Here is a 72,089-nt window from a genome sequence, read left to right as displayed (position 1 = left end):
TGTACATTTAACACGAGTGCAAAATTCACTCTATCGAGAGTGTAACGAGATTCAATCTCAATTATCGGCATATCCTCAATTTTGATATTGATTTCCCTTATTTACCCCTCTTAGCAGTAAGCTGCCAAGCACTGGGAAACACCTTTGCTATTGACTGTATGCTGCTTTCCACTTCAACGGCCTCACTAAATATAGTTAGAGCAAAGAAAATGAGGGGAATAGCTACCCCTAGCGTAGAGACCGTACTCCTCCATCCGCTTGTCATCAACATCGACATACTTTAATGCTTGATCCCTCTTTGCTCCAACCCCTTTCTATCAAAATTAATTGATGCGCCTTCGTTGTCGTATATTAAATATACAACATTTCCATAACATATACAGAGGAGCCCTTGTGGAATATCATCTCTATATCTGTCGAATTAAGGTTATGCAGACGACACTGATCACTTCCTGGCGTAAAATCAAAGGAGAAACAGCGGGTATCTTTTTTGCAGTACCCAGCACACCTCAGGAGTGATTTGGCTTTCTTGGTTGATAGGGGATAGGAGTCTCCAATTAATGCCCCCTTATACAACATCTGAAAATGGGATGATCTGGCCTTGGGAGACTCTGTACTGATACTCATGTTCGTTGTGGCCTCAGTCGTGAGTTCTATTGCATAAATAAAATACGAAACGAAAGGTATAAGCAATGGACAACATTTTATTAAAATTTGTACGAGAATATCTGTAAATTGAAGCTCGCACAGGACCTGTCATTTGCAATCCTCAATACAAACATCACACTGTTAAAACAGGTATGTTAATTTACAGTACATTTTATTGTCAATTGGCATTCAAGAAGTTACTGTTTTTGCACATTATATTTTATTGTTACTTTTTTTCTCTGTATAAACAGTAGATTCTACTTCATTTGGTATTGTAACGGGCGTGGAGGGGGTGCCCGTTCAGAGAATGATATACCCTCCGTGTGATACCCACGGCTTGAGGACGGATGTGTCTGCCGGAACTTAACCAGAATGGATCGTCAGAGGGCGCAGCCAGTGGAACAGAAAATGGCGTGGATTTGGAAGGGGAAGGAGGGGGGGGGGGACTCGGAACCAGTCTGAACTAACTATATATTTCCCAGTTTCGGAAGACGGCTCGGCAGAAAACACATGAAAACCGCATCTTGCTGCATCGATGTTACTCAGTGTAGGCCTAGCCTTCACTCATAGCCAAATCGGAGTCAAAGGACTCGGGAGTAAAAGGCCCCTTACTAGTATAAAGAGTAAGTTGACTACAATGTACAATTGGACTCTCCTCCCACAGTCGTTGGCGGCGGCTTTGCGAAGTTTCTTTTTATTTTGTTGATGGCGTGTAAGACTCGTTGCTACTGGAGTCTGGTCATTAAACTCCTCAACGACGAGATCGATACGGAGGCAACGGCGCATGTCTCCAGCCTACGTAGCTATGCTGGCCGCCATTTTGCAATAATTTACGTGAATTAACGTTTTGCATTAATGTACGTGAATTAAGTTGTCAGTGTATGTGGTGTTAGGCATTACCATCATGCCCATGTTGCAGTGAAATCTCGTTAAGTCAAGCCAAAACAAGTTCGTGGGTTATTTTGAGTAGGCGTTTGCGGTAGGACTACCCATGCTACCCGGCGTTTGACTTCGAAATTCCACTGTATTCTGTAGGGCCTAGGCCCGAACCATTTTATTTGTAAAATGTAACTTGTCTGTCAACAAAGTGTTGTGTCTGTACAGGCCCAGGCCTACGTTTTAAATTGGAAATTTTGTCATAACATAAAGGGAAGGGTTTACGTCTGATTTGATCGTAGATTTCAATCAAATTTCAATCAAGTTTAAAAATAGCCAATGCACTATTTCATTATAAGTGCTGTCGTTATGCATATACCGTCACCGTTTTCACGAAGAGCCACATATGTCAAAAATTACCATTTTTTCGATTTTGATTTTTTCAATATTTTGCTTTAAAACAATGTACTTAATCATTTTGACATGTTTTTGTAAGCAAAACATCATTAATTTCCAAGTTACATTAATGTTGCAAGGGGCCAAAATCCCGATTAATGAAATTTGCGTTTTCACGAAGAGCCACATAAATTTTGGCCCTTTGAACGCGTACAAAACCCATTATGCCGGTCCATATGTGTTTATTCCTCAAATTTGTCCAAAAAAAAAAAAATAAGAAAAGAAACCTTCAAGGTTTTATAATTGAACTGTTTTAATTCAACAATTAATTCAAGCAATTAAACTGTGAGCAATTCAACAATTTAAAAAAAACCTTTAGTTTCCCTAGATTAAATTTTTGAGTTGAGTTTTGTCAGAGGGCGCTGTTACAAATAAAACAAAATTGAGTATGTGCCCGATCCACTGATCTCTATAGAAAGACTGGATAGCGGATATATGCATATAACAGTCACACAGTAGACTCTGCATATTGACCAATTCATCCCAGGGCCCAATTTCATAGAGCTGCTTAAGCAGAAAATTTGCTTAAGCACGAAAAAACATTGCTTAGTAAAATTAGGTTACCGGCCAAAACTCCATGTGATGTACATTGCTTGTGACTGGTATTTAGCTGTTGTTTACTTAGCATAACAGTCGCATGGAGTTTTGGCCGGGAACCTGATTTTATTAAGCAAGACGTTTTTGTGCTTAAGCAAATTTTCTGCTTAAGCAGCTCTATGAAATTGGGCCCTGGTCTCAAGAAGATGCAATACGAACGTTCTACGCGTATATACAACGCGCGCTGTATCAAGAGTTGACGCGCTTTTTGGTCACGTACACGTATTATGATGTTCAAAAAAGGACACATTTTGGCAGTGGTTACTATTATTTCCAAAAACGCCGAAAAAGGAACTCCGGCTTAAAAAAGAAAGTACACCACGACGTTAGAAAAATGTAAACCGTGGTCAGTGGAGGCGGTCAAAATAAAAATTCAAGCGAACCGCGATGTTACAAAAGTTATCATGATGCCTATAAAGACGGCAACTTTTCCTTTGTAGATCACCACCGGTCTCACCCGTATCACCAATATGGCGTCAAATTCATTAATTTTGCGGATTTTTATCCGCTATCCAGTCTATATTTAGAGATCAGTGGCCCGATCGAACTCTGGAAAATACGCGCGCGCGCAATGTCTCGACGCGCGTCTTGTTCACGCTGATGCAAGTTTTATACACTAGCCTATATTAGTGAATCACACGTGACCGCATTTCAGCCAACCAGGATAAAGAACAAGCAAGAAGTGTGTTATAAAGCCTGAAAGTACTGTGGCGAAAAGGGTACTTGCAGACTAGTCTAATCTATGATTTATGTATGCGCGAAACGATCATTTATATTAATGTTGCGCGTAGACGAATCCGCAATGAATTATAATGGTGTGACTTGAGCATCAATAATGCATGAACGCGCGTAAGCCAATCACCAAACCAGCGTGCATTGCGCAAAATCAGGGCGCTTATAAAGTGTGCTTCAACCTCGTTCCCATTGGCACGAGATCTTGCTGCGCCATGTTGCATCCCATCATGCCTTGCGCGATCTCAACGCCTGGAGTGGTGTAATTTAAATGTGTCAAAATATGGCACATTATAATTATGCTGCAGTTTATCCGTTTACGCGCCGACGCCACACGTATGTTTCAGCCCCATAGACCGTGCGTGCATTTAGTTCGTCTTCTCACGCAAGCGCAATGGTTTCCTCCGCGTCGTCGGCTTGCAAACAGCGGTAGCAGACGACGCACTGAACGATTGTCTGGTTTTCATGTCTTAAAATGTATCCTTCTCAAACGTACTTAAAAGATTATTCAAACCAAAAATTATCAGTAGACCAAGTGAACAAAGATATAAATTGTCTCTAAAGTGTGGTAACGGCGCTAAAAACCTTTTCAAATATATTAAAAAAAACAATAATTATGGACAAAAAACGTACAAAATGAAAAGGAAAAACATCGTTCGCTTTTGCGTTTGGTTTACACATTTGGACAATTTCCCGGGTGTACCTTAGATCAGCCGTTTACAGGTGATTTGATGTAAGAAGGAAACCTGTAACTTATAAAAATCGTCATTTTTCGAGTAAACCCATTTTAAAAGCTTCGTGCACAAATAAACTGGTCCCAGTGCCCTCAATGATCGTACTTAACTGCATTTCAGGGTCGGGAACCAGTCAGTTGTAAATCGTTTCAGTTAAATGTATACATTTCCAACGCGTCGTAAGATTACAAACGGAGCGCCGCGGCGCGGGGCGCGTGGCTAGCCATGTTTACGGGCCAGATTCCAGGGTCTGTGTTCAGGTACGTGCACAATAATGTTACATTCAACGAAAAAAACGTATAACGTGAGACCTTACTTTTCTCATTGAAACGGTTTCCGACTTAAATGATATTTATACATCGCACTTTCCGTGGCATCCTTTACCATTTTTAAGTGAAGACAAGTTTACAATTACTTGGCAAAACTGAAAAATTATCCCCTAAACTGTCGCCTGTTTTGAATTTGTTTCGTACTTTCGTACTACACGACACGGAAAAACAAAAAAAATGCATCAGATACTCTCTGTTTTTTTGCGCTAAGGTTTGCAAAAGTGACTTTGATTGCCCTAAATTCCTGTCCACGTGGACATTTTTTTTTTATCAAAGTACTTCGAGCGTGATGTTGACCGATACTTCAGTGGGTCAAACTGCGACTGCAGGCATCCATGTTTGCTGATTATCAGTATTTCATATTTTGAGTGCGCATGCGCGCAAACTAAATGAGCGGCTGAAACATACGTGGCCATCTTTAAAATGTTGAAAGTTGTGTTTTTGAAGAATCGATGCTTTCAAATAAGGTCTGGACGTTGCGTTATTTAGCGAAGATTTGTATTAAATAAAGGTAAGTACCCCTTTCGTCCCTTTACAACCGCAGATATGGGGATTTTTTGGCGAAAAACGAGGCTGCCATAATCCATATCGTACAGGCATCGCGCAGTTTTGAACATTAGTACGTGACGTGACGTGCAAAGCACGTGAGCGCGTTATGGGCGCGCCCGGCGTGCAATCTTCGAAATGCCCGCGCAGTACGCTCTGAAAAGCCAGTCAGCATCGTTTACGTTTACATCACGGCCAGGGGTTAGAGAAGGCACGTGCACGCGCCCATGGAGTCGAGGCTGAGTGTGCTTGGCATTGCCTAGCCAATTCGTTTCAAGATGGCGACCGTGATGCAGAACTGATACACCGTTGTGTTATTCCAGTGAAATATAGTGCTAAATCCTGCGGGTTATTTCGGATTTAGGGACAACCGGGCGTCCGATCGACATACACGGTGCAACCGGGGAGTAAGTTGAGTCTGTAACAGGTTTTGTTATTTACTCAAATTACTGTCCATTATCTAAGATAATTGGTGACGTGCTAAAACAAAAAGGGCTAGGAGTTGTGCAACTTTGGTTGAAATGCTAGTGAGAATGTGGTTCGGTGGTAGATTGCTTGTCGTGTGTTGGACACCGTTCGGTGGGGTTTACGACTGAGGCGATCATTGCCATAATCATTGAACTATAGCTTGCCTAACGAGTTTACTCTTTGCCGTGCTCTGAGCACTTGTGAGGGTTACCTTCTGTGTGTGAGGGTTATTGCACATAGGGCTTATTTTGTATTAATCAAATGAGAGTTACCTTTCGTGTGTATAAGGGTTATTACACGTAAGGCTAATATTGTATTATTTGGGTTAATGGTTACCTTTCTTGTGTGAGAGTTATTGGAACTGTTCTATTTCATACAAGGAATCAAGTGCGAAGCGAAATTCATGTCGTCAACAATGGTGGAAGCGCTTCAAATGTATTGTTGACGTCACAAATTTAGCTTCACTTTCGCTTTCGCGTGAAGTATGAACCGGGCTTTATAATTGTATAAGTTTACAACACGTGGTGCAGTTGATCACGTTAAGCTAATCTTTATGAAGCTAAGTTATCATTAAGTGGTGCAGTTGACACCGTGAGGGTAACGTTAGGCTAAGTTTCTTAAAAGGGTGCAGTTGACCCTTGTTGTAACCAATGAGTTGTTGGCTATATGTGAGATATATTTGTCCATAATTCATCACCTCTTATATTATATATTATTGTAAATTATTGATGATTGAGATTCTTGAATAAATCATACCAATAAGCGTCTTTAGAATCACTAGTCTCTGTGAGGGTTCACTGAGGGTTACCTGAGTTCACTTTGAGACCTATTGTCGCTGCTGGCATTGCTCTAATTCCATTAAAGTGTTATTCAATCACAAAACGGTGGTAAATTTCTGCCAAACGAACAACCCCTAGGCTTAATCCCCGTTCGTATAACCCTAACAGGGCAGGTTATTTAGACCATCTCTCAGCCGGGGGGAGGGGCGGATTTCCCCAAGATCTCAGCCATTGAGTGGCGAAAATTTTGAAACTCGGTACATACATAGAGCAAACTCATCATAAACATACCAAAGAAATGTCATGACTATGATCAAAGGGTTTTGGAATTATGGCTAATTAATTATTTATATACGCATGGTATTGTGCTCTGTACACGACGTATAATGGGACAATTAAGTTTTCACCGCGCGTAGCGCGGGAAAATTTTTCGCAGCGCAGCAACCCGTGGTCTGATTTTTATGTTTTTGGTTTAAAAAGATGTACATGGCTCGAGGCTGAAAAGTCAAAACAGCTCGGGTCGCGAAAAAAACTGGTTTTAAAGGCTATTGCGGAAAAAGTTGAGGGGGCGGATTACGGCCCTTTTAGGGTTAACTATATCCACAATGCGTCTGGGAGCTGCTCATCCTTGCGCGAGGTTAATAAATATTTCAGTGGGTTAAGGCCAGGCCGATATGGTCAGACTGTTGTGTCATCTAATTATTCCCGCCACAAAGGGTGTATAGCTAATTTCGCACAGTACAGCTTTAGGGCTCGCAGTTGGAGCTGCCGTGTTCCCATTTCTTAGGGTGTTAAGTTTCGTATATGCCCCGTCGTCATGCTTTACTCTATGGGTGTATGTACTAACATAAAACTGTGACTATTGTTTTAATTTTTTAATCAAAACTGTCTTTAGACAATAACGGTTTCAAACCCAAGAAAACGGGAATTTACGATTGGTGTGTCAGAAACAAACTTACAATAAACGCCAGCAAAACCAAATCCATGCTTATTGGAACTAAAATAAAAGTCTGCAGTACTGACCTTAATGTAGGGAGGTCGGCGTAACGTGGTCGATCTTCATTATTTTGTATCTATTTGCGTGGCAAAGTGTGTTTCAAATTGGCGCAGTTTTACCTTTTTCTGAAACTGGAAAAGTTCCTCTGACGAGATGATCACGAAGAGAAAAGATGGATCTTTGCAATGATATATTTGCTTTGGATGATCGCCGTATTCGAAATCGTGAAATCTGGTGTTGAAAACGATGTTTATTTCCGGGAAGTTGTGATCGCAGTCGCTCTGTCTGGGAGCGGCCGTCTTGTTTTTAGCACGTGACATTCAATCGCGTTTTGTGGCGAGATTTGCCGGAATTTTGTCGGACAAAAATAGCAATGACATCATCGTAAAGCCAAAGAAATTCTCTTTTGACTCATACCAAGAATATGCACGTTAGTTTGTTTTTTGCCTTCCGAGTTTAGAGATTTTTTTGGACAAAATTTCATGAAAGACTAAAAAAGGGGTAGTTTCTGAAAGGGTGGAATTTCAGGAGTTTGTGTGACTATTTTGTTGTTTTTATGTTTCCCGTGACGCTTCTTAACGCTGGGGGGTTTTGTTGTCGGGGTGCCTTCGGCAAGGTGATTAAAATATGGCGCGCGGCGGTGTCACAATGGCTGCCTATTTCTTCCTCAATGCTTTATGCATGCATGAAGCAATAATATTATAATGCCGTGATTACTGGGGAAAATTTTGGTGGATTGCTTTATTGGGAAAATTTACATTATAAAAATATGCAATTCTGCTCAAAAAAATTAATATGGTAATATTTCAACTGTTTCCGAATAATTTCCAAACTTGAACTAAATTTGCATTAAACATGTTAAATTAGCTTATTTTTGTTTTTTCTATTTTGCCGTAGGCTTCTAGTTCCCAGCCTGAATATATCTAGTCATGAGTGGTCAGACTCAGAATAAAATGAAGAACAAGATTCGATGTGGCTAGCCTACATAGATGAGAATAAAGGATGGTACAATGTAAGATTAATTAAGCCAGGACCTATTTTATATGGGGAACAACTTAATTATAGGAACCAAATTAATTTACAAAATAGGTTGTTGAATGGATATTGATAGAATCTTCAAATCTACTTGCAACTATTTTTTCTAAGTTACTATATTTATGTTATCAGGGTTTGTCTCATACTGGTATTTAATTTTTCAGCTACCCAAGAGTGATTCTTAAGAAACCATAGTGTATTCTTCACCTGAAGGGTCAAAAGCTCACTCAAGTGACTCTGACGACACTGCCGTGCTACATGCACATGTAGAACCCCCCTGTCCTAGAGGAAAAACGCGTCACAAGTGACGTCGACAGTATCCTGCCAGAACCCCCTGTCCTTCCAGAGAACTACGGTGTCACAATTGACTCCATCAAAACAGTCCTTCCAGAGGAAGAACACGTCACGATTGACCCTGACGACAGCTCCCTGCTAGAACCCCCTGTCCTTCCAGAGAACTACGGTGTCACAATATTGACTCCGATTAAACAGTCCTTCCAGAGGAAGAACACGTCACGATTGACTGTGACGACAGCTCCCTGCTAGAACCCCCTGTCCTTCCAGAGAACTACGGTGTCACAATTGACTCCGACGAAACAGTCCTTCCAGAGGAAGAGCACGTCACAATTGACCCTGACGACAGCTCCCTGCTAGAACCCCCTGTCCTTCGAGAGAACTACGGTGTCACAATTGACTCCGACGAAACAGTCCTGCCCAGAGACTCGGATTCTCCTGTCCAGTACCTTATCACTAAAGAGACCCCACTATATTTGTCCCAGGCATCGGGTTCACAATGTCAGGTTGGGTATGTACTTTACCCATTACTAACTTTATTGTCTGTGAGCTGCTATAAGTCTGACAATTTTTTAAGCATATTGTGAAATAATTTCGTTACAGCCTCATGTCCAGTTTGTGAAGATATGTCCAGAAACAGAAAATCTGCTGATCACCCATGTTAACTTCACAGACGTGACACAGGTAACATTAACTTTATGCACAGCTGTGTCAAACTATGCTCATGTGTATGTATTCATCTGATTATTTTTAACTATTTTTTCCATGGAAAGGTTTGATTGTAACTTTGCTATAGTTGCAACAATACTTGGTGGCGTGCTTGTGCGTTTCCAATATTTGGAATAAATTGACAGTTCATGCAAGAATTATGCTAAGATGATACAATGTATGTCACAGCTTCATGATGGAAATGCCACTGTAACCCTATTTTGACAATGTGCATAACATTTTTCTTGTAATACAAGGGTAGCCCAACTTCAACCAGTGACGACGAAGACCTCACTGTGGAACAGCTAAGAGCAGAAAACAGACAACTCAAAAGAAAGGTACTAGCCTTACAAGCTGAACTGCATAGAATTACATGTAAAAAAAGTAAGCAAGAAAAATGAAAAACAAAGAAGTCATAGATAACCTCGGCATCAGGTTCCACATGAAACAAAGCCATCAAAAGCTGCCTACATATACAGAGCGACTCAGATGAGGCAAAAGAACCAGTGAAGGCCAAAAAAAAAAAGTCTCCGGTTTCTGGTATGCGCGCGCGTCGCCGTAGCCATGCGCGTCGGCAAAATGAAAAAGGTTTTTTTTCAATAAAAGATGATGTCTAAAAACCGCCAAACTCACTGGTTTGACTGGAATCCTGCTGCTGCACAATTTTAACGTGTTTTTAGATGGGGTTATGATCGAGAATAAGCTTTATGTGGCCTCTCTGGACTCCCATATATTTGCACTAGGTTTAGTCGGGCACCATTTGCAGTCATCAGCCGACATTTGAAGCAAAAAAAAAAGTAAAAAAAAAAAAAAAGCCGCGTCGCCGCACCACTTTTTTGGGCAAGCTCCATACCAGAAACCGGAGACTTTTTTTTTGGCCTAAAGAACCAAAATAGTATTCTTGAGCATACAGTGAAAGTAAAGAATGCTGATTTGAAAAGGAAGAGATCTCAAATTCGGTATTTGACGCAGAAGGAAATCGCTTCAGGAGAGAAACAAGCGAAAAGACTTAAAGGAAATGAATCACGGATTAAGAAGACCAAGGCAAAGTGTGAGAGCTTGCAAACAGAACTGAAAGAAGTGAAGACACAAATGATATTTTAGAAGAAAACGAATGGCTACGAGAGATGGTAAATGATTATGTACAATCAGAAAATAGTGGTGGCAGCTCCACAGTTAAAATGAAGGAGTGTGTGTGCGAGCTGTTAAGCCAAAATGTGTCAATCAGACAAGTGCCATCTGTAATTAAAACTGTACTAAAGTTAGCTGAAAAAGATGTCACCGATCTGCCAACAAAATCTACTGTCACTGAATGGAACATTATGAGATTGTCACTCGCTAAAAAGCAAATTGCAGAGGAAATACCAGGGACTTCACACCTTGGCCTCCTTAGTGACGAAAACTCAAAGCACGGCAGACAATATGAGGGTTACCACGTGGCTGATGAAAGTGGCAGAATGTTTGTCCTTGGCCTGAGAGACTTGGCCTCTAAAAGCAGCCAAGATATGCTGTCCACATTTCAGCAAATATTGCGGGACGTAGAAGACATGTCAACACAGGCACAGAATAATGTTGCAAAGAAAATATTGGCAAAAATATCAAGCACGATGTCGGACAGAGCAGCAACGCAGATTAAATTCAATGAACTACTCGAACACTATCAAAAAGAGATACTGCCACAAACTGTAGAGAACTACGAACAGCTTTCAGAACCAGAAAGGATGACACTGGGCAAATTATGCAACTTTTTTGTGGTCTTCATGCAGTGGTACACCTTGCTGAGGTTTCATCATCATCATTCCTTGAGACAGACAAAGCAACTTTCCCTGATGGTGCAACGATCATGGACAAGACATTCACAAAGAAATGCGAACCTGGAGCTACAAGGTTGGTTCGTACAGCTTGCAAAGCAGTCGCGGAAGGCGGTGACGATAAAAGTGGTTGTTATGGATCATTCTTGGAATTTGTCAGGCCAGCTCTCCAGAAAGAAGGACTGAAGAGCCTCCCAATTGAGCCATTCCGTGGAAATCGCTTCAATGTACTGTTTCAAAACGCTGCAAGCGTTTTTTATCTGAGTGACCACATCAAAAAGTACTTGGAAGATGGTGCTGCAAATAGGCTTCTGCAAGCTGTGTCATTTGACATTAACATTCCTGAGTACCTCGCTGGATGTAAAGCCCTAGGTCTAGTCTCCTTCCTTGTGACCAAACCACTGTGGGCAGCAATAGAGGATACATCAATTCATCTGCTTGACATTGGAAGACAATACCAAGATGTCATTGATTACTTGCTCATGGCAAGTCATCATCAGTGTTGATGATTTCATCAGTGGAAATGTAAAACTGCCCTTCTGCCATGACAGCAATTTGGATCACAACGTCATCTTCAAAAACCTTGTCAAACCATGGGAAAATGACGGGAAAGTAGAGGTTATTCTACAGATAATGCTTCCAGCAATGGCCAGACTGCTTCAACGCATATTCAGCGATCACCTTGAGGATGGAAAGTGGCATGACGTACCCCCAGATGTTCGGGAACGTGTAAAGGGATTGCCAAAGCACAATACATTTTCTGAAAGTATCTTTGGCCACCTGGATCATCTTCTCAAAGAAAAAACCAAGCATAACAACAGTAGCGAGCGAAGCCTACATTGTGTTTGCTCCCAAAAAAACAATGGGATGGTTGGCTTCAAAATCAGCTGCAGAAAAGGCGCAGTTATTCCATGCTGCAAGTAAGTCTTTAAGACAAATCAGGAAGAAATTCGAGGAACGCCAGCTTGAAATACAGGCAGCAAGGCGGGCAAATCTGCTTCGTAAGCTGGCTGAAGCAGAGGAGATCAAGAGGAGACGTGTACAGAGGCTTGAGCAGTACACACTGGATATCATGTACTGGGGACTCTGGCAGAGTGAGCGTGAAGTTGATAAATATGTAACTCTTCAAGGTAAAGCAGAAAAGCTGAAGTCTCTGAAGGCTCAGTTTAACTTTCGTCAACACGTTCTACAGCAAAAACCTGTCAACAAGGATCAAAATCTCTTTGCCTTTTCAAAGAATAAAGTTGCATTGGGCCCTCAGGAGCTGCAAGTCAATCTGAAGAAGCTCATTTCCGAGTCATTCCGTTTACAAGCCAAGCAGGCTGAGTCAGATGATGGCCAAGGAGGTAGCCAGCTCCTCCTGGTGGGAAAGTGGGTCAGCCATCCTTGTTCAACGGATGGTGGTGAAGAGATGTGGTGGGCTGGGAAAGTCATATCTCAGGTTGGAGGAATACTTTCATCATTGTTGCCCAATGTGGCTGTCATCATGGACTGCAGAAATACAATGAAAATTTGATGTTGATTCATCATCATCATTATCATCAGCATCACGTTTTCTTTATATCTTTACAAAGTGTTTGAACTAACTGTTGTCAGTACATACATTTGTTGTTCTGATTAACATGGCAACTAACATCACTTGTTATGACAGATAAATAAGGGCCACTGTGAGTATAACCCTTTTTTGTTCCTAAATACAATCTTTATTTATAAAAAGTGTTTCTATTTCTTTTTTTTATGTGTTGATATTGCCTGAAATACCTTGTTTTGAACATAGATTTTCATTGCACATCATTATTATCACCTCATGAATTATGACCAGTGCTCTTCCTTGCACTTGCATGACAATTTTTTTGGTATTATTTTTGAAAATACATCTCTACATAAGGCCCAAAAAGGGGACAAACTGACGTTAGTTCCCACTGGAACCTAAATATTGGAGTAATGTTGTCTGTCATCAAATACCTCCATACTTTGAAGATATCCTTTTGCTTAAAGTTAAAACCCCTTTTTTGGGCCTTATAATACTTTCAACCCATAGTTGGATGAATGTTAATGCAAGGTTTCCATGAAATTCTATTTTAGGTCCCTGGATTCCCTTCCTGGTTTAACATGAAATATGACAGCACCGACGAAATCTACACGTACCAGCTTCTAAAGGACTACTATAAAGGGGACCTCAGAATACTAATTTAAGGTAATATGATCTCATCTTAATGAACTTGAAAATGTTTTCGAAACCTTTCTTAAAAATTTTGAGGTGATTGGGATTTTTTATTTTACACCCGCACCGTGCCGGCGGAATAATAAGGGTTGGACATGCTCCTTTAATGGTCCATAACTTCACTATACTTTCAGCTGTAAACTTATAATTGGTACCATTAGTTTTCATTTTGGAAGCTCTTTCCAATGATACCAAGTTTGTACTAGTTGGACAAAAAAAAACTAAAAAGTGCCGACCACCCTACTTAATGTCAGTATTGCTGGTAGTCCAGTTGTAATGGTGAACTCTTGTAAATGTTTAGGTGTTATTATTGATGACACTTTAAGTTGGGGCCCACACGTTCAATACGTGAAGAAAACTGTTTCCTCTAAACTAGGTATGCTAAATATAATCCGTGACTATGTTCTCCAAAGCAGTCTGCACTCTCTTTTTGTCAGCTTAGTTTATGTCATCTTTAGATTATTGTAGTACTGAATGGGGAGGAAGGTACACATCACACCACAAAATTTATCAGGACTGTTCTGCAGAAGAGTGATGCTTGTGGTGTTCTTCAAATTGAGAAAAAGAGTTCTATGAAGAGGTCACATTTTTGCAGAGCTAATAGCAAGTGTCAGTACCTGTCTCTAGACTTAAATCAACACATAATGTACAGAATGTACATAAACGAACACCGAAATGGAGTATCTCTGTCGCTCAACAAGGTATTCCATTCGTTAATCATCCAAAAAAGGATGCATGCTGTCTGTGTCAAGAATATTCTTCGGTCTGCAAAATGACAAAGAGGGAAAAACTTCAGCAAGCCTACAGTACATCACGGAGAAAAAAGCAGTTCGTGAACTGAAGGAGGCTATAAAAAAAGGCTTTGACGAGTAAGAAATATTCAGCTTATGTATTCATACCGCTCCGAGATTTTCTCCAAACGTAGACTGGCTTATAATTTTTCAGTGTTCAATATAGACCCAGAAGCAGGGAAGGGGTCTGTTTCCTGTCACATGAAGGAGAAACAGGACGTGGGTCATTTGAAATAACTTCACATTTGCACCACTACCTTCAACTTCAAGATGAAAGGGGTGTCGAAGTAGTTGACTTGCTTTCTGATCGTTGCATAGGCCGGGACAACAATTCTGTAATTCAAGCTACGATCATGGATTTTGGTCGCCAATCAAGGTATGTCCATACTGTCACCGTTCACTTCTTTGAGCCCAATCACGGGCAATCAGAGGGCGACTCCGTGCATAGCTACATAGAAAAAGCCATGCTTCATACCGGTGACTTATTATTGCCTTTCCAATTTGTTTCTGTATGGCTAGATCTCAATAAGCTCTGTTCAGGAACCTTTCCAGTTATTACACATCCCGAGTACTAATCTTTCTATCGCCAGAAACCCTATTAAATTATAGATCTGAAGTCTTTTTGTCTGCATTAAAATTTCAATTTCTTTATATAGGTAAATATCTTTTTGTACCTCAATTGAATTTTATATTATTGTTCTTAGTATGAATATACAGTTGGTTTCATCCACAAATCTACATTGCTTTTACCAATTTCAGGTTTGAATTTATTTCTTGACTGCATCACACTAGAATTATGTTACTGACGTGGCTCATATAAGAATGATTGCACGATTGATAAATCACATTCTACGAAGGCTATAAATGGATTTGAAATGTATGCCGGTTTTTCTCCAGTATTGTAGACAATATTGAGAAATTCAATCAGTAACACCATCAGCTCCTAGTACTATATCCTTTTGTGTATGGCGCATCGTATGCGGAATGTGTGTGAATGTGTTGTAGTTTGAAAATGGAATTTTACCTTCAATGGGAAGAGGTTTTTTTTATATAAAGTGTATTAACTTTGAGCCAAAAATCTCGTGTCTATTAAAGTTTAGCCCCCTACATAGCTGGCAGCATGCAAAAGGTATTTGTAGCTGTAAAAAAAGTAAAATAATAGGACGGAATATGTTAGTACCTGAGAAACATTATCTGCTTTTTAGAATCAGGCGCATATTCGTCTATTGTATTATTTACAACCTGAGGCTGTAAGTCTGTGTCTTCCAAACCACTCATTCGAGAAATTATTTCGTAATACGACAGTGATCATTCAAATTAAATTAATTGAACACGTTGTCCATACGTGTGAACGTATAAACACTGCCTTATGGGGTACTGGAACAATGGGAGGTACCTAACAAGGAATGCCCACCGACTTGCGGGGTACCGTTTTGGTTTCCCACATTTTTTTTCACGGAATAAATATATTTAGTCACTTTTTTGTCATTATTTCTTTCCGTGAAAGTTCATTCGTACTGACACAGGATCCTGACTGAGAAATAGAAGAACATTCGGAAGATCAAACTGGCGAGCAACAGGTATTCAAGTCGGTGACTGTTTGATGTTCTGACAACCTGCTCATAAGATTGTGTTATGGGATAGAAATATGGATAGGGATACGATTACTCCCAGTTAGAATTAGGCAAAGGATTACTCCCAGTTAGGGTTAGGGATAGGAATATGTGCAGTCGGAACTTAGGTGTGTGGGAACATAGGTGTGCGGTGTGGGAACGAAGATGTGTCGGAACATTGGTGTGTAGCCTTACAGTCACCATATTATTGTAGTCACCATATTATTTGATTAATCGGGGCCGAATCATAGGTCCGACGCCTCATAGGTCCGACGCATCATAAGTCCGACAATGGTCAAACGCTGTTTCGGACTTACGAGGCGTCGGAGCTACGAGGTTTCGGACTTATGCGGCGTCGGACCTATGAGGCGGAATAAATAAAATGTATGCTTCATAGGTCCGACGCATCTTAAATTTTGGACTTACGAGGCGTCAAACCCCGATTAATCCATCATAATACCTGAGTTTAAAAACTGTATACGGATATTTACTCGAAAGCGGATGTGCCTGTTATTAATTAATTCTTTATAATGCACTGCAACATTATAACCTTGTGTGTGTTTTAGGTTGTTCAAGGTGCAGGCCATCATGATCCAAGTCAGGCTTCAGGAGCACAATCATGAAAAAAATCATATTCAGTTGGCAATTCCAGATACTCAATTACCAACCCACATCATCACCAACTTAGATGACATAGTGTCTTTTAATCTAGCAAATAAGTATCTAACAAGGCATCGCAGATCATGCTGCTCGACCTACGGAACACTATCAAGTTGAATGTGTCATAGAGAGCGCCCCCATTGATGGGAATGTACAGATCAAATTGGCATACAATCCGCCTCGGTATGGTTTATACTTCGCTTAAAAGTGTTTCACCGATAATTGTGTAAAAGTTGTTCACATGGTTCTTCAATATGTGGGTGTAGGCGACATCCCAACAATCGACAACAACTTTGATGTACATGTATAACAAAAGGGTGTGTTGAAGGTCCCGTGCATTGTTAATGGCATTTAGCAAATTTAGCAAGTATTCCTACTTTTTTGTTCCCTAGTTACACTCCTAGGCCTACTGTTGTTATACAGTTTACAATTCAGAACTTAAAAATTCCATAACCTGTGTTTTAAAAGCCAGTTGCCGAAGGACTGTCTCCCTCCTTTCTTGGACGTGCGTAATTTACTCAAAAGACGTGTCAGTTTCGCCCTTATTTGCCACTTCAAATGCAATGTCAGTGTCAGTGACAAATAATATTTTTGGCACAGTAAACGAGCCAAAATTCCTTCACAAAGTTTTGGAGAATTTTTCTAGGTGACCTGGCCTTCAGGAAGTCAATTAGTTTATCAATATATCAACGCCCACACTGATGCTTGATGACTGAGAAAGCATGATGTTAAACTTTAGAGATGTTTACTTGTTTTGTGTTGTCCCTTTGTGGCATCACCCGTTACAAAGGATAACAAGATGTGGCGCCCATTATTGATCAATCTTTATTTGCCTTTAATATCATACTCCCGAATTATACAATGCTTTCTAAAATGAAACCACAAAGTTACCAGGGATAACATATGACCAGTTTCCAAATTCATCAATTCGTTCCATCAGTTTCCCAACTTTCATGACAGCTAACTGTTCTCAAAAGTTTTTTTATTGATGATGTACCTAAACCAAAAAAGTGCGTCACAATCCTCTGCCAGTGCGTCTCTCCTGATTGCTACCGGAGGTGATTCCTTTCTCCCACTCCTCAATGCATGATTGATGTCAGTAAGGTTATAATGTCCTCAACTGGTGTAGGAGCTAGTCAAACAAGGAGCTGGACAGGGAATCAAATCTTTAATTTTATCCTCGGGAAGCCACTCATTTTAGCACTCACACCAGCCTTGGTATGTGACGTAGCACTTTAATCGCCCTGTTTTAAAACCTACACAGTATAAATACAAAGAAACTAATAAATAGGTGGATAATGAAACAAACATAGGCCTATACCATCTTACAAATAACAGAGATTACTAAAAAATAAATAAATCTAAGCCGTTTTTCCCCCTGAAAGCGAGAATCCCTTGTCTACAGAAGAAGGGCCTAATGCAAAGAGCTATAGTGTTTCTTTCGTAGGCACTTCATTGTAAACATTGATGAGCGGTACATGAACTGACTCCTATCCAAATTGTGCACCAAAGTGAAGTAAATAGTACATTGTACAACCCTACGCAGCTACGTGTAAATCTTTCTCATGTTATTTGTTGAAGCAACGGAAACCATCCATTTTAAGCGAGCTTTTAGAACACTACCTTGACTTCGAACAAATCACCTTCTCTTCACAAGCGTCCTCTGCAACATATCCTTCTGAAAAACGTCTTCCGAATGTTGAGGCTATTTTTATTTTTATTGTGAAATGTGGCTCTGTTGCTGATTTTTTTTTCGCCGGGGACGTCCGTCTGTCGTGTGATCAGACTTAATACATAACCACCGCGCAGCACAGGCGCGCGTGCGCCCAAGCAGCAATTTAATTGGTGTAAATTGAAAGCATCGTGAAAGCATCGTGACCATGGTAGTGCATCTTCGATAAACATTACGCCCTCTGTTGGTCGAAAAGCGCAAACAAAATGAGTCACTCAACTAAATATGAGTTGAAGACCTGAAGTTCAATGAGTTGCTGGAATTGTAAAGGGCGAAGTTCTTCCTTTTAGATTTTAACTGGCAACTCTGCACATGGTCAGCAACATAATAATGGATCAGATGGACATGTTGCCTTCTGTTTAGTTTGCTACTCGCTGTTGAGGTGAGTGTTATACCGATGTTCCACCAATATCTTTTATAATATTAAACCGACAGGATATTTTGTTTGGGGGTTTTTGAGACCATAATAAAAAAAACCCAAAACATCGTTATGCACGTCATCGTCAGGTTTTGAAGATTGAAATTCTTTGTTTTTCCGTCTGCCAATAAACTCAAATATATGATTCAAATCACGATTTTAATCACTTCGTCAAACAACTCAAACAGCTTAGTTAAAAAAGAAGAAAATAAGCGGAGGAAAAAAAAAAGACAAAAAAACCCAAAAAAAACAGGGGGGGGGAGGAGATGTCATCTCGCAGCGATGTTTTGTATTGTATTGTAAATGTCTGTTGATCTGTGTAATTCCTATTTTATTTAAGTTTATTTCAATGAATTTTTTAACATTCTTACATTGTACATGTGTACTTTTAATTGTATTTAAATAGTAGTTTTGTGTGAGCTGGGATCCAGGGGAGATCAGTGAGTTTTTCTCACTGAATGGATCACCCAGGATAAATAATAAATAAATAAATAAATAAATATGATTTAAAACTGAATAATGATAGATCAGTCAGAAAAAAAGAATGTCTTTATTTAGTTTTCTTACCACAGCAGCCTTGTCGGGTAGTGACTGTGATCTCACCCAAGCAGTGTTCATTCAGCAGGTCAACTCTCCACCAAGGATGTGGGTCGCCTCCATCAGCTGTGTATTTAATAGAGATGACACAATCTTAGGTGAGACTATTATAATATCTACGGCGACGATGACGGTAAGATAGCAAGCCATTGGACAATGGGTTGGGGATTGCGGTTTTGAGTACATGACCTACATTATCGTGTCTATTATTTAAAAGTAGGGCCTATATTCGATTTTGTCATCACGGAAGTCATAATGCTCAATTACTGTACATTACTATGACGGTTGGTAAAGAGAGGCCCTCCATCCATAATGAATTTTGCATTTCGAGATAACGTTCTCATTACATCGTAACAAAGTCAATTCAGCTAAATGCTAATATCAAATAGGCTTATAAGTATCGGTTTATTCCCCCTGGTTCAGTCCAATGAATTAAAGGGGCCTCGCCAACCCACCATTAGGTTGCCAAGAGCCTATTTGTACGTATTAAAATTTCACATGCATCAAGCGAATGGATCCGTGTGAATTAGTGTGTGAAATAGTCTGAATTAACAGGAGGTTATTTTGTAAAAATAAAAACTCCTTGCGCTGATAATTCATGAAAGCTGTCATATTATAACAATATTAAATCGTTTAGCGTAACCATTGATATTTAAAAAAAATATGCCCACTCCCACTCCATTGTTACAATGTGAATAAATACAGGCCAACGATCCACATTGTAACACTAGACGGATGCAAATCAAATATTTGACATACTTTTTGAAAGTTGTTTAAAATTTTGACATTGACAATACTGTTTGTTGTTGCGGCCAAGAATACCCGTGCTACTCTGTTAGTTTTCAAGAGTTCAAGAATTTTATTTTTTCTAACTTCTACCTAAATGCGAGGATGCATAAGTGGGACAAAATTCCCTTTGTCTTTGTTGAATTTCCTAAAACATTTTAGTCAATCAAACTTAGCATTGATTTGAGAAATAAAGCCATCAAAAATTAGAGGGCCGAAGCCTTAATGAATTTAAACATTTAAGAAAGCATTTAATTATCTAACAATGGTGAGTAATTTTTTTTAGAAATGTTATTTCGTACAGTTCTGGCGACAACTAGTGGTTGATATAACGCTACTGCAGGTTAATGGCGGAAGCGCGTGTATAATGCAGGCATTACATATCGTTTGTGTAGTAATTACTGGGATGTGAACATAACGAAATAATGTGCTTATTTCAATGGCAATCGCTGACTATTTGTATGGACGCTGCGCACATTTAGTCATTTCTAGTGCGCGAGCAGTTCATGGCCAAGTTTTGCACCACCAGAACGTCATTGAAAGCAACCCCACCATTTTTCGAAAGCGTCCAGGGCAAGAGAAAAAAAGCCGCTAAAGCAAGTGCCGTGGAGCAAGGCGCAAAGCTGGTAACTGCTTTGTTTGTAAGTCGGCAAAGAAGTGCTTTAAAGATGACATGGTTAGTCAGCATACAGTGAAGAATATTAGCATACAAGAAGCTGTGAAGACTATTAGTCAGCATACAAGCCCATGTCTCCGAGCTAGCCAAATGTGCGAAGCAAAGCACGCGTAATAATTAATCCTGCACATGTATTTCAATAGCTGCAAGCGTCGTGGGGAAGAACTCATTCGCAAAGTGATGTACTTGCAGTAGACAGATATATTACCTTTAAATAATTCTCCCAGTCATGTAAATAATTTAGCGCCTAAGTTAACAATGCAAATAAATCACATCGTGCGGATTGAGATCTTGCATTATATAAATCGTTTCCTGGAGTGAATTTTTTATAATGGGATTGTCTGTTGCCAATTAACGGGCCGATGCATTTTAAAAATATAATTTAGACTGTTTAAGTTAGACTAATTGTGTCGTTTGATGACCGTGGATATGCCTTGATGAGCCTGGACTGCGTCGATATAAACATGTTAATTATCGTCTTTCTCTAAACGGTCACCACACCCATTAGAGTATGATGAAAAGGTTGAAAGGACATTCACAGGGTCTTCATTAACATTTTTATGTAAGATGTGTTTGGCAACTAGACAGGAGGCCTTTGGCCATCCATTTGGATATACAATAACTGCAACAGAGCAATCGAACCAGGCACACTTGGATCGCAAACTGACCAATGATACCAGTACTACAGGCAATTCATTGATGGGTCAAAGGTATTGTATCGGAGTTATCTTTTTGTCATGATACCTCATACCAATGCCCTTCATTATTAGTGATAAATAAAGCTCGTCGGTTTAAACAAGATTTTCATCACTTGAATGACAAAACTGGACTTGCAATACAATTAAAAACGAGAGCAAGAACATTTATAACATGCCAAAAAGCAACTCAAAGAAAACAACACTGTAAGAATATTCGGCGCGCGTAAATTGCAACGTGCGTCCAAAGCAGCTAGTGCACAATGTTATTATGAAACACGCATTTAACTGCTTTCCTTTACTAGATTTACAGATTCACTACAAGAGGTATTTTATAAAAACCGAAAATTAATTTCATAAAAAATTTTGACCAGATTTTTAAAAATTCATTTTAGTCGGGCGCCGAACAGATCACGAAATGATCATGAGGTTTCAATATGACACGGCAGTCTATGTTCTGTCTGTGGTATATAATGCCGTGCCATGACATCGTCATACCAAGTGGCCCACACCTCCTTGGTCATTTGCTGCTGTGATCAGTATTGAGCAATCGAGACGCCATCTGGCTTCCGAGACTGATAAGCGACCAGACTAATCTGATGACAACGAAAAGATGAGTGCGCCTCCTGATGTCTTTGGCACCTTCCAATTGTCTTTGGCACTTCTTTAACGCTGACAGATTACCCAGCTCATGATCCAACACTCCAGATCCAAATCCCAAGGACAAAGTACCTCCAACCATACCGACCACGAAAAGAGCTAAGGCCGCAGCTTCATTTTTAGATTTCTCATGAGGACCCCTTAATGACTCGGGTGGTCCATTCCTTATTTTCATAGGCTTCAACGAAATTAGCGTTATTCTTATAAATGTGTTGAACCTAAATACTCCTATCACCGTCGTTGTATAGCATTGTCAAATGACTCATTAGTTGCCTTACATGTGTTGCGAATGGTATTCGCACAATTAAGGATAAGGATGTAATTACACTTGGCAAATTTAGGTCTATCTTTGGTTTTGATACAACCGGTGTCGAAAAAAAATTCCAAGATTCTAACAGCTTACCTCCATGTGAGAACGTATTTATGTCGTTGTCGACTGCATTTCCTGCCGGGTAATACCCCATGCTTTGCGATGCTGGCTTGCCAATGACCGATAATGCTGCAAAAAGCAAACAGAACAGATTAATTTTACGATGATGAGTGATTAACATTTGTGTGAATAGGAACACAACTGAATCTTCAACTGAATAGGAACAGCAGGACCAATTTACGAAACGTCAAGTTTGATATGTCCAGCTCTCCCACCCCCTGATGCAAACATCTTGCGAGGTCGGCATACGTAGTGTGTCGTTTGTAGCTGTAATGTTCATGTGTAATATCAGATTGTTTAAAAAGAAAAGCCGAAAATATTTAAGTCGGTTTTGGAATCACAAAAATAGAACTCACAAAGTGCTGTAGACAAGGGTAGCCAATCAGGGGCTACTGGTTCTATATATAAAAAAAAAGAAATTGGAAGCGAGTGAGTGCGCATATATACAAATTTGGCACACCGCCAGCTATATTTTAGGCAGTATCTTTTTGGGCAAAATGTTGGACATTTTATTGAAAAAAGGTAATTTTTGAAGATGACGACCGACTTGCTACGCAGTTTTGCAGCCCAGCTCATTCCGTCAGAAAACTAGTTGAGAGACATTCGCAGTTTGCAAAGCACAAATTGTTTCAGGTATAAACAACAATTGTTTTTTGGTGTCCATTTTACACTGGAAATTTGTGCAATGTTTATTAAAAAAATAAAGATTATTGGGCTCGCTGACGTATCCAAATGCATAAACTTTAATTACATGTCCATTGTGAAATCATAAAGATTGCATGCTTGGGAAATTTTAATTTTTGGACATTTTATTAGGTTTCACGTGCAAACTGGGACACCAAATGGTGTCCGCGAAATTAATCATGCACATAATTGTAATAGTCAAAACAAGACTTATTTTTTTACAATAAACATCGATGTGTTACACTTCGTAAGACAAAAATACATTTAACATTTAAAAAAACAAAATATTTTCTGCTGCTGTATTTTTGTGTGTGTGAAAAATATATGTTTCCTATTGAAATAAAATAATATTTTGGTTGAATGGATGGCGAACAATTTTTAAGTAACATTTTCACGGTGTAAAGTAGGCCCAAAGACTGAATAAAATGATTTATTCATTTTATAGGAGGGGGGTCAAACAATGTCCAATGGTGGCAGGACCGTATCATTGGTTGGATTAACCGACCAAAAAATGGCTTTCAAGGAATGAACTATGTTCTTCCATCAACTGAGCAGAATATGCTGCAATTTTGATGAAAGCTTGAGATGAACAAGCACTATTTTTGTGGTAAGGTTTGATGAAGAAAAATGCGTTTACCTAACCAAACCTGATTGGTTGACTTGTGTACCAAAAGGAACTGGTCTATAATAAACAAAGGTATGTTGTTTGTATGACCACAAAACTCGGCTGGACAATAACTGCTCTTCGAAATAGATAAAAAACAGTCTGATATTGATTGCCGCAACGAACGGCTTTTACTGTGTATGCCCCAGTTAATTACTCATGCTTTCTTTGCTTTTCGGTCTCCGGACAGTCGTGTTCCGTTGTTAATTGTATGCTTCAGATCACCTAATTCGGGCTTTAATATTATTATTACTCAATCTGCGAACCGTCATGGCATGTTGTCATCTATATGCCACAATACTATGCGTGGGTGCTTGTTGTTTATGCATATACGATGGTTCTCCTCGTCGGGCTTCATAAATTAAACATAAAACATGCATATCATAGATAACGGACCAAGACGGTTCACAAATTGGCATGTCGTTGAATATTAGGTGTCTTTTTTATCTCATCAGCATCCAATCAGGCTAGAGAAGGGCCCCTCTAAATTTTAAGAGGCAGATAATTAGTCAAGTCATAATGAGAGGGTATAAACACAATTAAAAAAAGTGTTCAAACAATTTTGAGATTTTTAAAATACCTTTGCTCGATAGCAGTTAGAAATTCAATTTGAAAATTAAACCAGGAGGATTGTAACAAGTCTACCATCACATGTCATAGTCCGTTATATTTCATAACAGACGGACGGTTTTAACATTTCTTTCGGTGGGACGGTCAAACCCCGTATAGATTGATTATACGATATATTGCACTCTCAAAACATTTGTAAAATATTGTTGGAAAAGTTGGTTACATTTGAACCAACATTGTGTATTTTTCCCAATTTGACCAGTGAATGTTTGGTACCATTTACCTAACGTAAAGTGAAACTGGTTCATTGTATACCACGGTTGATTAAAACAGTTAAACTTGGTTTAATTCAATCAACGTTGGCTAAAATGTCTAATTCAAACAACCTTTGGTGACCAGGTGAACAGCCCAACAGTAGACAACGTTGGGTAAAATATACTGACCATTGGCATATTTGAAAGCATTTGCGTCGCATCAAACTCACGGGCATTTACATTGCGATTCATTTTTTTGCAATTTGATTGATAAGAAAGGACGACTGCATTAAGGCGCTTAAATTCTTAATGGTGTGTTCCAGTTTTTAATTCAGGGCGCAGTTGTCCTGCATAGAATTCGTGTTTGAATAAGTTCACCGGTGTGTAAGCGTTGCTGTGACAACGAAGAATATCGAGCCAGACCGTGGCCTCAATTACAATGGGCCGTTGTCGGACTCGTGAAAATGCTTTTTAGTTGGGGATAGCTTGCTCTTTCCGCGCGAACAATCAATAGATCGACCAATTGCCATGGGGGACTCTACCACAAAAACAATTTCAAATGTTCACATTACGCAAACTTTTAGTGCTGCACATTGTTCTCTACTAAAATTCCAAGATAATTGGTAACATGAACGTCACATGATAGGTCGTTTAAATGTGAATGAGAAAGAGCTCTTAAAGTCAAAGAAACAGCATGACATTTACCTCAGAGCAAACGCATAAAAAAACCATATTTGAATCCATTCGTTAAGATTAGGTGCTTTCTTTTAGTTTGACGCATTAACACAATGCTTAGCATTGTAACCAAATTCTACAGCGTGGACCCTCCCGTAAGTCCGAAAATTTGGAATTATGAGGCGTCGGATTGTTGAGGCATTCGAGTTATAGGGCTCTGATGCCTCATAATAACAACGCCTTATTTCGACAACGGACAAACCATGTTTCAGACTTATGAAACGTCTGACTTATGTGGCGTCAGATTCATGGGTCTTTACTTGGTTTGGGGGATGATATTTTGTTGGACTTAATGAGGCGTCGAAGCAGTCATTTCAAATGCTAAGAAATAATTGTACACGATGACAAGTAATAAAAACAATAATTTTAACAGAATAATAATTGCGTTATAAGTAGTTTGTTTCATTTTTGTAACACATCATTGGAGAAGTATGCCGTTCAGGCAGATATCAGATAAAAATGGCAGACAATGTGGGGTTTTTGCTTTCAAGCATGAATTTTGACACGGTTTAGGAATAGAATGGCCGCCAAATACCACATTTCGCAAAAAAAGAGAACATATTACCAATTCTACGGTGAGGTAAAAAGTAAAAGAGCATCTTAATCAGACCTGCCAACCTGTGAGATAACAAAACTGTATTCTGAAACTCAAAAACCTGTATTTTTCCTTGAAAACCTGTATTTTTTTGTTTTAATGCACAAACGAGCTTACAAAGGTTTAATGTTGCTGCAATTCCACGTGGTGTGAGGATTTTAGAAATACCTAATTTAAAAAAATTGAGCAGAGCTTTGCTGTATTCAGGGACTTTTAAAAAAAAGGCCCGCTGAAACTAAGTCATAAGGTAATAGGTAATAGCCTAGGTAACATAAAAAAATAATTTTCAAATTCAATTCAAGGAATTCAATTCCATTCAAAATTCAATTCAATTCTATTCACAACTGACTCTATGATATATCGAAGTAAACTTAGTTAAGACCTTTCTCAGTTAGTTGGATTACGGATTTGGTTCCCCGGGTCGGGCGGTGAGAGGGAATTTATAAATTAAAAAAAAAAATCAACGCCCTTTACAGCGCGCCCGTAATAGTGCGCCCAGTTTTCGGACACAGTATTCGTGTTCGAACAAAACGTCGTCATTCAATTTCACTGCACGAGTTTATCACATTAAAAGTACATAAATAATGAAGGAGAAAGTCTGCAGACTAAGCAAACTGTCATTATTTATCTTGTTCCAAGCTATGTTTGCTTAAAAAAAAAGTCGTCGCCTCAATACCTGTCATCGAAAAGTACGCGAACATTAAGCTGTCGATGCATACTCCGATACGGTCGCATGGTCGGTGCAGCTGGTACCCGGCCCGTTAGGCCCAAGATATATTTGTTGACAGGAACCAGTGCACAAACGTAAAACACGTTGCTGCGAGCATGCTACATCCTGATAAATAAGGGCGCCAGCGTGGTGGGGCGGCCGTACTCAATCAACGATCAGGGCATGTGGAAATGTACGGACTACGGTGATTTCTTTCTCTATTTTTTCCACTAGACGCCAGGATTCCAGTTTAAAAGTGAATCAAAAGCTTGTGGTTACTAGGGAGGCATTTTTTGAGGAATTCTTTTTGGGGGGCGGCGATTTTTCAAAATTATTTCCCCCGACGTTATATGCCCCTTAACGTTACAACTTATTTTAAAAATGCCCTAATCCACCTAAAACTGTATGGCTAGTAAACTTCAGTAAAAACTCACAAAACCATTCTGATTAATAATAATAATATTAGGCCTACTAAACGAAGAGACGAAATACACAACGTACACCGTGCGTAATTCTCTCCTCTCTGGGACGGCTGGATGAAATCCCATTTCTCGGTGTACTCTTTTTTGTACAGTTGCTTCCTTTTAATATCTTTTTTGGAGGTCGAAGCCATATTTATTTCACGCCAGTGCTGCTTTCGAATTCCACGCTCAATTATCCTCAGCTAGCTAGTTGCACATGGTATGCGCAGTATATGCCTAGCGCTTTTGTATGCAACGATCCGATTGGTTAATACGCCCGGTCCATGCGTTTGTTTACATCCCATGCACCAATCACAGACACCCTAGCTTACTTGATCGCGATGTCGAGCCTCGTGTCTCAACGTAGTCTACGTTCGCAGCCGTTTTTTTCTTCTTGCGCACTCTTCACTCGCAGCCGAACTAGGATTTTTTTTGGCGTGTCAAAATGGTCAAAACCCGTATTTTATGGAGAAAAAACGTACGGCCGTATTTTCAATAAATTCCCGTATTAAATACGGCAAAACCGTACTGGTTGGCAGGTCTGCTTAATGCAAACCAGATATGCATTTTGAGGAAACGGGGCATTCTTTATAGTAAAAAGGCATTTTGCCGCCCAATACTACATTTGGCAGAATGAACGTATTATATTATTGACGTGCAACTTTCGCAAGTATAAATACAGTGTGATACATGACTGAAAATAGAGAGAAATTATTAATATCAGAATGTCTGTCGTTTAAATGTTTAAATAAGAAAACTCAAGATGATTCAGCATTGTGTAATAATAACTGAGTCTTTAAGATGTTAATAAAACATACAAATACACGTACAAAATTAGATACTACATATTGTGTTTTTCATTTCGATTAAATATATCAGGTTTTCCTGAACTAAATTTTCTCGACAAAATTTGAGCACATATTAAAAAAAAAAAAAGGTTTGAGTCTCTAATTCATTCGGACGCTATTATTTTTTAATGTCACACAATTTTTCTAGTATGTAGAGTTGTACATAGAAATAGAATTGTTGAAACTCATTCTCACACACCACAGTTTGGTACAATACATGACTGACACAAACCAGATATCAAAATTGCATTTCTACATTTGCACCACCCCTGCATTTTGTTTCCAGCTGTGTCTAGCCGGTAAAAGTAAGGTGTCCGCCTGATAGTCCGAAAGTTTCACAGACCAAAGGGTTTTTGGATCCGAAGGTTCGATAGTCCGAGAAATCTAGGGAACAATGCTACCACAACACTCATCGTTAGAAAATCGGTAGCCCAAAATAAAGTGAGGTTTGAATGTTTGCTGCGGTAGCACAAAGGTTCGTTGGTCCGAATGTTCGATAATCCGAAGGTTCATGAGCCGTCGGAGCTATGGACCGTTACAAAGAAAAGGTGAATTCGTCTGACAAGGCGAGAACGAGATTTACAAACAATTATACGACGATTCGCGTTAAACGTTTGGTGACCATTCGGAAATACAATACTTAAACCTGGTTTCCTTGTCGTGTCCTCTCTTGCTAACCCTAAAAGAATGCTTACGGGCGAGGAATATCTGTTCAATAAACGTGTCTTTTCCAAATTCTTTCGGGGTTCACTTATTAAAAACAAATCAAATTTCCATGCAGCAGGGGGTTTTTTTTGGGGGGGGAGGGGCTGGGGTGGACTAGAATTTTCAAATACTTTTGATTTTTAAAGGATGCAAACATTAAAGTCACACACAGAAATGAAAAAGAAGTACATTAAAAATGGTCTTACCTTGAAGATCACAGCTGACTCTTTGCAAGCAGCAAACTTGAGTCAAAAATATCACGAAACGGACGTCTTTGATGTTAAAAGAAATGCAAGATTTTAACATCCTGGGCATTTTAATGGATGCGTTATGGTACGTTTTACATGGTTGCAGAACGTTCAAAATATGTGAAGATTTCCTCCCCATGACTCCCAGTCTTCAATTAGCTTGCACGCGTGTAAGACGAACAACTGCAATCGACCGCATTTTACTTCTCCCTTCATTCAATAAATAAAGGGCAACTTCACTACATAAGGCACTGCCACTTTAATGTGTGCTTGAGTGGAGTATTTAATTTAGGGCGCGGGGGTCCTAGCCCTGCATACGTGGTGTGAAAGATACTGACGGTAACGTTGCTGTGACAACAATGTGTTGTAAAGGGCTACGTACGGATGCTCGTTTAGAAAACGCAAGTCACCGGAATGGAACCGCATTTGTATGTGTAATGATGTGTGCGTCACTGAAGAGACTTAGAATGAGCGCCAAAGGTTCACAAAGGGCAGGCTTCAAACGGCCGCAGTTAAGAGTATAGTCCATCATATTTAATTTGTGCATAATATTCGTTTGCAGTAACAAACGTGCTCAAAATCCAAAGAAGGGTGCTGAACAACTAACCTGATGAAGTTTCAGCTCAGTGAATGATGTATATTCAGAGAAAAACAACATTCAAGGATCTCGATTTCACATCAAAAGTTTCCGAGTCATGTTTTCGCATAAAATATCAGAATGTTAGCGCCAACAAGTGATAGAGTAAGAGACTGCATTTGCACATTTAGGGATGCACCACGCCCCCCCCCCCGGATTTACACCTTGGGCTAAACCCTTGCGCCAAATAAATGCGCTCTGGCTGACTCTGACGCGTTCAACACAGTGCGCCAGTTGTGAGGCAAGGTATTACAACTAATAAATAGGTGGAACCAACAGGAAAAAAAATTACAAAGAAGTGACTGTTAATTCAATGAAAGGAGAAATCGCCAGCGGTAAGAAGTCTGATGAAAAGGCTTCCAGTGGTGATAACACCAATACTCAGACACCACCGCAGAAGAGAACTCCAGAAAGACATGTTCACATCATGGAATCCATGTTTAAAATTTCAACAATTTCAACAATGGATTGTTTTGCAAGCCCCCCCCCCCCGCCCCCTCTCCTCGCAACGCCCGTGGATTGAGTTTGCCATAGTATTTGATTTTGGAGGATTGGATGGACTTCTAGGGAAAAGGGAGTTAGTGCTGAACATACAAGCACCACTGATGCAAGTGATTTGCGATTGATGTAGTCATGGATCCCTTTTGAAGAGAACGGTATTTCGAGGTGGGTTCCTTCCACTTACCCTACCACACCAGGAATGCCTTATGTTTCCTCCACTTCACTTAAAATTTACTGTTGCTGTTGAGCATCATGCCAGCTAATAACCTAACATATTTTTAGATCAGACCGAAAAAAAGTTGCTAGGCAGTTTCCTCATTTGATAACATTTTATGGTTAGTTTGTCAAGTTGTACATCCATCTACTCCATGTAGTTCATCATGACTTGACAAACGGTGAACACAGTTTCAGGCACTGTGGTTTATGGCAATGTATGTGTGAGGGGCAGTTCTCTTGCGGGGACTTCAGGGAAGGGGGGCTCTGGTCTGGTTCTGGAGTAAGGGAAGAGGGGGGCACACAGGTTCTTTGTTGGAGTGAGTGCTCACACGGAAACTGGATCTCCCTTACTCTGATTGTTTATTCAAACTGAATCGGCCCAGGTGGGGCCACCTGTAAAGATCGGGCAGGCACTCATAAGTTTCATTTCAAAATACAAACAATGTACATGTGTAACTCATGAAATAATAAGCGTACATGTATTAGAAAGATGTACACACATTACCCAGTTAATTACCAAGAGTGAAAAGCCTATATGCAAGTATGGTGACCGCATCGAGCACCCAAGGATGGAATCACAAACAGACAGGCCGGCCCTGCGCACTGACTGACCAACACTCGCACACACTATCACACACCGCAAGCACCCACATCCGTCCCTAAAATGCACAATATGATCACCAACTTACATGAACTTTCCAAAACTATATGACAGTGACAGTTGTAAGCATTTCTATAAACTGGTCTCCAGACAATTAAGTGCCCAATAATGCAATATAGGCCTACGTCCACATAAAATCACTCTTAAACCACAAACTACTGTAAGTTACATATCACAATACATGTACTGCTCACGCACGCGCACTGCACATGGTCACACTGTGTGTGCCATCAGTGCAAACATGGGTTGCTAACCCTCGTGCATTTGGTCACAGTGCTCCCTAAATCTTACAGCAAAAATCTCTCCAAAAACTTCATTACATTCTCCAAAACTACCACCATATTAATCTATAATAATTTGCTGATACAATAAAGGGCACATAAGTAATAATCATCTGGATTTTTGGTGAAATAATTGCATTCAAAAATGACCTAAAAAAGTACAATACATTTACCTGTAAAGATCGGGCAGGCACTGCCTAGCCTAGGCCTTGCCGCGACCGCATGGTTTGGGAGCTGTGAATTAACAACGTGCAGTTCACGTCAAGTGAACAATCCACAAAAGTGATCTAAAGCCAAACCTATGATGACAAATAATTTGATAATACACATTTCTAATCAAGATAAGCATAATTCTTCTTTAAAATCTAAACATAATGTTCATTTTCCTTGACTAAGAAATATTCACAAAATACAAGTTCAAAATCACAGCTCCATAAATCAATACTATTTTTGGCTCCACTAGAAAAATCAATACTTTGTATAGCCTTGTCTCGAGTCACACTGAGTAGACTTCCCTCAAGTCACATGAATAAATAACAAAGTAAATGCAAGGTTTGTAGTGAATAAACAACCAGAGAAAGGGGTCTTTATAGAAGAACAAGAAATATAATCAACACAACCATTACAACTCTTCCACGCCTAGTCATCATCGTCCTCGATGATGGGGATCTGAACAGAAGGGTCAGTAACCAAAGGCCAGAGAACCTGGATCAAACAGTGGACCACTAAGCTCTCCTTGGGGATGCACAGCATCCATAATCGAACAAGAGAAAATGCGAAAACGCTTTCCAAAATAGCAACAAATTACTAAAAACGATCTGGCAACACTCCTCGTGTGCTCCGAACAGGATACCGCCTGGGCAGAGCTGCAGAAGTAGACCCATTCTGGGCAGTATCTACTGCTGAAGGTTTGGGACTCTCCTCTGGTACCGCCTCTTCCTCCTCTTTAACCTGTGGTTGGGGTCGATCAGACTCATCGGAGGAAGGAGCATTTTCCACACCGATTGGCAGCTGACCTGGCTTGATGGTAGTAGCACGGGGACGGAGCATATAGGCCCTGGGGCAGGACGAAGAGTCGGTCTCAGAATCACTTGCTCTGTCTGATGACGACTCAACAGGTCGGTTTTCAGGGAGCCAAGGACAGTGTTTGAGCGCTGTTCTGTGTACGACTCTTTCTTGACCAAGGTGGCTCCGCACCACATACACTGGGCGATCTGGGAATGGCCGTTTGATTACCAGGTGTGGTTCGTCGAGCCAATGATCTGCAATCTTGGATCGGCCTCTGAGTCCATGTTGGCGCACCAGAACATAATGGCCCACTTCGAGTGGTTTCTCAAAACTGTGGCGAGCTTGTCGGGCCTGTCGAGCTGCCGCTGCAAGTTCAGTGTTGCGACTTGCAATTCTCCGAGCTTCCTTTAGGACCTTCTGGTGTCTTGAGACATAAGATCCAAGGGTTCTACCACTCTTGGGGGAGGCTTCCACGCCTAAGACCAAGCCATGTGGAAAACGGCCATTTCTACCGAACATCAAGAAAAATGGCTCCACCCCTGTAGTGGAATTCTTAGAATTGTTGTAGGCATATACGAGCGCAGGCAGATACTCTGGTCACTTTTTCTTCTTCTTCTCAGGCAGGGCAGCAAGCATGTTGTGTAAGGTTCTGTTGAACCTCTCACACTGTCCATTTCCGGCAGGGTGGTACGGGGTAGTGTGACTCCGTTGAATACCATACAAATTACAAAGCTCACGGACGACGTTGGACTCAAAGTTCCTGCCCTGGTCTGAGTGGAGGCGGAGGGGACAGCCAAAAGGAAGAAATACATGTTGTACCAGAGCTCGTGCAACAGAGGGGGCCCGCTGGTCCTTTGTTGGTATGGCCCACACATACTTGGTGTGGACATCAGTCACGACAAGTACATTCTCGAAACCACCATCCAATGCCTCAAGGGTTGTAAAATCCATGGCAACAACCTCCATCGGGGCCGATGCAGATAGGGTGGCGAATGGGGGTCTTGTCTGACGTACAGGGGGTTTGCTTACAGCGCAACGCCGACACTTGGAACACCATTCTTTCACGGCCTTATACATGTTGTGCCAATGGAATCTTGTCCAGAGAAGGTGAAATGTGCGCTTTGACCCAAAGTGGCCAGACTCATCGTGGAACCTGCGGAGGGCTTCATCACGAAGACTGGTAGGAAGCAGCAGCTGAAAGCAAGGTTGCTTATTGGACGGAGATATCACCTTTCGGTACAGACAGCTGTCTCGGACAAAGAGCCGATCCCAATTTCTCAGCAGCTGGAGAACATCACGAGGACAACCCATTCGCTCCTGCCTGTCTGGCTTCTGTCCCCTTGCAACAAACTTCATGACTTTCCCCAGGGTAGGGTCTTCTTGTTGTAAATTGTGTAGTTGCATGAGAGTGTATCCTGGTAAACAGCTGATGCCGCCAATACGACAGGCTTCAATGTGGTGACACAAAGCCGGTGGCAGAAATGCACCAGAGGTGTACCCTGTGAGACAAGCTGAAATGCAACTTGACAACATCACCATGGGTTCGACTGGCTCACATAGGTTCTGGTTCTCCTGATCAACGTTAGCTTCATTTTGGGAATTACATCGCCGTGAGAGGGCATCAGGTGCCTGGTTGCATTTGCCTGGTCGGTAGACAAGCTCATACTCGAATGAGCTGAGTTGCTGGACCCACCGCATTTCGGTGCATCCCAAATTGGCCTTGTCCAGAAACAGCAACGGGTGATGGTCGGTCACGATGCAACACTTGTTACCCAGGAGATAGTCTTTGAAGACCTCGGTCACCGCCCATTTAATGGCCAACAACTCCAACTTGAAAGCGCTGTAACGACCACTTCGTTCAGCTGCCTTCAGTGTGCGCGAAGCGTAGGCCACAACATGAAGTCGAGCATAATCATCCTCCTGGAAGAGAATGGCTCCCAAGCCGGTGCCGCTGGCATCTGTCTCAACCCGAAACGGTCTAGAGAAGTTGGCATATGAAAGAATCGGGGCTTTGATTAGCCGATCAATGAGCGACCTGAAGGCAGCCTGGCCAGAAGACCCTAGTTCGATCTCATCTCTGGTTGGCCTATTCTTCTTCTTCTTTGTTGCTCGGTCACCCTTCAAGTGCTGAAAAAGTGGCTCTGCAATGGAGGCGTAACCCTCAATGAAACGCCGGAAAAATCCAGTGAAACCAAGAAACGCCCGTACATCCCTCACAGTCTTAGGCTCCGGCCAATCAACAACAACTTCTATCTTCTCCGGGTCCACTGCTACTCCCTTGCTCGAGACCAGATGTCCCAAGTAGCGCACCTCTTGCTGAAGAAGGTGGCACTTTGCCGGCTTGAGTTTAAGCCCCTGTTCCCGAAGCCTGGTGAAAACCCTGTCAAGGTGCGCCAAATGCGAGTCAAAATCGGAGGAGTAAACAATGATGTCGTCAAGGTAGATTAGGACATTGTCAAAGCACTGGTCCCCAAGGCACCTCTGCATGAGACGTTGGAATGTAGCCGGAGCATTTGATAAGCCAAAGGGCATCCTCGTATACTCAAATAGGCCGAAAGGAACAGTGAAGGCAGTTTTCTCGATGTCATCTGGATGCATGGCGACTTGGTTGTAACCACTGGTGAGGTCCAGAACAGTGAAAAACTTGGCCCCACCTAGGGCCTGTAGGGACTCCTCGATCCTAGGGAGCGGGAATGAGTCCCGATGAGTGAGTCGATTAAGTTGCCGATAGTCAACGCATAGCCGGATACTGGCATCCTTCTTTTGAACAATAACCACAGGAGATGCCCATGGGCTTGAGCTCTCCCGGATAATCTGCTTCTTGAGTAGGTCCTGAATGTGTTCACGTACTGCTCTGTATTGTGAGGGTGGTAGAGGTCGGTGCCGTTGTCGAATGGGATGTGCAGACCCGGTGCTAATGCGATGCGTAATTTTATCCGCAAAACCGAAGTCTTGGTCATTACACGAAAAAGCGTTCTCATGCTTTCTCAGGAGAGATGCCACCTTTGCTTTCTGTTCATCTTCCAGGACCGCCACATCGACATCTACTGCTAAAGGCATTGAGCTTGGCTGCACTTCGACAGCTACCGTCTCCTGTTTGATCTCCACTGTTGAGTTTTCCTTTTCTTTGTGGCCATCCTTACACGACACAGAATACCCCAGGTAGAGCTTTCCCAGTGAGGTTGACGATGGTATTACGACCTCAGCGTCTGTTTCGTTGTACAAGACAACAGGAAACCTCCCACTGTCTACTTTCACCAGGCATGGTGGGATAATGACACCCGATGGTAGACCTCCATCACTGGTTGGCTCCAGAACGGCCTCATATGCCTCGTCAGCTGGGCCTGTCCGACTTCTGGCTTCAACCACCACTCCCTGGCGGGCAGAAAGCACCAAGGGCTGTCCACATAACCGTGCCTGTCCCACTTGTCCATCCTCTGCACCAAATGTCAACCGCCGATTAACCGTCTGCATTGCCTTCTGCCAAACTGGATCTGGAGTTGGCCATGGGATCCTTTTCAGTCGGGAATGTTGTTGGGTAGACATGAGCCCCTCCCAGCAACCCTGGAGAACATTCATACCTAGAATACCATACACACTCCCGCTTTTCCAAGCATTTAGTGAAGAGTACCTCTCACAGATTACAAGCACCACCCGAGATGGGATGACCAGTCCGACGGCTTCAACATCTGTTTCAAAACACCCAATGTAGGGGATAGAAGAACCATTAGCAGACACAAGTGTGAATGGTTCCGGTATGGCTTGAAGTTTGAAGCCCACAGGTTCGAGACACTGACGGAAGAATCGTTCCCCCACAGTGGTGACTTGGGATCCTGGATCCAACAGACAAGTCACTTTAACTTTCGAAAATAAAACATCAACAGCAAAACATTCTCCAACAGCCTTCTGCATAAATTCTGGAGTAGTCTCTCCAATTGAGCCTACATTAATCTCCACGGTACGGCTCCCTACAGCGGAGGATTGCGGTTTAACGCCTCTGTGTGGGATGGTGCTGCCATCTGCTGTTCTTCCTTGGGCATAAATGGGTGAGGATTAGGACCAAAGCTCTGGGGATATGGTGGCATCATGTACTGCTGCGTGTGGTGGGTTGGCATCTGATTCTGGGCAGGCGACTCCACGTAGTTTGGCATTGGCTGGCGGGAGTAAGTGTTATCGCTCCTCCACTGGTAGGCCGATCTTCGATCACTTCTACAAAAGCGAGCTATGTGGCCGTGCCTGCCACAGTTAAAACATCCTCGCCCACGGGGGTAGGTTGGCGGATTTGCGGATGTCATCGGGGCTTGGCCAGAGGATGGTTGCGTCAATTGACGAACTGCATCAACAACTTCGTTGGCAACCGCTCGAAGTGCTGACGTTTGGATAGCCGCACTGTACACGTCGCTGGGTTTGCTTCGGGATTCCTCTCGCCCTTGCCGCTTGATGGCGTACTCCCTCAGCTCACGGAACGTCTCGATGGTACCCCGTTCGTACAGATCCCGACAGGAATTGCGAAGGTACAAGTCATCAATTCCCTCGATGAATTGTTCAGCAAGAGTTGAGTCGGGCTTAGAGTACAGCTTAGCATCCATTCGGGTGAGACGCAAGAAGCGCTTCTCAAGATCAACTGCGTAGTCTCGGATAGGCTCCCCTGGATTCTGTCTTCTTTCAAGGAACAGCCGTTGCAATTCACCCACGGGTAGCTTATCACGGTAAGATTCTCGCAGAAACGTCATGATCTCCCCAATCGTCTTTCGTTCAGCTAGGAGAGCCTTCACCTCTGCTTTCGGGCCACCTCGGAGGTAATCCAGAAGAAATGCTCCTTGCTGATCCTCTGGAACTGAATACCGCTTGAAAGCATTCTCCATGTTCGTGATGAATTCCCTCACCTCGCCTACTTTGCCTTCGAATGTTGACATCTTCCTTTCAGGCGCCATCACCAACTGGGTCTGGGGTTTAAGAAGCAGCTTCATAAGCTGAGACTGGATGTCGAGGATCGCCTTCTCATTTGTAGGAGGGGTAGTTGGCTCCGGAAGGAGAACCGAATAGAGGCGCTCACTCCACCCATCAGCGGGTGGTTTGATAATACCCTGTTGAGCCGGCACCACCACTTTGCAGTCGTCTTCGGAGTAAAGAAGTCCTCTAGCAGTAGGATACTGGGTTTGTAGGACTGCCAGGTTGAGGGAGCCAGCATCATCCAAAGGGAACCGATTTACATGCCCAGTCCCTTGCACCTTGACGTAGGAGGCCATAATAGTTGGGAAGGGGAAAAATACTGCAAAATATGCAATTCTCTACAATGAAAAATGTAGAACGATTGACTGAATGGTAGTTTGCAGAAAAATACAAATCACAATTAGTGCAAAAGTCTGTGTCAATTTCCACAACAATGGTATACACACACAAATGTGGAAAACTATGTCAACACCTTTAAAATAACCTGCAGAACAAGTTGTATCAATGTCTTAAAATTTGCAAGATCTTAAAATTTGCAAAATGCAAGTAAAGTTTTGTTTCTCCTTGTCAATCTTAACAGACAGGGCAACTTTTAAAGCAATACGGGTAACACTTGAAATAATTGATATCCAACTTCAATAAACACCTTTTTTTTATACTGCAATAAACACCAAAAAATGTTGTATCTGTGTCTTACAATTTGCAAAATTCAAATAAACTTTCCTTATTTTTCAATCCCAATAAGCAGACTGAACACCCTTATGAGATGCAAAATGGGTAGTACACAAGCAATCGACACAAAACCAAGCTAACACACTTAGCTAACTTTTCTCTCGTAAATATGATGTGCAACTCTAAAGTTAGGTAAACACAATAACAAACAATTTTAGCAGTCAGCCAATATAGAAATCTTGGGCGTACACAACACCTGTAGGTCTGTGTATTTTGGCAGTTAATACACAAAATTATTAATACTCGAATCACACTGGATGTGCACTGTGCACCTTAATTCAAAACTAAACCAGCATACTTAACACTCAGTGATAAAGAACACTTGGGATTACACAGCAATTGTAGGCCTGTGTAATTTGGCAGTTACTTACACAAAATTATTAACACTTGAATTACACAGTCACCTTATGTATGATCAATTAACGATTCGTTAAGCTGTTTGATTGTTACTCCATACAGAAAACAATAACTCACTCAGATCAGTGAATATAACTATTACAACAAAAATACTAATACTTGAGTCGCGATGACACGTAGACCGGGGATCCAGCAGCTCTCCTCAGTCTTATCAGGTGCTCAGCATGGGCTCAACTCCAACAATCCTGCCGACTACGCTTGTGAGGGGCAGTTCTCTTGCGGGGACTTCAGGGAAGGGGGGCTCTGGTCTGGTTCTGGAGTAAGGGAAGAGGGGGGCACACAGGTTCTTTGTTGGAGTGAGTGCTCACACGGAAACTGGATCTCCCTTACTCTGATTGTTTATTCAAACTGAATCGGCCCAGGTGGGGCCACCTGTAAAGATCGGGCAGGCACTCATAAGTTTCATTTCAAAATACAAACAATGTACATGTGTAACTCATGAAATAATAAGCGTACATGTATTAGAAAGATGTACACACATTACCCAGTTAATTACCAAGAGTGAAAAGCCTATATGCAAGTATGGTGACCGCATCGAGCACCCAAGGATGGAATCACAAACAGACAGGCCGGCCCTGCGCACTGACTGACCAACACTCGCACACACTATCACACACCGCAAGCACCCACATCCGTCCCTAAAATGCACAATATGATCACCAACTTACATGAACTTTCCAAAACTATATGACAGTGACAGTTGTAAGCATTTCTATAAACTGGTCTCCAGACAATTAAGTGCCCAATAATGCAATATAGGCCTACGTCCACATAAAATCACTCTTAAACCACAAACTACTGTAAGTTACATATCACAATACATGTACTGCTCACGCACGCGCACTGCACATGGTCACACTGTGTGTGCCATCAGTGCAAACATGGGTTGCTAACCCTCGTGCATTTGGTCACAGTGCTCCCTAAATCTTACAGCAAAAATCTCTCCAAAAACTTCATTACATTCTCCAAAACTACCACCATATTAATCTATAATAATTTGCTGATACAATAAAGGGCACATAAGTAATAATCATCTGGATTTTTGGTGAAATAATTGCATTCAAAAATGACCTAAAAAAGTACAATACATTTACCTGTAAAGATCGGGCAGGCACTGCCTAGCCTAGGCCTTGCCGCGACCGCATGGTTTGGGAGCTGTGAATTAACAACGTGCAGTTCACGTCAAGTGAACAATCCACAAAAGTGATCTAAAGCCAAACCTATGATGACAAATAATTTGATAATACACATTTCTAATCAAGATAAGCATAATTCTTCTTTAAAATCTAAACATAATGTTCATTTTCCTTGACTAAGAAATATTCACAAAATACAAGTTCAAAATCACAGCTCCATAAATCAATACTATTTTTGGCTCCACTAGAAAAATCAATACTTTGTATAGCCTTGTCTCGAGTCACACTGAGTAGACTTCCCTCAAGTCACATGAATAAATAACAAAGTAAATGCAAGGTTTGTAGTGAATAAACAACCAGAGAAAGGGGTCTTTATAGAAGAACAAGAAATATAATCAACACAACCATTACAACTGTTTCCCAATATCTATATTCCCCAACCCTAACCATCTAACTCTAGCCCTAACCTTAAGATTTTGGGGAACATTGGGTAGACCCCATTTGAATTGCTGCACTGTGCATTTTGTGAGTGGCGTAGTGTGTTGCTTTGCAGAGTAAAGACGCAGGGGTTTTAATTTGTTCGTCTTTTTGAAATGTATTTGATCTATACATTGCTTAAGGCCATTGCCCTCCCCCTGCCCCCAACATTTTATTTTCTACTGGGGGCATCCCCCACTCTTTGTAGGTCACACAATAAACTGAACTCTTGGAAAATGGCGCCCCCAACCCTAATTCTAAGAATTTTGAAGAACATCGGTATTGGGGAACATATAGGTATTTGGGAACATTGAGAAGACCCCGAATAAGGAGGGGCGGATATGTTGTCTATAGCGTAATCATTATCGGAAAATTAATAAATACCTTGGAGAGTTGATGGTTTCTGATTGGTCGAGACTCGATCACGTGGCCGGGCATTAACGTTGATAATGGACCGGCTTCAAAGATCAAGCGAATAAATGGCCCCTGAACCAGCATTGATCCAGCCCCGTTCAGCCCCATGCAACCCAATGATCGGTCAAAATATAGTAACAGTCCTGCGGTAGCTTGTAACAATAGAGCACTGCACATGCGCTCAACCCCCATCGCGTGAGACTGACGCGCGCGTACGCAACACAGTTGCTAGGGATGCGTGAGTGAGCGCGCGTAAGGAAGTTTTGAAACGACATCGTACAGCAGTGCAGTATATACATGTATATACTGAGGATGTTTACGACGAAAGCGTAGATCTACGATTATTTTCTTTGAACACTTCACCCACCGACATATTTACCTTTCCTAAACCAAGCATCTTTGTAATTCCGGACACAAGGAATGTGTAAACGAGATTTCAGCTTCCTCCATCAGGTAAAGATATGGAAACATTGTTGTAATTTGTTTCGCTACGGCAGCAGTTTCTGTTGAGTTTACGTCGTTATAGCTGTTCAGCTAAAATATGGCCCATGAACATGAACACAAAAAAAGTCTGGAAATATCGCCAAAAGAAAGTCACAAAATTGGAGCATTTTAACTGTTGATTTCGTTTAAAAAGGTATTTATTAATGGGAATAACAGTGTGAGGATCCGGTCTTCACTGCGTGATAATGACTGGGTGTGGGGGTGACCGCTGTTAATGAACCTCGACTTCGTCTCGGTCCATTAACAGCGGTCACCCCCACGCCTCATAGGTCCGACGCCTCATAAGTCCGAAATTTCGGACTTATGAGGCGTCGAACTTATGAGGCATACAATTTATTTATTCCGCCTCATAGGTCCGACGCCTCATAAGTCCGACGGCTCATAAGTCCGACAACGGAAAAACGAGGCGTTTAATTTGTCGGACTTACGAGGCGTCGGAGCTATGAGGCGTCGGAGCTATGAGGCGTCGGACGTATGGGCCTTTATTTGGTTAGGGGATACGATTTTGTCGGACTTATGAGGCGTCGGACCTATGAGGCGTCGGACTTATGAGCGGACCCCACCCCCACACCCGGTCATTATCACACAGTGAAGACCGGCTCCTCACACTGTTATTCCCTTAATAATGCAGAAAGGTGAAAGGCGCGGAATCCGCAGCGATTTTGCTTCGTAGCTCTTTTAACTAAGAACTAAATTGAGGCGTTCGTGGAATTCTGCTTGTTACACATTCATCAGAAAAGACTATTTTCGTCGGGCTTTCACTAAGATATCCATCAAACAAAATATACACAATGTACATTGATTGGCTTTACTCCCTTCTTTACTCCCTTGCTCGAAGCGCACGATTATGAAGTGCGTGCAAATTTTCTTTTTAAATTATTGGGTCTTGTCGGCGCATGAATATTAATTTTTGGTCACCAAAGACTACCTAATTATAGTGACAGCATCGCCTGTTGCAGTTTCTCTGCGCCTTTGAAGTCGGACTGATCCAATTTTGTTTTCTATTATGAGATAAACTTTACAGTCTTCCACCTATACAAAGATGTTCAGCCGAGTTCTGTGATCTTAAGAAACTCTCTCAAAAAATTATACATAATATCTAAGACACAAATGGCGAAGCAGTGCACCAAATGGAGATCAAGCATGGTATATACCACACAAACTTCCCAAGTTTTATCAAATTCAGACTCCAGGGCTCTGCGCGTGTACGCCTTAAGAAGGAAGAAATGGAAAGAAGTTATGCTTGAAAGCAGACAGTGCACCATGCACTGACGATAATTTGAACCAAGAAGATGGACCTGATCAACCTCTGCGATACAAACATGATCCCACTGTTGTCTCAATCCTATCGTGAGCTGCCTTTTAAAGAAAAGTCAGTTGAGGAAGAGAAGGCAGCAGCAATAACTGAAGAATCGATAGTACATGTATATATTTTGTGACCTCTAGGTCTTTAAATGTAATTGTTCAAAATTAATGTTTGTGTCCCATTCAACTTTTTTTTTCCATTTTCGTTTTGCCATTTTCAAAGGCACTGTGGTACTTCGATGAGTTTTTTTTAATGCTAATGCGGAATCGTATTGTTTAGCGAAAGTGTGATGTCATCCATGTGTTCTATAATTTATCGGGAACGCGCTTTCCCTCCCTACTGAAACAGGCCGTTCCCGAGTATTAGACGAACAGAAAGAGACAGACAAACAACGTTTGCTAAAGAAATTGTTCAAAATTCATGTTTGTGTCCCATTCAACTTTTTTTTTCCATTTTCGTTTTGCCATTTTCAAAGGTACTGTGGTACTTCGATGTGTTTTTTTTAATGCTAATGCGGAATCGTATTGTTTAGCGAAAGTGTGATGTCAACCATGTGTTCTATAATGTATCGGGATGGCGCTTTCCCTCCCTACTGAAACAGGCCGTTCCCGAGTATTAGACGAACAGATAGAGACAGACAAACAACGTTTGCTAAAGAAATGGCGTTCCTGGGCTGTTCCCAGTGGGTTCCACTTTTGAGCAGGCGACGTTTCAAGATGAAACGACGCAAGCGTTTCGAACTTAAGACGTTGTACATGTATAAGGTTTCATGTCTCTCTTAAACATCCCTGTCTCTCTTTTGTTGGCGAACAGTTTCATTATTGCTTAACCTGTAGTGAGGGTGAAAACGGGCACCTCATTTAATATCGTTGTTTAGGAATAGAATAGAAAATTCGCTGTCCGGCATGCCCAGCCATTCAAGTGTATCATAAAGCACTTAAACCATATGTAGCACCCTACAACCCGACTTTAGCTTCAGTTGGGGGTCCAACATTGCTCAAGTATCTATAGAAATGTGCGTACATATCAAATTCATCTCAAAATGAAGCAAAGAGTTTTATGAACATCATGTCGTGTCCAAAATGATGTAGTGGCAAATAGTCCAAGGACAGACATTGATGAGAGCGGTAATAGAAATTGAGGACCCTTTTGAAAAGCCGGATGAGAGAAATGATGTTATCATGCGCACTACCCGGAAGATAATCAATTCCACATGCGTTGGTATATTTACCGTGGCTGTGGGTCATGCTTAAATTAAGAGGGAAATGCAAAGTTTCAGAAACTGCTCGTTAACTTATAGCACAACGTATTCTTTGGTTAGTTTGACAAAAGATGAAAGTGTAAAATATAGTGAGTATTGTTACAACGTGCTGCCGCAATGCTATTGAGTTGGCAAGAATTTCTTCATTAGCAAAACGCAGTCAACTAATGATGCATGTGATGGTTTTACTGTCACAAACTTTTTTTTGCACACACTTATTGACAGCGGTGTATTTCATTTTGAAAAATTTGGATTCAAACTTCTTGTCACAATTGGACCATATATCAAGGTAATAGTTCAGCATGGACTTAATATATTGCTCAAACATGTATTTGATATCCTTAGGCTTGAAAATAAGGACATTGAAATGTGTCAATTGCACCACGAACCGTATCCTAATTTTTTTGCCAAACTGAATTGTTTGGCATTAATGTTTTTATTTCATCAAAGTGCTATTCCTCAAAAAATGTTATTTCAATCCGAGTTCTAATTAAGTACGTTTTACCCAGTGACGTGTATCTTGGGAGCCAAATATATTAAAAACTTAGCATCTGAGAAGCAAATGGATGGCATACAATCATGTTTGCACTATAATTTTCTAGCTGAAACAAAATTGATTTAATTCTTGCACAAGAATTATAAGAAAAGAGCTGACCAAAAGAATGACTACCTTTAAATCTGTTTTCTCCTAACACCAAAAATTGCAATACGCCGGTTCGTGTTGCGACTGATATGTCGTGGACAGCATCACCGCTCGGACGTTTTTCTGAAAATTTCCCCACTGCCCACAAAATATGCAGATTTTTGCAAGAAAAGCAGATTAAATAGAAAAGCAAGAAAAGCAGATTAAAAAGCTGTCCACATTGATACGAATTGCCAACAACGACCTATAAGCAGCAGGTTTACACAGCACAAGATATATATGACATTTGAGTTGAGGGTATTTATCAACCCCTCCCCCCCTTCCGACATACTCCCTTCCCACCTCACCCCTAGCTTAACACTGCTTCATTCAGAGCCTGTGATATAGGCTATTGCATCGACGAACATATTATGCAGGACATGTAATGAAAATTGAGAGGGTGAGCTAGCCCTGCAAGACATTTTACCACGATAAAAACATTATTTTAATTCTAAACATATTGTTTTAATTATATAGGACAAAGGACAAGGCATGTTGCTGGTTACATACATTTTCTTAACAAAAACCAAACGAGACAAGTCTTGTCGCTTCGGTATTGCCTGAAATAAGTGAACAGGTTCCACGTTCAGGACTATCCTTTCCCGCCTAACATAATCGCTGTTTAACGACGTTACACTACACTATGAATAATATAAGAAACCGTGTTGCTAATGTGCCATTCAAAAACAAAAATCATTAATTTGAGTAAAGGCATGATTACTAGGGCTAGCCCAGGTTAGGGCGTATTTCTATGTAATACATTAAAATACACTCGTTCAAATACATCACATGTATCGTTCAAATACACAGACATGTATAGACAAATCCATTACGCGCGTTTTCGGCAGCGCTGTATTTTTGTCACAAGTTGGCGCCCTTCAAATCCGCAATTGCTGGGACGCGTTTTGCGGCGAGTTTGTGCACAGTTACATAGGCGAACGTCAATATCTTGAGATATGTTCGTGTATAATTGATCTAATCACCAGATTTTCAGAAAACTGTAAAAATGGACACTTTCTGTGTGCGATCTCCACTCGCCAATGCATGACGCATCGTGAATGCGCTTGCTTGCAACCGTGGCAGCTGCACCGGTTTCCTGCCGGCAGCAATTGGGAAGCGTCGTCCCTCAGAAGCCGCAACATGTTGATTAAAAACATTCACAAAAATGACTTTAAGCCATCTAGAAATAGCAGGGTGAGTATGCACACCGTAGTGACCAGTGTAGTTGAACTTTATTAATGGAAAAGGGGGAAGTAATCATGGTAATTACATACCTGGACATCAGTTGACACCCGTGCACAAAGTACTATGAGATCGACTGGTCTGAGAAAAATCCAAGTGTTAGAAAGAATTTTGCAACCTATTAAACGCCACTTTTTTCTTTATATATCATCTAATTGAAGGTCAGTCATATCAGTGTGTATCTTTAGCCCCTATCACCTGTGGAAAATGTATAGAATTTTTTTTTCAATATTATGACAATCAATCTGCTTAATGTCTCGGTAAATTAATTTCCGGTTTGGAAGCTTGCTTACACATGTTGTGGTGTACATTCTCTCATATGTAATACAAGGGAAATTAATCCAGGAATTCCTTGATATCTACTTTTCACGTTGGCTATTGAAGTATGGTTTACTTTTTTGCGTTCAAAAATAAAGTGTTTATAGCCTGCAAAATAAAAAGAACAGTATTCTGCTTATTTTCAAGTGTTGGTGATGAACGTAGGGACAGTAACCTGCAGTGCAGCCCGGGCCAATATATCTGACAAAAAAAGTTGACTTACGTTTAGTTTTATATTTTATCAGTTTTCTTTCATTTGGTAGATTTGCTTAATCCACTTTCTGGATGGAAAACCATCGAAGAATCACCCCTACCCATCACTGCACATGGGATACAAACCTCATTTAAGTTCTAAAATCATGGCACATTATTACTAAATATGTTTAGTCCATGGATAAGTATATGACTTGACAATCTGTAGGTTGCTGTTGTAGGGTCAGGTGTCTGAATATTTTTAAGTAACAAATTAAAGTATGTTCTAAACAGTGGCTGAAATAAGCTATGTGAAATTATTATATGTCATATGAGGGATTTTCCGACCTAACCTTTCAGCCGGGGTTGTTAAGCTATAATTTAAAGTTTACATAGCTTTATAATGGGTCATAAGCTTAAGGGCAAGATTAACGGTTACAGCCCGATAGTCCGAAGGTTCTTTAGTCCGAAGGTTCTTTAGTCCGAAGGTTCATTAGTCCGAAGGTTCAATAGTCCAAACGGCCCATTAGTCCAAAAATAGTATAAGGTTAATTATTCCGAAGGTTCGAATAGACGATAGGGTTCGATAGTCCGAATCGACAATAAGGTTCGATAGTCCGAATAGATGTAAAGATTGCTTTGTGAATAGATTGCTTTGTAAACACAAAGCAATCGATTTATTGATGTAAACGCTACATATTGCCGGTCTCGAACATTTATAATAAAAAGCAGCCACAATATCGAAACCAAAGGGGACCGATCGAGGCCTACAACCCAAGCACAATAAGTAACCCATCAATTACTAGTTTGGAATTAGTTAATCTCCTTGCGAGTGGCGACTGAAGCCAGCGGGACCTATGTTACAACTGATAATGTAGTAACCAACGGATAACGTATCACCAACCGATAATGTATCACAAATTGACCGATATTGTATCACTAACCGATAATGTAGCAAAAATTGACTGATAGTGTAGTAAAATTTGTATCCGATAATGTATCACGTGTCGACGGATAATGTAACTACAAAATAACTGTATCCGATAATGTATCACCACGGAACGGATACTGTATCAACCGATAAAGTATTAAAAAATCAATCGATAATGTATAAGTATGGGGAAAAGATGTACACAAATGTTCGTTTTATGTCCTGTATATCCCGCCCCACTTTTTGACTGGGGAGGGGGGTCTGGACTATTGGATCCCCCCCCCCTTATTTCGTATGAGAGAAAAAGGGCAGATTTTGAGGTTTTTAAAAAAAATTCCAACCACCGAAATGTATCAAATAGTACTGAGAAAGGGAGAAAGAGTACAAAAAGCTTGAAATGCGCTAATACATCTGTATCATGAACAGGGCCCCCAGTGTTATGTGGTCTCCAGCAAGCCCCCCCCCCCCCTCAGTTTTTGATTATACCATGGAGCTATGGGCTTCGTGCACAAGTGCCATTTCAACGGCCAGAAACGGAGAGTTGGGGGAGGACCTAGACTGGTTCCCGGTCCATCCACTGCGTATTTTGAATGATGCAAAGTTATTGGGGGAGGGAATAGTCTGGAAGACCATCGCAAGTTAAATTGAACGTATGCGCGCGCCGACGTTGCTAGACGATCATGCGAAGACGCTGCGGCTAATTGCCTTGGCACATTCTGGAAGTGGTGTGGAACTTTGCGCGCGAACCAGTACAGTACAGTACGCGCACATACTGTGTCCCGTCCATTGATCTCCATACGTTCGCTCGTACCCCCGCCCTGCAAACAGGATGCTGGGATACTCTGATGAGCTTCACAATATCTTGTGAAGGAAGTGGCCTATGGCCTATGTATAAAGCACTGGCTGCAGCTGTTTAAGACCGCAGTTAGCCAATGTGCGCAAATGGTATCCGAAAACTTCCCATTGAAATGCACTCATTCCATACAGGCGGAATGTGATTTCTGTTTCCTTGCGGACCCATGTGGACACAATTCTGAGCGTCGCATTATGCCATCCAACCGTTCGTGATTCGAAACGGAATTACAGAACTTCCTACATTATTACGCTTTTCAATGAAAAAAAACCATCTCTAAACTGTAACAAAAGAGTAATGAATCAGTCTTAACGGCCTTTTCAAACCTTGCAGAGTCATGACCTTGATGACGCGCAGGTCACTGGTCACACAAAATCCAACCAGAGCGTATTACAGCGTCATGTTTGCAGGGCGGGGGGTACGAGCGAACTCCATACGGAGATCAGTGGTCCCGTACGTTCATGGTGCTCTCAAAAGTGGTAAAACGCGCCCCCCTTGGTTGGAGCACGGAGCCCATACGGAGGCCAAGTGTCCGGAGAAAATAACTTGTCCACATTTCGGCGCGGATGTGCGAGTGCGGTGACCCCCCCCCCCCCACCCCGACATCAAAAGCTGGATACGCCACTAGCCTAGGCCCAGGTGGAAGTAGAGCGTCTCCAAACCAGAGCAACTCCCTCCCAAATTCAAAAAAAAAAAATCTTAATGATTAACTATCCCGAGTGGGGACTCATTATAGTGAAGGCACTTATTAGACTTTAATTAATTTACAATATTTCCACCTTTTCCAAATATACTGATACATTATCGATTGATTTGTTATACATTATCGGTTGATACAGTATCCGTTCCGAGGTGATACATTATCGGATACAGTAATTTTGTAGTTACATTATCCGTCGACACGTGATACATTATCGGATACAAATTTTACTACACTATCAGTCAATTTTTGCTACATTATCGGTTAGTGATACAATATCGGTCAATTTGTGATACATTATCGGTTGGTGATACATTATCCGTTGGTTACTACATTATCAGTTGTAACAGACCTACACCGAACATGTACACACATCTGTGCACGTGCATGTGCAGATGCATGTACAGATAACAAAAAATGTCAGTATTTAATTTGGTACACACCTTTAAGTCCTTAACAAGTTAGCATAAATTTGAGATGAAAAAATAGTTTTAAAAAAAAATCACATTTATGTACACACCATGAGTCCGAATAGATAAGGTTCGAAAGTCCGAATTGACAATAAGGTTCAATAGTCCGAATTGAGAATAAGGTTCGATAGTCCGAATGGGCAATACGGTTCGTCAATATGACACTTCGGTCTATCGAACCTTACTGTTGATTCGGACTATCAGACCTTATTGTCGATTCGGACTATCGGACCTTATAATATTTTCGGACTATCGAACTTTACTGTTAATTCGGAATAATGAATCTTCGGATTATTAATCCTTATTTTCGTTTTGGACTACTGAACCTTCGGACTGATTAACTTTATTCTAAATTCGGACTATCGAACCTTCGGATAAATGAACCTTCGGACTAATGAACCTTCGAATTAATGAACCTTCGGACTATTGCGTCAAATGTTTGGATTAACGAACCTTATTTCACTTTCGGACTAACGAACCCCCTCTTATGGAAATTGTGTGCATTCGGACTCTCGAACCTTCGGACTATCGGACCTTCGGGCGGCCCCCAGATTAACGCATGGTCTGTGAATGGAGTTCGTGTGGTTGCTAGTACTTTATGAACTGCAGAAACTCCAATAATGTGGATGTATATGATTTTGTCATTACATAAACCACTACCTTCTGGCAGACATGCCCCAAGAATGAGACTAGATTTTAAGCTGCAATCAGTTCAAGAGCAAGAATCTGCATCTGAGCATGCTTGTCACGAAGCAAAAAGCCAAGTGAAAGTAGCTTAGACGGATACCTCTCCAGAATGGTCCGCGTCTGATATGGGTTTAGGCCCCCCCCCCCCCCAAAAAAAATAGTTCTGCTTCCAATTACATGGCATTCGAAAATAGTGTAGGTTGGTAGGTAGGTAGGTAATTTCATACGATCATATGGAGGTGTCTGCGCGTAGTCATGGGTAAAAGGTAGAAATGGATGATTTTAAGTGTTTTTTTCACCCTCATTTTTCCCAATAAAAGAATTTAGGGTAGGGGCTGTCAGAATAGAGTAAGTAGGGAAACCGGAAGCAGACGTATTTTTTGATATGACACGCGTGTTTAAGACCGGCGTCATCGTGTCTCGTGCCAATCATCATGCGGATGTTCCCGTTGCTGCTATCCTCGAGCTTTGTCAGGCTGAACTCGGGGACTATCAGTATCAAGTGTACGAACATGATCCGAGCAAGGGTGGTCTCGCGTGTAAGATTCGCGGTAAGCATCTTCATCTCATTGTGGTTTCCACGTCCGTGTGGCGTGATTCTTGGCGGGTCCGCCAACTGAGCAAGCGGATCCGTCACGCCTGTTGCGAGATGGACGGCAACACTGTTTGCGATCCTACTGGCCTGATGACCTACATGAACATTCCTCCTCGGCCCACCGCCGAGGAGATTGATAAGATGTCGGCTACCAAAGCGGCTACCAAAGCGGCCAAGCGGGGCACCGTCGATCAAGCCAATGGGAAGTTTCCCGAATTCACGGATCTGTCTGGCAAGTCCGATCTTCAAGTTCTCATGGACGCTATGGTGAAATGGTCGCCGCGCTCAAGCAATGACTTCATTACCCGGATGATGCGTTATGAGACCATGGAGGCCAAGGCCCGCATTGAGAAGATGTAATTTGCAGCCAATTGGCGGGATCGTTTTTTCCAAGGTCCGTCTTTTGACCCAGATGGCGTCGCTCGATAACGACATGGAAACCCTCGAAGCGAGTTGGGAGGCCGCCAACGATTCCGATGATCCTCGCTATCATACCGTGGAGGAGTCTGCTTATCTCATCTGTCACTGGTGTCTTCATCACGGTATTCTGCTCAATTTCTTGGTGGATGACATCGAGCGCGTGCTGAATCGCTCAGAAGCCAAGAAAAACTGTCTCGCTCTTGTCGGCCAGAGTAACGCGGGCAAAACCTGGCTCGTCAATTCCCTTGCTGATTTGGTTGTTCACGTGGGGGAGATTTCCCAGGGATCGGGTGGCTACGCGTTTATGTGGCAGGAGTGTGTGGATAAGCGCCTCATCGTTCTCAACGAACCCTATTTGGACCCGTGCGTGATCGGTAAGATTTTTGGTTACTGCCCTATCTTTTTTACCCTAGGACTCACATTCTTTTTTGTTTCCTTTTTCTATGCCTAACCCATTCTTTTCCTTGTTTTGTAGAAAAGGCCAAAATTGTTCTGGAGGGGCAAGATACCATCGTTCCTGTGAAGCATTAGGCCGAAGCTATTTTGTCTTGCACGCCCGTGTTTGCTACCTCCAACCACGATCTGTGGCGTTCTGCTCCGTCCGAGAAGGAAGCTATCCGCAACCCTTGCATCCTGTATGAAAACTTTAAGTGTTTCCTCTGCTCGCCGATTACAGTCGGAAATGTCAGCCCTTGGTTTGGCGTCATTTGCGGCAGATGGTTTCTTCTGAAGCCGCTTCCGAACGCAGTTCGACTCATGGTGAGCTCTCGCCTGAAGCCTCCGTATGTTCCGCCTTGTCTCCGGTCGAACTCCTGACGCCCTTCACTCGGAGTCCATCCCCAAGTCCTTCGCCGAGTCTCGCGTCCGCCCCCCCCCCCCCCCCCCTTCAGACTCCCGTAAGCCAAGTTCGATCTGACGACCAATTCGTGGTCGACCGACGCTTCCAGCACGGGTTCGTTGGACCTGTCTCTGCCGGACATCAAGCCCAACGTCCAGCTACTTGGTGAGTCTTCACGTTCTGATCCTAGCATCATTGATATCTGTTCGTCTTCCTCTTTCTCCGAATGGTGTTAACAAGATGCCTTCTACTCCTTCTGGTTCGTCCGAGCATCTTACCAGGTTTGCCAAAAATGAAAGTAGCATTGGGGTAAAATGTTTTCAACTTGAATTCATGAAAAAAAAAAAAAATGTCAAAAAGACTTTTGTAACTCATGTATCCGTATCGTTGGAAATGTTTTCTTTCTCAGAACTGTTGCTCCAGAACCAAGATATAAAGACCTACCTAGACAAGATTCAAGTATACATTGTCAATGCAGTGTGTCAGTAAAGTTGGTTTACATGTATACGGGCCAGTGTTGAAGTCGAGACCAGATAGTCCGAGACCAAGACCCGAAGTTTTGAGACCTACCCAACCCCTTCAAATCGGACCGAGACCGAGATTCACATGCACATTGTACTTTGTAACCAAAAACGATATATAAACTAAAGATTCATTAACAAGGTTGATACCATGATTTATGAGCTATTAAATGTTTTAACTACGGTAGTTAACGTAGTGAACACAAAGCAATCGATTTATTGATGTAAACGCTACATATTGCCGGTCTCGAACATGTCTAATAAAGAGATAATGTATCACCAACTGATAATGTCACACAAATTGACCGATACTGTATCATTAACCGATAATGTAACAGAAATTGACCGATAGTGTAGTAAATGTTAAGTAACCAATCAATTAATAGTTTGGAATTAGGTGATCTCCTGGCGAGTGGCGACTGAAGCCAGCGGGACCTAGACCGAACATGTACACACATTTGTGCATGTGCAGATGCATGTACAGATCGCAAAAAATGTCAGTATTTAATTTGGTACACACCTTTTACTTTTAGTCCTTAACAAGTTAGCATAAATTTGAGATGAAAAAAAAAGTTTGTAAAAAAATTAATCACATTAACGTACACACCATTAAGTGTTTTAGGTAATGCAGTTTGTGAGTTACACAGGTAGGTCGTGAACATTTCCATCACTTAATTTTTGCTTAAAGACATAGTCCATCATTTGTAATTTGTGCATTTTGTTCGTTTGAAGCAACAAAAGTGTTGAAAATCTAATGAAGGATACTGAACAACTAACTTGATGAAGTTTCAGCTCAGCTTTCAGCTGTATATTCCGAGAAAAACAGCATTCTAGGATCTCAATTTCAAATCAAACGTTGCTAAATCATGTTTTGCATTGTTTTGAATTGCAGCTTTTCGCGATGTCGCACACTGATCCGACGAATTATAACAACCGCGCGCGCCTGTGCGTCGTGCCAATGCTTGCGCGCGCTGCGCCGAATAACAAAACGAACTACTAATTTAAATTTCCCTACGGTGCTTCTTAAGACGCACCGTTGGAAATGCATTCTTTCTTTGATTTCTTCAAAATGAGAGCTTGCCAGAAAGAATAATTTCACAGGGAGTTTAGTCCCCTTACTATCTTTCAACCAGTATGTTTTTCAACAATAATAACGCCAGTTACTTTTTTGGATAGCTGCAAATGATGGACTCCGGCTTTAACTAGAGCACCATTTAAAACCGCCAATTGCTTGAATTTCATTAGAAATACACTCTTTTTACTAAACATTTTGTTTGTAAACAATCAGAACAACTGCAAGTCCACGGGAAAGAGTAATCCCATCAGGGTAACCTCGTTATGCTTGTTGTCCAACTGAGAGACATACTGATGGCTCAACTGATCTTCAGAGGAGTACGTCAATCAGAATTTCGAGAAGGTGCACGTCAACAACGTACAGAAATTCACATTAGTTGTTATACCGCTGCAAACACGTCATTACTCAATTTTGAGTCGTTTTGAGAAAAACTCACATAAATAGGTTTGTGTTGGCAGGAACCAGTTGATGTGTTCGACGACGGAGCCGGAGTAGAGATTGGAAGGGGGTTTATAAAAGTGTAAAAGGTGCATCATGTAAGGAGATTAACACAAATCATACTTTTCAGACATTCTCTTTCAAACATTTTATTTTTTCTAAAGAGTCTAAAAGCGCATTTTGATAAATTATTCGAACTTGTTCCATCATGTTGGATTTTTTAAGGAAGTTTGACAAAATGTCCTTCCAGTCGTTGTCATTTAATGCATGATGTGAATTAGTTTCGCAATATGTCGGATTGAGGGTAGCAGTCGTTTTCCAGTCGTTCTAACCCTAGTTGCGTTTAGCACGCTTACGAAAAACCACTCGTTGTGTACGTGTAGCGAGCCTATGCAGTGTTTCGAAAATGCAGTTGTCTTGCACTTAATTTCCAGGCGCCAATGTTTTTATTTGCAATAATGGCAATGTGGTGAGGCAATGAATGTTGTACCTCTTATACAATGTCAATGTATAATACTAACAAAAGGCAACTCATTTATAAATTCACCTTTGGGGAGATTTTTCAGTTTCATTTATTGCAAAACACTGTAAATTGTCTGTATTTTAGATTTTTTCAGGGTTTTTTCAACAGGTTGTGTGGAAGGTAAGTCTCAGGTAAGTGAACCGTCACAAGATTTAAAACAATGAGTTCTGCGTATTCTCTGGATGTTCTTATTGGCTTTCTTTTAGGGGTATTTTAATTGGATGTTAGCAATTTAATTGGATGTTAATTGAAATAGCACACAGAGAAGGCATATTTTGTTCTTTAATCAGACCAAAAATAATTATATTTTGTTGTATATGTTTGAGCTTGCCACAATCAAATTTCGACTTTAATAAAATGAATGATGCATGCAGGGTGAACAGTTACACCCAAGGGGGAAAAACGTTGAGCGTATGGATTGCAAAGGTTAATGAAAAGCGGTCAAAGAAAATGGCCGACATGGAGTCATTAAGAAGTCGTATGGCATAATATCATTGCCACGGGAGTGCAATGCAAGTCACCCGTGTCAGAATTCATTGTGCATTTTACTTCGAGCAGTTATCCCTCAAATCATGGGCCGCCAATAAAGCGAGAAATGCAGTCAAACGGCTTAAATAGTACCAAGGGCACGATGGGCACAGGGAGTGCATTTCTTGAGCCGTAACATGAAATTACGTCATTTCAAAAAGTATTTTTAGTAACTATACTAGGTCTCAGGATACATTTGTGTTAAGAATTACGCTCACAATTTTTGACGTTAATTTTGCAACAATTTCCAGGGTTTACAATTATATGATCAGACTTACTCTCAAAAAGCATTCATTTCAAAAGGACCAGCGACAGACTGAGCATAGTGTTTTCTAGTTGTACCACCTTTTCATAGGAGACTTAATTTTAGCCGACCGTGTCTTTGATGTTGGGGATGCTATTGGTATGTGCCTCTCTTCACGAAAGGTCATACACTATCCAACTGGTAATACGATAAAAACTTAATTAGGGTAAGGGTGCAACATTTCGAATTTGTTCGATTCAATGCTTAAATCAACAGGTTTTTTTCTCAACATTTGAAAATGACACATTTTGGTAAATCTCTAAAAGTGTTTGAATTCTTGACCCTTTTTAAGGCGTTGAATCAACAAGTAAAGTGTGTTCACTGACCGAACGCATAGCAAATGTTACTAGTATAACTTATAATAAGTGGAAATGAACATCTTAGTTTATTAAAGAGTACCAGGATACATTTCCTTGCTACTCGGTCAAGTTAACCACACAAGTTATATGTGCAACAAATGAGGCAGACGCTCTCAGATCGTAACATAGCACCTTATATTGCGTTATCATTGCCCAGTTTTGCCCGGAGAACGTCTTGGAATGGGAAAGTAACATTCAAGATGGCGGATAGTGCACTAACAGACGTGGTGCTACGAGTGGGGTAGGAAACGATGTTGAGAAGTAATAATTTAAAATTCGGGATGTATTAATAAAAAAAAGTCATTGTGAAAACGTGGGCAATATTTGGTACTTAAAACAACAGATATTTGTGTCAAGTAGGTCAATGATTGAAGTGCTATGTCACGTTGTGGGTTGTATGTAACGTACAAAATCCACATGACTTTTGTTAGTAGAGCATCTTGGTTGGATTGAGGGGACCCGCCCCCACGCAGATAAAAATAAAGGTTTGTCTTTTGATGTGTGCATTTTTTACAATTTATACCATAGAGTATTTATTAAATTGTTGTTGAGGTGTGGAACATGGGTTCTCGAAATGCAACGTCCATTACACTATAAGAGAGAAAATTTTGACGAAAGAAGTTGATGAGGGATTGTGATGATAGGTTTTGGTTTGCAACCCAACCATTCTTACCTTCACAATATACAGACACAGACGTTTTTAGCCTGTACCATTTAATGTGATTTGGTTGTTTACACATTGAGTTAATTATTTATCCAAAGAATAAATATAAGGATATGTAATTCTTCGAAATTGTAGTACAGAAAGCTAAATACAGTACACCTACTAACGTATTATTCTTCTCGAGCTGCTTGCTAAGATCGTTATAGCTAAACAAAAAAACCCGTTTTTTTTGTTAACTGGTATTCATTCAGAATGTATTAGCTTATATACATTATCAGGGATTCAGTCACAAACGCCGTAGGCCCTGCTGTGATGTTAATCCCCAAAACATGTTGATATATTCAACCCACAATTTTATTATAACTTAAAAAATATATTAACAATTGACTCACCTATCAAATGTACATGTAATGCGGCCCACTCCATTATAATTTGGCAGGTAGGTGATAACGTCGTGCCGTCCATTATACCGGCATGGAATTGACACACACACATCAGTACTTTACGAGACAAGTATTTGGCTAAATATGGCCATCTCAATTACAACTAAATGGAAGGATTCCTATTGTATTACTTAATGATAAAAGCAATTTTAAAGGAAAATATGGAACCAGTGGCGTTTGTAAGTTTGCTCCGCACGGCCTTCAGTCCACTGAAGTGAGCCAAGCAAGTCCAAGTGAAACAAAGTCGGTGTTAATGTTTTGGCCTAAATTTAAATATCATTTTCGTTTCCTGACGCATCGGGAAAAACCCGGCATGCGGTCGTTCTCCGGTTGTGGTCAGCCCTCTGTTATAATAATATATTATAATTAATTGCAATCTGTAAACACCAGCAGTACGCCACAAAAGGGAAGAGATCTAAAGAATGAGGTTTCAAATCTGAAGGAGATAGAAAAGAAGCTTAGAGAAGAAAACACCGAAGACATTAAAGACAATTACACAATTTTAAATTAAGCAAAATAGAAAGATGGTTTCGAATCTGTTTGGGACGGTAAGTTTTAAAAACGGACATAACATGAACAGTTAAGGTTGTCTTTTATATTAGTCCTCCCTATCCTTTATCGTTACATTGGAAATGCCTGTCATCATATTAGTTGTCCAAGAGCGCAAGTAGAACACGGAATTAAGGTAGTTATTTGCCCCATACTCGGCCTTGCACTATGTTGGAAGCAGATGTATTACGTTTTCGACGTTCTACGAGCACCAGAACGACAGCAAATTTATCTCCAAGCAAGCTTGAGCGCAATCATTATGGTACATGCACGGTACACCAACTTTTTTCAGCACTTATCCTATCAAACCTACACACGTATATAAAAAGGGGGGGCGCTTGCATCAGTGAAATATCGTTATTCGCAGCGTGGAATATCAACCGTGTTATTAAGTAAAATGCACATTGTCGTTGCCATGGATCCACTAAACAGGATAAAGGTTGCTTGTATTACGTGTAAAATTAGTCTTTAGCTTTGTAATGATACCAAATTTATTATTAAGTTGTCAAATTATGTCGCGGAAAAGTGCGTCGCCGAACTTCGACGACCTCATTTCGAAAAAAAAATCACAATTGTAAAACAGAAGTCGTTTTGCACGTTTTGCAATGCGAGCTTTATGTGCATTGTATACATTCATTCACATGTGTGACAACTTCGTTACATTGTTTGAGCGCGCTCTGTTGGCAAGCGCCACAGATTGGAGCGCTGCATGCTGCATTCGTCACGAAACTTAGAAACAGCATTTACAGCGCATGCTCTATTGCCGATTCATAGGCCTCTATACTAGGCATGCTAAATATAATCTGCGTCTGCACTCTATTTTTGTTACCTTAGTTATGCCATCTTTAGATTATTGTTGTACTGCATGGAAAGAAAGGTACACATCACACGACAATATTCTTAATATAATCCTGAAATGTGCATTTTTAACTCTTTAAGCCGATATGTTTGCCAGTCTAAATTGGATGTCATTTGCTGGAAAAGTTGAGTATAAAAAGGCTTTTCTTGTTAACAAATGTATTAACAAAATTACTCCTTTGTATATGACAAATATGTTTACACCACTTATTCAGATTCGTGAAACGAGACAATCCACTGATATGGCACTGAGGATTCCCATTGCAAAAAAATGTTATGCCTCAAGCTTTGCTGTAACTGGTGCAATCATATGTAATAACTTGCATGAACAGTTAAGAACCATGACTTCTCTAACCTCATTCAAATCGTTGAATAAAACGTTTAGTCATTAATATTTCTGCAAATAATTATGTGACTATTTTTTTCGCCATCTTCTCTGATTATACAAACCCAAATACATGTGTGTGCTGATATACAGAGTAAACAAACTGGGTTGCCATAATAATAATGAGCCGGAAGGGATTTTTTCCGTGTTTTTCTACCAAAAGGGTAGTAGTGCATTTCATTTTCATCTTCGTTTTGGACTTATTAGCGGACCCCTGTGAAAATGGTGTTTGACAAACAGGCCATTCCCATGAAGAACATCATAGGCTGTTTTTGCCATTCATTTGCCCAGTGGGGCAATTCCGGAAGCTAAAAACCAAAGGTCAAAATTAAATAAAAAGTACATCCGAAACTGTGTACGTCCGAAACCATGTTAGCAGGAACTGCATGCATGCCCTTTACATTATTAGTAAGTATTGTATTAACAGGGTTTGTAATACTTACTAAAAATTTCAGACCAAACAAAACTGATAACGAACAATAAGTAGGCCTACATGTACATGTATAGTAAATTAAGTTCAATTCACAAATTTAAATAATATTGAAAAGAAAATCTTCTATAGTCATATGTATGTAAAAATGTGCACCCCTCTGAAAGAGAGTATATTGAACTGCTATCACAGTCACATGTTGCACTTTGGACTGAAAAATTAGGTGTATTAGCCTCACTCTGCTGTATAATAAATGGACAAACCGGTCACATTAATTCCTTCAAGGACCTCACAATACTAAAGGTTGCACAAAATATTCACTGCTGTTTCAATGACTATAAGAGTAGCACAACCCAACTCGAGTTTTGACCATATTACACAATAAGCAGTGCAAATGCAACACACTATTAAATAGAAAACGTACTTTTGACATCTTACAATTCTCTCCCATTTTTAATAACAAAACACTACATAATCTACATTGAAATCCTGGAATAAAAATGTGATGTTAGGCAAAAAAATAAAAAAAATACTCGGTCTCTGGTCAGACCAAAGTTCCGGAATTGATGCAGCGATGCGGCTTTTTTTTCAAGCTTGGATTGTAGCTTGGATTGTACAGATAAGATGGGAAAAGATTGACGCGTATGATTAAAATCGACGCGCACGCTGACCAAAGACCGACTTTTTTTTTGCCTTAGAAATTCCAAAAAAAAAAATTCTGACCTGCAAAATGAAATATTTCGCAATTCGTCCGAAACCAGAAATGCATACATCCGCAACCACTAAACAGATTATAACTTCACTAACTTGTTTTTCTTTGGTTGCTTTCTTCAGTTTGGTCCCTCTTACAAACAAACAGTTTCAATCAATGGCCTGTTTCACTTCAGAATGATTTTGATAGAGGTTTTTCGGACCTATCGTGCTTATCAAGAATGACTTTTAAGAAATACACTTCTACCACAGATGCTTGAAAACCATTTCTTTAACCTTGACAGCATTAACACAAAAAACTACAGGCCCCAAATATTTTAAACGTACGTCCGAATTTTCAGAATTGCCCCTATGTGCTAAGCATGCCAGTAACTGTTTGCCTTCTTGGCTAGAGGCGCTCGTAAAAAGATATCTGTTGCTAAGCCTTCTCTTCCTATTCTGGTATTTTTAATATCTGCACGATAAGACCTCAATTTTTTCAATAATATCTCATTGCTGATCGATTTGGTTTTCCCTCCTCCTTGCGCCATCTTGACTACAAGTCGTCTAATCCGTTGCACGATGGGAATACATAACACTTTCGGTGACGTAAACTCGAAGGCGATTGTCGGCAAAGTTAAACCAAGATTTTCGCCGTATTTGTTTGTGTCAGTTGGGAAAGTCCCCGGCAAGACGTTCCCATAAGTTTATGCGTGCGTAGCATCAGCGACACTGTCGGCGATCATAACGATTATATGAAACGAGCCTTAAATGTCGTGTCTATGTTTTATTTATTACATGTCTATGATCGGGATACTACTAGTACACTTCGTGGTGAAACATTTATGTGTTTTTTTTTCAGAGACACGTTGCAGTAGAGTAATCGGTCTTAGTTACTTAAAACTTGGATCAAAATAAAACCTGGTTAGGATATGATGACCAGTTTGAAAGCATATACATCCAAGCAACTGACCGTTATAGTGAATGTTTTCTCAGTTCCACCACTTGCATCACCTGCGATCATCTTGCCAAATTCATGTAGCACGCTGTCCATTATACTGTATTGACAACACACTGTCTTCCAGAAGGTCATCTGTCTGAGCGATGTAAATCTCCAGCTCGGGTATGTTATATGTGTATCTTACTTGCTTACGGACAAAATTGATGATTTAATTTTGGTTGTTATATATTTTATTGATGTATGTATATTTGTATTTGTGTAGCTTTTACATTCGTGCTTTTTATGTGTTATATGTGTTTTTAATCAATTTACGTGTAAAAAGGCGTTGGAATTTCCCGCAATGGGATCATAAAGTTTTATTGTACTGCATTGTGGTCGGTCTCGTGCTGGATGATGCGGGGAATGCGAGACTGATCGTGAAACGGATCAGATTTAGCTTAAAGCCGTGCCTCTTAACGTGGTCCTTTAGTTCGAGCAGCATTTGACTCGGAATACATTAATCTGGTTCACTGACACCCGCTGTGTGCCTTTCCCAGATCTGCAAATCCTGTGTCAAAAAAAAAACCACGAGTATGTTGGCAAATACTTCACGCTTTGCTACATGCCAAAATGTCATTTGCAGCCTCCTCCATAACGGCATTCATCTCTTCATGTCATCAATGCCTTGTGCGATGCAGGCTGCTAGATAGGTGTCCATTACCTAATTGCCAATACATAACAGGCAGTCGTCCAAATCTTTTTCATTCATGCAGGCATTGCGAGAACTAAGTATTTTCTTTCGCAACTGAAATGTCTTCGGCAAGAAGGTGAAGTTTTGAAATATATCTGGATACATAAACATACCGCATATGTAGGTGTCAAATTTTGAGCAAAAGTCATTCCTGTGCGTGTGGAACACGTTTATGACATTTTGATAACATGTGCAGGACTTTGCAATCTACAACCTTGCCTATTCTTGCTGCCGAGCTAATTATGATTCAAAGCTTCCTCTATGATGGCCACAAAGCTGAGTTCTGTTTGAGAGGTAAGTTATCTTCAATCGGGTCTTTCAAGTGGATGTAGTAGTTGAAAATACCACGGCAAGGCTGGCATTCAAGATCTACTTCATGATGTCCAAGAACAGGGATGGACTGATAACTGGTGGCTGGTTTACAAATTTGTGTAGATGTCAACTATTAATTTAAAATTGTGCCTGGTATGGAAGCGAGTTCACAAATGTGTAGTCTTTTCAGGTGTGTTTCAGCGCCCTGTCTGTATCAAACGGAGCACTGTTCATTGTCGACTTTGAGATTGGATCGCAAATGTTGTCAACACTATCAGGCACCACCGTGTCTTGAGTGATGCAATTGATAGCAGATTTGCCGTGAAAATCACATTGTAGCCCTCAAGATAACAGTTGACTCATCATGGCAGTATTTGTGCCCACCCATTCTGAGTTCAGGTAGTTAAGACCCTGGCTGATGCTTGGGAAGTTTCGGATGGGCTGATTGTCACATTCCGAAGCATTAACGATGTACATAGTCGAAGATATTTTTTTGAAACCCCCCCCCCCCTTTTTTTTCAACTTTTTTTCGTACAGCGCTTTCTATTTTGAATGGCACAATGTACGGAACAGAGGAAAAGCTGCATACCTGTTTTTATCTTTGGCATACGTGATTTCCTTTAAAAAAATTGTGAAACAATATTTCCTAGGGATGTTCATCACCCCGACCCGGTCTGGATTCCTGAACCCCAAAACACGTTGAATTTCAAACTGTACTGGTTTTCCACCTTTCCTGTTAATACCCGCACATGTGTACTCATTCTATGTCCTCCCTTAATTGACGTAATGAGTTTGCCCACAACACTGTCTTACATCCGCATCAGTTCATCCTCAATCTGATGACATGGTTGAACGTAGAACGCTAGAAGCAATGTTGTCCATGTTCACTTCAGACAACCAACGTGATTGGGACTTACCATACTTACCATACGTCCTGATAGCATACCGAATTTTAATCCATGAAATAACGGGGTGAACACCTAGTGAGTAAGGGACCGTATCATAAGTCCGACGCCTCATAAGTTCGACTTAAGAGGCGTCGGAATTGAGGCCAAATTCCGCCTCATAGGTCTGACGCCTCTTTAAGTCCGACAATGGACAACCGCTGTCACGGACTTATGAGGCGTCGGAGCTATGAGGCGTCAGAGACTTATGAGACGTCGGACCTATGAGGCGCAATAAATAAATGTTATGCCTCATAAGTCCGACGCCTCATAAGCCCGAAATTTGGACTTATGAGGTGTCGGATCTAAGAGGCGTTGGACTTATGAGCGGACCCTGTAAGTTGATGGGCCGTTATTTAAAGTTACGTGCCAACTTAATGATAGAACGGCAACCTGAAAACGAATACAACGGACACACAGAGACCCTGTTTGTTTGGTTATGCAACCCAACCAAAAAACCTCAACCCAAAAAACTGGGATAAGCCCAAATCTGCAGAGATATTGGGAAGGTCCATTTGTCATCGCCAACAGACTGAGCGATGTAACGTATCAAGTGCAGAAAGGACCAAAGACAAGGCCGAAAGTGATACATTTGCAACCGACTTAAGCCATATTGTGAAACCAAGCAATTCAAATGGCTTTGGAAAGTAACAAGCAGCATTATAGCCAAAACACCAATTGTAGCCGGGAGGGGGGAGTAAATCAGGATGGGCCCTGCAGAACAAAACAGAAACAAAACAAGTTAAAGGGGAGTACAAGTAACAACAGGGCGGGGGACTGGACAACGAGATAAAACTTTGACGGAAAGCGAAGAAACTAATATACAAAGTCAGCAAAGCAGGTGACAACCAAAAAGATACAGAAATTAGCCCAATGCATTTATTGATTGAACACTAGGCCAAAAAGCTTACCATTCGGCATGTGGCCACACTTGTAGGCAAGGTGGTTGCCTCTTTTCCCGGGGTACAATATGGGCCGTTTCATTACCGCACTTTGGAAAGGAAAAAACCCACAGCACTCAGAGAGAATTTTGGCCATTTTGATAGACAGATGTGTTTGTCAGGCACGGCTCATGAGGAGTTGCATTGGTGGCTTCAGAATGTTGACAGTTCATTTTCCACCATTTCCAGAGGTAAACCTGATTTAAAGTTAGCATCTGATGCATCAGGTCAGGGATGGGGGGCAACTGATGGGTCTACCCATACTGGGGGACGTTGGAAGGCCAGTGAAAGTCTGAAATCAGAGGACGTTCACATTAACTATCTTGAACTTCTTGCAGCATTTTTTGCTCTGAAATCTTTCTGTGGGATAAAGAAAAAATTGCATGTGAAGTTGAACATTGATAACACAACAGCTGTTGCCTACATAGCACACATGGGCGGCTCCAAGTCTGGCAGTTGCAATTTACTGGCAATACAGTTATGGAACTGGTGTATAGACAGGGGGTATTTGGGTATCTGCTGCCCATTTACCTGGGGTACAGAACACTATAGCAGATAGAAAATCTCGAGAGTTCCAGGATGAAAAAGAATGGATGCTTAATGGGGAGATTTTTAATCAGTTGTGGAAGGAACGGGAAAGACCAGAGATTGATCTCTTTGCTTCCCGCCTAAATTCACAGCTTTCGAGATTTATATCATGGAAACCAGAAGCAGAGGCAGTTGATGCATTTTCTGTAAGCTGGGAGTCCCTAAGTTCTATGCGTTCCCTCCTTTCTGTCTAATAGGCAGATGCCTTAACAAAATTGCTGCGGATAACACGGAAGGGTTCATGATATTTCCCAAATGGCCTACCCAGCCCTGGTTTTCGCAACTGCTAAATATGCTGATTGAGCCGCCAGTGCTATTACCAAAGTCACACAATCTCCTCATACAGCCAGTGACAGGTGTTTGCAGCCCAACCCAAACTCCACCTCCTTTGTTGCAGACTGTCCGGCGATCCTTCGAAGGCAGAGGAATTCCAGAGGCAGCTACCAACATCATCATGTCATCCTGGCGACAATATACCCAGAAACAGTACAGTGGGTACATCGAACGCTGGATTGACTTTTGCAGTAAGAGGGCGACAAATCCTATGCACACCAATGCCGTCCAGATTGTGACATATTTAACTGAACTTTTTAATGTTGGGCTTAGTTACAACTCGTTAAATGTTGCACGTAGTGCTCTTTCATCGTTCGTTGTTTTAGAGGGTGATTCTGCTGTTGGAAATCACCCCTTGATCAGCCGTTTTCTTAAAGGTGCATACACACAAAGGCCCCCTGCACCAAGATACAATTCAATTTGGGATGTTCAAGTTGTATTTGACTATCTGCGCCGACTGTCTCCAGCCGGCACACTGTCCCTCAAAGACCTTACCCTCAAGTTGGCAATGCTGATTGCCTTGGTTACAGCACACAGAACACATACTCTGCACAAACTGCTTCTGGACATGATGCAGCTTAAACACGACGTGGTTATCTTCACCATTGCCGACCTGTTAAAGCAAAGTCGCCCTGGCAATACTGGACTGGTGGTCACCTTGAAAGCATATCCACCAGACAGGCGTTTGTGTGTTCACACCTACCTAAATCAGTATCTTGCTCGGACTGAACACCTACGACGCAAGGAACATACCACAGAGCAACAGCTTTTCATCAGTTTCAAACTCCCCCATGCTGCTGTTAGCAAGGACACCGTTGCTCGATGGTTGAACACAATGCTGCTCCAAGCAGGAGTCGATACATCACAATTCAAGGCACACTCGACACGAGCAGCGGCAACGTCAGCTGCTCATAAATCGGGAGTACCAATTTCAGACATTTTGAAGACTGCAGGGTGGGCTACAGAAACCACCTTTCATAACAAACCTGTGCAGGCCACTCCAGAAATGGCACACAGCCTGCTTTCCAGTTACGATCCAACTTAAGAGGAAAGTCATGCATTCGTGCTGGCTTGGATTCAGTCATGAGTTTTATTAACAGTTGTTTTTGAACAAGTTTGTTGTTTCCCTAAAAATGTACAAAAGGGAGCACCCAATGGTGAGCTGTTGTGCTCAGATTTTCAGATAATATGGAGTTTTCAGGTATTTGCCAAGTTTATTAACATCAGACACATACAGTGTGTATGTCAATTTGTCTTGCCTTTTGCCCAGGATAGGCAATAAATAATTGATGAATGTGTACCAACATAGTGTTTCCCTGAACGTGAAGGTTTGAGTGCAGTGAAATTAAAGAAGTAAAACAGCACTTCAACACAGCTTTGGTTTCATTGCAGTTTTGTTTATTACATTTATGTGTACACATAAAGACCATTCACGTAAACACCCTTTGTTTACCATGTATTTGGGCAGGATATTTGACCAGATGCTTTAAAGTCTCACGGAATCTCTCGCGAGATTTCGCAATAAAATATAGGGATTAAATGAGAACTTACCTGTTTGAAATTTAATCCTGATTTTATGAGAAAGGGTGAGTGAGAGATTACGTGCCCTCCACTCCCACCCTTTTTCAATTACCAGGATCAGTTCTCTATATTTATACCCTTCAGCACTACCATGGGATTTGGTTTTTATCTGGTCTCATATCCTTATGCTTTTAATAATGACTGGGCATGCGCGTGGCGGGATCTCACGTAATCTCTCACTCGCTCTTTCTCATAAAATCAGGATTAAATTTAAAACAGGTAAGTTCTCATTTAATCCCTTCATTTTACCGAGCAAAAGTTTAAATAATATAATCTTTACAAATACCATTTACCCTTGACGTAACCTATTGCACAAAATATAGTCATATTTATTCTTAATATAATTTTAATTAAAATGTCATTATTCATGTACCATTTTTTGTATCTAAAATGTGAATGCCTTTGGTGATGCCACAAAGTAATTGTCTATTGCAAAACTATAATTTGAAATCTAAGCTAGATCTGGTACATTTGTTGAAATTCATTTATTATTACTGACAACTGTACATGTACAAAATTTTCTTAGCAATGCAATCCCTGCCCACATGCAAGTTCTGGCAACACTACCGCTCCATTGCCACGGGCTCATTTTACACTGTCCATGGCGACCTACATGACGTCAGTGTGCCCTCAGTATACCGCATTGTACATCGAGTGGCAAATGCAGTGGCCAGATTAACCCCAAGGGTGATCCAGTTCCCTGTACAACCTCAGAATGTAGCAAGAGTGAAGCATGAGTTCTTTGAGATGGCAAGTTTTCCCAACGTTGTCGGTACATTAGACTGCACTCATATCAGGTTGTATGGAGCGCCACTGGGAGAAGCGGAACATGTATGTAAATCGCAAGGGTTACCATAGCATCAATGTCCAAGCCAACTACAAACTAACCAGTGTTGTAGCCAGGTGGCCTGGCAGTACCCACGATAGCGCCATCATCCATGGAAGCATCCTTGGAGAGAGATTCACCAATGGACAGTAAGTCAAACTTCACCAAGTCTGAGAATTAAAACAAAAAAAGTACAATTACTAATCAGACCATTAACAAAAATATAAGATGCATTTCTTGTTGTCTACTATCAACCCAATAATATCAGCGCAATGTTTACAACAGTTGGTGACAAATCACTGCTTAAGGCAGATATAGCGCCCTTTATTGTAAGAAAAGTTTGTTGTCATTATTATGGGATGGCGAGTGATAGGATGTGTGGAGGACTAAAGTTTTTTCAACCTCTTTGACATCCTTTTGACTTTCTCTTGAGTCTATGGATCAATATTTGTGTGTTTTGGAGCTATGAATGGATGTCAGAAGAGCTTCTCTTAAACTGTAAGTACATATCGTCGATAGGCAAGGCAATATTGAAAGACAAAACTGATCGAGGGCCTTGAATTGAATATTATTGTTGTGTGAACTTCTGTTTACTATTCTGAGACACATAGAACGATTGAAGCCTTGAAAACTTGTTATATAGGCTTAGTAACTGCCACGATTTGTGGAAGCTGCATGGAAAAACTGCTGAGCCATGATGCAGTTACTACTCTTAAGATGTAACAATTGTGCTCTATTGTATTGCAGACTAACTGGAGTGCTCATTGGAGACAAAGGCTACGCACTTCGTCCATGGCTGATGACCCCCATCTTGAAACTAGCAACAAATGCTGAGCGACGTTACAACAGGTATAACTTATCCCAATGAACAGAATTGCACACTTGAATCATTACATGCTTAAATTAACTTTAGTTCAAGTCTAGATTAATACACATACCTTTGATATGCACCCTCAAATTACAGGAGTCACAGAAAGTCGCGAGTGGTCCTTGAGCAGACGTTCGGCCAACTCAAGGAGTGGCTCCTCAGAGGCCATGTGTCATTGAAGAAAGTTATAGACTCCGATATGTTGGGAACTATTCCAGGTTTATTAGACGACAACACGAGTTCACATACGAACATGTAAGCGGCCATGTTAGGAGTGATGCATGCTGGGATACATGGATTAGACTTGCTACAATGCATCGATTAGATGGGAATCGCTACATCCTCTCTTCTAAGTTTAGTTTTAACAATTTGAATAAAACAGCTTTATGAAATAAACATTTGTTTGATCAGTGAATTTGTAAACTGGAGTCTGGTAATTTAAAGTCTGAGTATTTCACTGATTTGAAAACACTTAATGAATATTTAAAAAACACACTGGTTATGTAAATGTTCCAAGATAAACAATTACTATCCTTTCCTCTGAAAAACAAACAGAGGGTTAAACCAATAATATAGTAAAAAAACAAAAAACAAAACTCAAATGCCTTGAGTACTGAGATAGACTGTCTCAGTACTCGATGTGTGTACAAGGGATTATTCTGCCCTCATCTTTGGAGTGTACAACACATAACACATGTTAAGTAGGCAAATGTAGTTACTAACAGTCCAGTAGTCGGGGACAGTCCAAAGTTATCAGCATGAAATTTGGAACAACACACAAATCCAGTGCGGGCGAAGCAATAACAGTCACACAAAACTGTTAAGTGTATTTAGGATTTGGCTTCGAGATGCGACCGGAACGAGTGAGAACTGGCTGTGGTGGAGGTGCGTGGGGGATGGCAGGCTGAGGCAGTGGATCCTGTGGCGGTAAGTAGAAGTCAGGTGAGTGTTGTTGCTCTGGAGGTGGTTCAGAGACTGGCAATAAGTGTCTCCGATTGCGGCGGTAGAGTGTGCCTTGGGCATTGACGATGTACGATCTGGGGTTTCTGGAATGCTTTTGGACAATTCCAAGCTGATCGTGCCCTTTGGGTGATTGTAGACGGACAACTTGCCCTGGTTTCAGTGGTCGGAGGGGCTTGGCAGATTTGTCATATGAAGACTTCTGTTGCTGTTGCCTCTTGCGTAACTGTGCTGTGACGCGTGTGTAAATGGCGGGTTTAAGGAGTGGCGTCGGGGTAGGGATGGTTGTGCGAAGACGCCGTGACATGAGACGTTGGGAAGGTGAGCCAAGCTGGGGGTTGGTTGGGACATTGCGAATGTTCAGCAGGTTTCGGTAGAGGTCTGAACCGTCGCGTTTTGTCTTCTCGAGGAGTTGTTTGGCGCGCTTGACAGAGCTTTCTGCAAGGCCATTGGACTGGGGAAAATGGGGACTGCTGGTTGTATGCTGGAAGCCCCATGACTGTGCGAATTGTTTGAAGGCGAAGCAATCAAATTGTCGTGCGTTGTCACTGATAACGATGCGGGGGATTCCATGGATGGAAAATTGTCTCTTGAGTACCTCAATGACTGTAGAGGCACAGGTGTTGTCGAGTGAAGCGAAGTCAAACCAGCCGGAGTATGAGTCACCAAGGGCTAGGTAATCCATACCGTTCCAATGGAATAGGTCAACTCCAATGTGTTCCCATGGTAGGCTGGGTGGGGGGTAGCTTTTCAGTGGTTCTTTCTGTTGATGGGCTTTGGTAGCGTTGCAAACTGTGCATCCAGAGACGGACTGCTCGATATCAAGGCACATTGATGGCCAGTAAACTACATCTCTGGCTCTGCGTTTGGTAGCCTCGATGCCTGGGTGACCTTCATGCAGTATTTGGATGTATTCTGCGCGTAGTGACTTGGGAATGATGGCCTTATGTCCCTTTAAGATGATACCGCGGTCGAGAACCAGTTCATCTCTGAACGCGAAGTAGGGGTGGGCCTTTGGTGGGGCATTGTTGATATGCGAAGGCCATCCGCGACTGATGACATCAGTGAGCTGTTGCATGGCAGAGTCACAGGCAGTTGCTTTCTTGAGCTGTTCAAGTCGCATGTCAGAGATTGACAGGAGGGTCATGACTTGCAGGTCATCAGTTTCAGTACCGGTCGTTGTCAAGGGTGCACGTGACAAAGTGTCGGCAAGGAACAATTCTTTTCCTTTCTTGTACACGAGGGTGATGTTATACCTCTGTAACCGGAGAAGCATGCGTTGAAGCCGCGCAGGGGCACTCAGCAGAGGCTTTTTGACGATGGTGACCAATGGTTGGTGGTCAGTTTCGACTACGATGTCTTTACCGTATATGTAGTCGTGGAACTTGGTGCAGGCAAACACAACTGCAAGCAGTTCTTTTTCAATCTGTGCGTAGCGTTGTTCAGTGTCACTCATGGTACGTGAAGCATACGCGACAGGGGCACCCTCTTGTAGGCAGGCTGCGCCAAGGCCAAACTTGGAGGCATCGCAGGTCAACGTGACTGGCTTGCGGACATCAAAGTACGTGAGTGTCGGCGCATTAGCAATCTTGTCCTTGATTGCTAGAAATGCGGCATTGTGTTGCTCTAGCCAGCACCAATGGATGTCACTATGTGTGAGCTCGCGTAGTGGGGCTGTTAAGTCGCTCAAGTTGGGTACAAACTTGGCCAGGTATGTCACCATGCCAAGAAAGCGTTGTAGGGCAGTAACGTCGTTGGGTGGAGGCATGTCGGTGATAGCACTGACTTTGGCTGGGTCAGGCTTAAGACCACTGGCGGTGAAAACGTGACCGACATATGAGACTTGTTCAAGACCGAAGCGGCACTTTGTAGGGTTGAGGCGCATGTTGATTTTGCGTATCCGATCAAGGACAGTTTTGAGGTATCGATCATGTTCCTCTTTAGTGCGTCCACCAACTAGTATGTCATCTACGATGATGGAGCATGGCAGATCGGCGAATATCTGCTCCATGGTTCTCTGGTACACATCGGAGGCAGAACAGAGGCCGTAGGGCATGCGAAGATAGCGGTATCTGCCATATGGCGTGCTGAATGTAGTCAGCAGTGATGATTCGTAGTCCAAGGGGATCTGCCAGAACGAGCATTTAGCATCAAGCACTGAGAAAACTGTCGCACCATCCATCTTGGCAGCGACTTCCTCTACTGTTCGGGTAGGGTGGTGTGGGCGTTTCAGTGCTTCGTTAAGGTCGCGAGGGTCGATGCATAAGCGGATTTCTTCGCTGTTTTTCTTATGAGTCGCGACCATGGAGGAAACCCAGTCTGTCGGTTCGGAGACTGGAGTGATCACGCCTAGGGTAGTCATCCGCTGCAGTTCGGACTTGACCTTGTCTTGCATTGCAGCAGGGATGCGACGTGGGGGTCGGACAACCGGCGTAGCATTGGGGTCTATGGTCATGGTGTAGATGACTGGTAGTGACCCGAGCGAGCTGTCAAACAGGTCTTCGTAGTCTTTGAAGACTTGAGGTGATGTGGTGTCATTGGAGACATGGTAAACCAAGTTATTGACAGACAGCAGGCCTAGACGGAGGCAATCAGTTAAGCCGAGGATAGCTTTCACTTGTGTGTCAACAATGTGAAAGTCAATATTGTGGTCAGTCAGCGATGAGTCAATGCGACATGGCAGTGTAGCTAGTCAAACTGTGTGGAGCTCGGTTCCTCCATAAGCGATGAGCTTGGTTGACTTTGAATTATCAATGGACTTAGGTGGTGCGATGACGTTGTAAACATGCATGGGCAGGACGTTACAACGTGCACCAGTGTCAAGTTGGACAGGAACGTGTGTGTTATTCACCACAAGCGTAGCGTGGATGTCATGTTTCAAGTTCAAGTTGGTGTTGTCCACGGCTCGAACGTAAAATAATTCTTGCTCATCCACGGCAGGTTCGTCTTCCTCCGAGTATGAATCGGGGTTTACTGTGTAGACGTGGCGGCTGCTTCTGCAGTACTCAGCATAGTGATTCTTTTTGTTACATTTGTGGCAAGTCTTGCCATAGGCTGGGCATTCGCGCCTCTTGTGAAAAGTTCCACAATTTCCACAAGGTTTTCTGGGCTTTTGATGCTGTGTAGAACTACTGCGTGCAGATGTCTGCCGTTGATTTGACCATGTTGGTCTGTTTGGGCGTTGAGTTTGTTTCTTTTTGAAAGCGTTGACAGTGGTATTTGATTCAGCCATTGTGCTGGTAGAGGCTGACAACATCTTTGCCTGATCACCTGCGAGCTGCATTGATTGTGCAAGTTCCACTGTGCGCTTGAGGTCAAGTTTGTCCTCTGGTTGGGCAAGCAGGGATTTCTGGATGCGTTCATTCTGCACGCCACACACAAGTCTGTCTCTCAGCATTTCATCAAGGTTTTGGCCAAACTTGCAGTCACTGGCCAATGCACGTAGTGCTGCTAAATATTCGGCGATTGATTCACCAGATCGCCGACATCGGCTGTTGAATTGAAAGCGAGCAATGATGCTAGACTTTGTGGGTTTGAAATGCTTCTCAAGTCTGTCCACTAGTTCTTGATATGTAGCTTCGTTTGGTTTCTTAGGGGCAAGAAGATCGCTAATCAGCTTATATGTTTGTGAACCAACGACAGAGTTGAGTATGGCCCTTTTGCGTGCTGCGTCGGAGATATTGTTCGCCGCGAAATATTCGCCGAGACGATCAGTGTACATTTCCCATGTCTCTTTCTTTTCACAAAACTCTCCAATATTGCCGAAAGTAGCCATGATGTATTAAGAAGCGAATCCTGTACTTACTGACACCATGAAGAAAGTTATAGACTCCGATATGTTGGGAACTATTCCAGGTTTATTAGACGACAACACGAGTTCACATACGAACATGTAAGCGGCCATGTTAGGAGTGATGCATGCTGGGATACATGGATTAGACTTGCTACAATGCATCGATTAGATGGGAATCGCTACAGTCATCATCAGGGTGTGCTGCGTGCTGTACAACCTCTCCAAGGAGTTTGGAATACGGAGACGATGACAATGCTGATGAGGATGATGACTTGCTGTATGAAGGTC

At 41.5% G+C, this 72,089-nt stretch overlaps 4 protein-coding genes across 4 annotated transcripts; 1 reads left to right on the top strand and 3 right to left on the bottom strand.

Annotated features, from left to right (window-relative positions):
- Positions 1-18,998: 18,998 nt before the first annotated feature.
- Positions 18,999-29,102, bottom strand: LOC119735860 (fucolectin-6-like). Its single transcript, XM_038209797.1, has 3 exons — positions 28,724-29,102; positions 22,266-22,361; positions 18,999-19,111 (listed from the first exon to the last, which is right to left on the bottom strand). Exons 1-3 carry the CDS (start codon positions 28,902-28,904, stop codon positions 18,999-19,001), a joined length of 390 nt encoding a protein of 129 aa, XP_038065725.1. The 5' UTR covers positions 28,905-29,102.
- A 1,367-nt stretch (positions 29,103-30,469) lies between these two features.
- Positions 30,470-32,660, bottom strand: LOC119735711. Its single transcript, XM_038209594.1, has 2 exons — positions 31,235-32,660; positions 30,470-30,512 (listed from the first exon to the last, which is right to left on the bottom strand). Exon 1 carries the CDS (start codon positions 32,586-32,588, stop codon positions 31,869-31,871), a length of 720 nt encoding a protein of 239 aa, XP_038065522.1. The 5' UTR covers positions 32,589-32,660; the 3' UTR covers positions 30,470-30,512; positions 31,235-31,868.
- A 32,628-nt stretch (positions 32,661-65,288) lies between these two features.
- On the top strand, positions 65,289-67,307 carry LOC119735856 (putative nuclease HARBI1). The gene is made up of 4 exons (XM_038209794.1): positions 65,289-66,329; positions 66,449-66,509; positions 66,884-67,029; positions 67,145-67,307. The coding sequence occupies exons 1-4, from the start codon at positions 66,157-66,159 to the stop codon at positions 67,305-67,307; spliced, it is 543 nt and encodes a 180-aa protein (XP_038065722.1). The 5' UTR covers positions 65,289-66,156.
- A 561-nt stretch (positions 67,308-67,868) lies between these two features.
- On the bottom strand, positions 67,869-70,463 carry LOC119735855 (uncharacterized protein K02A2.6-like). Its single transcript, XM_038209793.1, has one exon. It carries the CDS (start codon positions 70,461-70,463, stop codon positions 67,869-67,871), a length of 2,595 nt encoding a protein of 864 aa, XP_038065721.1.
- Between the last annotated feature and the right edge of the window lie 1,626 nt (positions 70,464-72,089).

This window comes from Patiria miniata, unplaced genomic scaffold, assembly GCF_015706575.1.
Source record: "Patiria miniata isolate m_02_andy unplaced genomic scaffold, ASM1570657v1 HiC_scaffold_29, whole genome shotgun sequence".
NCBI lineage: Eukaryota > Metazoa > Echinodermata > Asteroidea > Valvatida > Asterinidae > Patiria > Patiria miniata.
The sequence above is the reverse complement of the archived record's forward strand: the minus strand, read 5'-3'. Positions and strand labels throughout refer to the sequence as shown.

Bases quoted from the DNA above. Each gene is read 5' to 3' on its own strand.
- LOC119735860 (XM_038209797.1), bottom strand. From the start codon at position 28,904: ATGGGGAGGAAATCTTCACATATTTTGAACGTTCTGCAACCATGTAAA. The intron at 22,362-28,723 runs GTAAGACCATTT...TGCTTTTTGCAG, and splicing joins AGTCAGCTGTGATCTTCAAG to CATTATCGGTCATTGGCAAG. The intron at 19,112-22,265 runs GTAAGCTGTTAG...TTAAATACACAG, and splicing joins AAATACGTTCTCACATGGAG to CTGATGGAGGCGACCCACAT.
- LOC119735711 (XM_038209594.1), bottom strand. From the start codon at position 32,588: ATGTTCGGTAGAAATGGCCGTTTTCCACATGGCTTGGTCTTAGGCGTG.
- LOC119735856 (XM_038209794.1), top strand. From the start codon at position 66,157: ATGGAGCGCCACTGGGAGAAGCGGAACATGTATGTAAATCGCAAGGGT. The intron at 66,330-66,448 runs GTAAGTCAAACT...CAATAATATCAG, and splicing joins GAGAGATTCACCAATGGACA to CGCAATGTTTACAACAGTTG. The intron at 67,030-67,144 runs GTATAACTTATC...CTCAAATTACAG, and splicing joins GCTGAGCGACGTTACAACAG to GAGTCACAGAAAGTCGCGAG.
- LOC119735855 (XM_038209793.1), bottom strand. From the start codon at position 70,463: ATGACCATAGACCCCAATGCTACGCCGGTTGTCCGACCCCCACGTCGC.